The sequence below is a fragment of the Pseudopipra pipra genome, chromosome 25 (assembly GCF_036250125.1).
Source record: "Pseudopipra pipra isolate bDixPip1 chromosome 25, bDixPip1.hap1, whole genome shotgun sequence".
Lineage (NCBI taxonomy): Eukaryota > Metazoa > Chordata > Aves > Passeriformes > Pipridae > Pseudopipra > Pseudopipra pipra.
In genome coordinates this window covers 3,191,520-3,256,033 of record NC_087573.1, presented here as the reverse complement: position 1 = coordinate 3,256,033, position 64,514 = coordinate 3,191,520, and the positions used below count along the sequence as shown (strand labels likewise).

At 51.6% G+C, this 64,514-nt stretch overlaps 3 protein-coding genes across 3 annotated transcripts; 1 reads left to right on the top strand and 2 right to left on the bottom strand.

Annotated features, from left to right (window-relative positions):
• Nucleotides 1-4,083: 4,083 nt before the first annotated feature.
• G0S2 (G0/G1 switch 2) lies at nucleotides 4,084-5,205 on the bottom strand. The gene is made up of 2 exons (XM_064635635.1): nucleotides 5,044-5,205; nucleotides 4,084-4,714 (listed from the first exon to the last, which is right to left on the bottom strand). Exon 2 carries the CDS (start codon nucleotides 4,671-4,673, stop codon nucleotides 4,359-4,361), a length of 315 nt encoding a protein of 104 aa, XP_064491705.1. The 5' UTR covers nucleotides 4,674-4,714; nucleotides 5,044-5,205; the 3' UTR covers nucleotides 4,084-4,358.
• Nucleotides 5,206-15,012: 9,807 nt separating this feature from the next.
• LAMB3 (laminin subunit beta 3) lies at nucleotides 15,013-42,632 on the top strand. Its single transcript, XM_064636064.1, has 23 exons — nucleotides 15,013-15,110; nucleotides 17,039-17,103; nucleotides 17,577-17,731; nucleotides 27,052-27,166; nucleotides 27,322-27,395; nucleotides 27,842-28,024; nucleotides 28,384-28,447; nucleotides 28,727-28,902; nucleotides 29,509-29,632; nucleotides 29,959-30,147; nucleotides 30,405-30,560; nucleotides 31,163-31,359; nucleotides 32,235-32,346; nucleotides 32,784-33,156; nucleotides 33,632-33,792; nucleotides 34,765-34,973; nucleotides 36,283-36,486; nucleotides 37,126-37,270; nucleotides 39,086-39,293; nucleotides 40,277-40,418; nucleotides 40,911-41,087; nucleotides 41,577-41,730; nucleotides 42,130-42,632. Exons 1-23 carry the CDS (start codon nucleotides 15,097-15,099, stop codon nucleotides 42,264-42,266), a joined length of 3,534 nt encoding a protein of 1,177 aa, XP_064492134.1. The 5' UTR covers nucleotides 15,013-15,096; the 3' UTR covers nucleotides 42,267-42,632.
• Nucleotides 42,633-42,905: 273 nt separating this feature from the next.
• On the bottom strand, nucleotides 42,906-59,195 carry CAMK1G (calcium/calmodulin dependent protein kinase IG). The gene is made up of 13 exons (XM_064636066.1): nucleotides 58,960-59,195; nucleotides 54,163-54,280; nucleotides 51,498-51,626; nucleotides 50,663-50,737; nucleotides 49,850-49,988; nucleotides 49,592-49,715; nucleotides 48,973-49,048; nucleotides 48,347-48,459; nucleotides 46,999-47,077; nucleotides 46,511-46,598; nucleotides 45,100-45,524; nucleotides 44,502-44,630; nucleotides 42,906-43,518 (listed from the first exon to the last, which is right to left on the bottom strand). Exons 2-12 carry the CDS (start codon nucleotides 54,252-54,254, stop codon nucleotides 44,537-44,539), a joined length of 1,434 nt encoding a protein of 477 aa, XP_064492136.1. The 5' UTR covers nucleotides 54,255-54,280; nucleotides 58,960-59,195; the 3' UTR covers nucleotides 42,906-43,518; nucleotides 44,502-44,536.
• Between the last annotated feature and the right edge of the window lie 5,319 nt (nucleotides 59,196-64,514).

Genomic DNA, 64,514 nt, shown 5'->3' with positions numbered 1-64,514 from the left:
CCAGGGCTGTGCCTGGCCCTGACCCGGTGAGAGGGAGCTCTGTGGCTTCTGAAACAGCTTCACCCGGATTATCCTGGATGTATTCCCCTGCTGCAAGTCCCTTCTGTGTCCCTGTCTGTTCGGAGCTGTGTTTTCCGAGGGGTGATGCCCAGCACGCTGCTGCCCTCTCTGCACGGGGGAGGTTCTTCCTTTAGTGCTGCCGGGAGCTCCTCGGAGGAAACGAAACCTGTGAAAGGAAACTTGTTCTGACAACAGACTGGGAGAGGGGAGCTTGGGGAGTCCCTGGAGGGAGCACGTTCCAGAGCAAGGCTGAGGCTCAGGCGGGTTTGTGCAGGCAGCTCAAAGACTCAAACACACTCGGCAGGAATTTGGATACTGTTTCTTTTTTTTCCCCTTGTTTGGGTGATATTTGGCTTTTTTCAACCGATGGTCAAGTCTTGGTTAAATGCAGAAGGTTTTCCTTTTTATTTTTTTTTTCTTTCTCCTCTTGCTTTCCTTTATCTCATGGATATTTAGACTTTACTTTTCATACTCAGCTCTCCCAACATCCTTTCCCATGAACACAGCTCTAAATATGTTCTTTCCAGACAGGGCTATCATGTTATAAAGTTATTCTTGCACTAGACTGCATGTCAGCATGATGCTGTTGGGCCATGACAGATGCCTGTGGGTTCTGGCACAGCTTCATGTCACATTATTGTGGCTCCTGGGCACATCCTGCAAACCCCATCACTGTCACAGCTGCATCACTCCAGAAAAATGCACTCTCAGATCCCAAGGGAGACTGGAGTTGATTGTAGGATGGGTTTGGTTTGGTTTGACATCATATTTCTACACACTGCTGGTTTAGAGAAAATACTGTGATGTTTAAGTCATTTATAAGTGCTAAATTAATGTTTTTTCCCTGTGTGACCAAATCAGGAATTGCTGCCTTGCTCTTTGATTGTTGGAGCTGTGGCTGCCTTAAATCTTGGCTGCTGTCCATGTTCCCAGTGCCCTTGGTGTTGGCTGCCTGAGGCTGATATGCTTATCTGCACCCCTAAATTTAGCCTGGCAGCTCCTGAAATATCCAGCATCCCAACTACAAATAGGGAATGAGGACTCTCTGAAGACATTCAGCTCATGCCTTTGAAGTGGTTGATGTGTGAGTGAGGGCTGCTGGGCCTGGGTGGCCTTCAGCTCCATGTGATGAAGGTCTGGACAACAGCTCCAAGCTGAAATAGGATCTTTGAAGAGATGCTGCAGGATGGGTACAGGCAAACACTCCCCAGGTCTCGTGCCAGCTGCAATTTTCCTTTGAACTTCACGTACCAGGAAAATGTCACGTTTACAGGTTATTATGGATTAGATACAAACAAATCTCAAAGAGAACAACAGAAATCAGCCCTGTGCAAACTCAGCAATGCAACTCAGCCCTTGGGCAATGTGTGGCTGTCCTCAGGAGTTTATCCCTCAGGACCTGAGTTTAGCTTAGCCTTAGATGCTCTGTCTGCTGCTACCCAGTAGCTTGCCTGAGGTGTCCTCACAAGTACTGTCTGTGTGTCTTATTCCATCTGGTTGCTGTCTGGTATATCCCAGGGCTTATAATTAAAATTTGTCTTTGCAATTTTATGGCAATGGTTGTTTGCTCCATGGCAGGAGTGTGTGGATGCTGTTTGCTGTATCTGTGGTACTTGTGTTGGCCAGGCTTTCCTGCAGTTTACCTGGAATGGGAATACAGGCTTGGTGGGGCTGGGAAAATAGGCTGGGTTGGAGGGTTGTGCCGTGGTTTAAGGGTGGGGAAGTTGGCTGAAGCCTTTTAATCTGCTGCATCTGGCAAGTCATCGTTAAAGTGATGTTAAAGGGGTTACAAAGCTTCTGTGCACACAGAAATTTATTGTGTGGTTTAAATAACCCTTTTTATGGCCATTGTGGTAAAGTCAGCTATTAATGATTGTCTAATTCAGTGCTCTGCAGAGAGCCAGCCCTGTCCAGTGTCAGTGCATTCCCCTGGGGAAGTGGTAACACGCAGGGCTGACCTCCCAGGCTGGCCTTTCAGGGTGATGTGTGTCCAGGAAGGACCTCTGAGCTTGCAGGACGTCAGGAGGCAGGAGGTTGTCGTGGCAGGCCACGATGTTCCCGAGGTGGGTCCCGAGCTGCCGGCGCTGCTTTATCTGTCTAATCCCATTAACTGCCTTAGGAGGAGCTATTTTGACTGGTTCACAAATCTCTTTGCTTTAAGCCCCTGAACCCCGTGACTGGATCACTGTGGACAGGAGGTGTGGGCAGCAGGGCATGGCACTATGTGATGAGATATGAAGACAAACCCAGGTCCAAACCCAGCTCACCTGGAGCTCCCCCCGGTCACCTCTGGGCTCACAGGCTGGGCTGCTTGAGACCAGCTCCATCCCCTCATTTCTAAAACTCCCCTTCCCCACAGGGCAGGATGAGACACCTGTGACTTGTAGAGTAGCACTAATCCTGGGAAGTGATGTGGGATTAACAGTTTCCTTGGACAGAGATGTGATTGTCATCTTGGTTTAATCCGTTTAAGTGTTCAGCTCTGGCTGATCAGAGCTGGGAACACTTTCATGCCTGATACAGCCACAGATATCCAGGTCCCTGCTCTGTCCATGCATCAAGCATGCCACAGGGAATTCCAGGACAGCCTTCCCTATCCCTGAGGCTGAGTTGCAACTATAAAGCTGGAATTGGCAGGTAGGGGAGGACGATGGACCCTCCTCAGCTGATGGCTCTCTTCAGGCCTCAATTCTCACATTTTCCCATCAAACTTCCACTGCTGTCAATGAGAGGTTGGATTGTTTGACCTTGCCAGAATCCAAAGGCTTGGCTATGAACTAAACAAAGCACTTCTCAAAGGCCATTTTACTCAAAACTTTAATTTTAACTGAGGAAAAGGTACTTTAAACTTGACTGAAAGCTTGTGCAGAGTTTTTGTGGAGAGACCGGGTAGTTCTCCTCGTCTGCAACGTGCTGCTGTTTTATTGTTTGGGGTTTTTTTTTAAACACAAATAGTGGTCACCAAAACGAACTGTGGGTTATGTGCTATGAAGCTGTGCTTCAGCTGTGCTCTGGAATTTTCAGATGCTGATCTTAACTGGTGCAGCTCTGGGAGGAGCCGCACGTTCGGCACCGGAGTCGGGCAGCAGTTTTTAACTCTTCTGGGATCTGCTGCTTGGATTTCTGCCAGAGAATGGCATATTCCTGACACATTTCCCAGTTCCTGTGCAAGGTGTGTAGCCTTGCTCCTGCCTCTGCCCTGCTGGTGTGTCTTTGAGCAGACAAAGAGGGATTTTCTGCCCCAGCCGTGACTGTTTCCCTGCCTTCCCCTCCCAAGTGTGGTCAGGATCATTCAGCTGTGCCTGTCTGGGGGCTTTATTTGACTGACATGACATAGTTCTGAGTGCAACAGATTCTGGCTGAGCCCAGAACGATTTTTAAATAGGTGAAAGTCCTCTAATGATTCTGGCAGTGCCCTGGGTACAGCCTGAAGGTTGGAACTCTGTTTCCACACCCTCCAGACTGGCTGTGCCACCTCCATGCTTCAATTTTTCCACCTCTGACACCCCTGTAATACTGGAATCCGATGTTACTCTGCACGATTAGGTGTCTGTGGTGGGTTTGTGAAGGTGCCCAGCAAGGGTAGAAGATATTTTTAAAGTTTTTTTTTTACTGTGCAGCAGCTGTAGCCAGCTGGAGGATTGCCAAGGCAAGGACAGGGGTTTTATTGATTGATTTTAAAACAGTTTTGTAAACCCATGGCCATGACAGAGACATGAATCCGTGCCACTGAACCCAAATAACCCCCTGAAATACAACCCCACCTCCAGCTTAGGGTATGTTTGTCACCCATGTGACACAAATGCCACCTCCTCCCCAGCTGGCTCGTTTTGGAAGGGAGCAGCTGCCAGGAGTACAGACACACTGACCCCCTTGGCCCCAGAGCAGCCTCACTGGGGGGACTTTACTGAGAGGGTGCAGCCCCTTCATTACTCTCTGGATCCCCCCAGCTGCCACCTGAAAGGAGCCAGAAGTGAGTAAAACCAGTAAAAGATAAAATAAACGCAGCAAGAGAGCACTGGGTACCATATAAAATATTTATTGATCTTGCAAAATGGTGTAAAATGCATCTGTAATAAAAATAAGAAACCATGCTGTGCGTCTTGGCACAGGTTTATACCAACAAAAGGTATTTTTTCCCCCACTGCTGCACAGCAGCAAATAAAACCCTTCTCTTCTCTCAAGTCTCCTTCAGCCAAGCCTTCTCTCTCTCTCTCTTCGTGCTGGAACCACCACCAGGGAGGCCGGGGCAGCAGAGTCTCTGTGCTCGGTTGCTCAGCAGGCAGCTCGGCGGGTCCCTACGACGCGTGCAGTCTGGTCACCAGGGCTCTCTGCACCGCCCCCGGCGTCTTGCCCTTGTCCAGGAGCAAATCCTCCTGTTTCTGGGGGAGCCTTTGCCCTCGCGTCGCGGCAGGTTTCTTCTTCTCTTCCTCCTCCTCCTCCTCTAGCCTGCCCTCGGAGCTGAAGGGGCTGCACACCGTCTCCACCAGCCCGATGACCACCCCGAAGAAGGCCAGCACGCTGCCCAGCATGTACAGCTTGACCATCTTCCTGTTGGGCTTCTGGCTCAGCATTTCCTTGGCGAAGGGGATCAGCTCGTGCATGGTTTCCATTTCTGTGGGTTTTTTTTTTGCAGCGGGTTTAGATGTCGGTCCTACAAGAGAAGAGAGAAGGACATTAGTTAAATCCAGCTGCTGCGCTGTCACAGCCCGAGCTCCCCGCAGACCCCCCCAGCGCTGCTTTCAGCGGGCAATTTGGGATTTTTGCTGAGGGTTTGCTGCAGGAAAACGCATCCCCGGCGTGCCCGCGGTGCTGGTGGCACTGCCCGGCGGGGCAGACCCTGAGATGGGAGATCCAGGTGGATCACGGCAACTCCGCATCCCCCTCCCCGTGGCATCCCCCTCCCCGTGGCATCCCCCTCCCCGTGGCATCCCATTCCCCGTGGCATCCCACTCCCCGTGGCATCCCATCGCTCCCCCTTACCCAGAGGCGGCGGTGCTGCTGTGCGGGGCCAGGATGAGGGTGGGGAGCGCTGCGCTGGTTTTTGGCTGCGGGGCCGGGCTGTTCTGGGCTGTTCTGGGCTGCGGGGCCCGCTCCGCTCGGCAGCTGCTGCCCGCACCCGCCGCCGCCGCCTTATATGGCCCGTGGGGCGGGCGGGGCCGGGCGGGGCGGGCACCGTGCCCCGAGTGCGGGCCAACCCCCCCCTGCCGCTTGGCAGCTCCTGCCCTTAATCCGGCCAGACGGGGGAAAAAAACTCTTCTTTATTTTATTTTTTTTTTTCCTTCTCCTAGTTCTTATTTTGCCTCATTTATTTGTTTTTATTTGTTTATGTTTTCCTCCTTTTTCTTTTTTTTTTTTAATTTCTTCTATTTTTTCTTACTTTTACCATCTCCTATTTTTTCTTTTTGCTTTCTATATTTTCTTCTTTTTACCTTCTTCTTCAATTTTTTCTTTTTACCTTCTCCTTTTGTTTTTTCTTTTTACCTTCTATTTTTCCTTCTTTTTACTTTCTCCTTTTATTTTTTCTTTCTACCTTCTATTTTTCCTTCTTTTTACCTGCTCTTTCTATTTCTTCTTTCTACCTTTTTCTATTTTTCTTCTTTTTATCTTCTCCTTCTATTTTTTCTTCTTCTTACCTTCTCCTTCTACTTTTTCACCTTCTCCTGTTTTTTTCTTTTTACCTTCTCCTTCTCTTTTTTCTTTTTACCTTCTCTTTTTTTCTTTTTACCTTCTTCTATTTTTCTTCTTTTTACCTTCTCCTTCTCTTTTTTCTTTTTACCTTCTCTTTTTTTCTTTTTACCTTCTTCTATTTTTCCTTCTTCTTACCTTCTCCTTCTATTTTTTCTTTTTACCTTCTTCTATTTTTTCTTCTTTTTACCTTGTCCTTCTATTTTTCCTTCGTTTACCTTCTCCCTCTCTATCTCCCTCTATTTCTCCCTCTATTCCTCCTTCTGTTCCTCCTTTTTTTCTTTCACAAAACTTGTTGATGTTCCTCCTCCCTCCCCTCAAAAAATAATTATCCCAAAGTCCAATTCCAGCACGAGGTGTCTGTTTCTGTTGCCTCACTTGCTGTGCAACTCCACAGCTGCTTCTGCAAGAAATATTTAATATGATAATAGAAGCTTTATTGAGCTGGTGCTTGGGAGTGAGTGAGAGAGGATCTGTGTCCTGAGCTCCTAAAATATGGCAGGGTTTGGATCTGGGGCTTGGGTCTGTGCACAGTCAGTTCAGCACAGTGGATATCTCTGCCTTGCTCTTTTTTCTTGGGGTGAAATGGGTTAAAAAATGCCATAGTGAAGGAGAGCAAAGGTGTTACCCAGGCCAAGGTGTGAAGGTGTCTCTTAAAGGTTTCTAGAGGTGGTTCCTGGTAGAGACAGCCCTCAGCAGGTGATGGCTGCAGTGTGTGGCAGCACCTTATTTCTTGGAAATAGCAACAATTGGAATTTTCTGAGTTGGTAAAAGTTACATCAGCCTGTTAAACCCCTGTTTTTCACTTTTCTTACACTTGCTGCTGCAGCTCTGTCGCACTCTGTTGTGTCACTCCTTGTGATTCAGCTGCAGGCCGGGGCTGTTTCCATTCTGGGGAGAAGCAGGAGGCCGTGCTGTCACACTGCTTCCCTGGGCTGCTGCCAGGAGTGTTGCATCAATCCCTTCCAGCACGTTGCATCACCACCATCATCATCTGCTCCCACTGCAGGCTCCATCCGTGCTCAGGTGCTGCTCTGGCTGGAGGAATCATATCTATTCCATACACATCTCAGCAGCTGCTGACCTTAGGGAGTTGCTAAAGCCACAAGAATTTGTTGGGATTTACAGCTTCTGATTTCGCAGAGCAGATGGTGGACACTGGACAGATTTCTGGCTGAGATGATGAGAATTGCTCTGCCAGGACAGTATATAGAAATTAAAATATGAGCTGATGTGATAGCAGCAATTTTAGGGAGGAGTTGGTGTATGTGGAAAGAGGGAAAGCTTGAAGGGAGCCTTCAAAGGATGCTCTAAAGGAGGCTGCACCTCCTGGGGGGGGTTTGTAAACCCTCAAAGGGTGGGCAGGCAGCCCCCAAAGCAAGCTGGAGCCAAAGGGGGGCTTGTCCTCAAACCAGGGAGTGGAAAAGAGGGCCTGTGGCACAGGGAACGTGGGTTTGATAACTCTGAGCTGGGTTTTATCTCAGCCCACACTGAGGAAACCTCTCTGTGACGGGAATAACTCGTGACATGGGTGGCTGGTGCCGTGTTTCCCCTTCCTGCCCCTGCAGCATCACTGGTGCCACGGCTGAGGCTGAGCACTGGTTTGTCTCTTGAGTTTGAGAAAGTGGCAGAATAGAGCTCTGAGGAACATGGGAATTGCTGGAATGTATGTTATTAATCAGATGCCTTTTGCTGGAGGATTTGAACACCTTCCTTTCTGAAAAGCTGCCTTACAGGGTGATATCGCCCCAATTCTGCCCTAAAGCAACTAAAGTGGCTCCTGAGGGTTGGACTAGGTGATCTTTAGGGTTCCTTCCAGCCCAAACTGTTCTCTGATTCTACAATGAAAATCAGCCTGAAGTCTGGCCTGTGTTGGGGTCACAGTTCCAAAGTGGGTGAGGATCAAGCTGCCTTCCCCTCCACTTCTCCAGGCTTTGGTGCTCCACACAACCCTTGGTTCCCTGCCCGTGGGAGTGTGGGCAGTGCTGACCTGCCTCAGAAAGGGACGTGCTCCTTCAATTTGGTGGTTTTCCCCTTTCCTTTCCCTCTTTGCTGAGCTGTGCCGTGGGTATGTGTGGAGCAGTGAGTCAGCCCTGGCTCCTCACATCCCGCACGTCCCAGGGAGGCTGGAGGCTTCCCCCGCCCCCACAGCGAGCAGAGAGCTCTGAGGAAACACTGCCGGTGAAAACTTGGGGTTTTTTTGGGTTTTTTTGTTTTTTTTTTTACAAGTTTTGAATGTGCTTAGGAAATTGCATTGCAAGACTGGCTGTAAAAGTTGCTAAAGACTCGTCTTTCCCTCCTCAGCGTCTGGGTTTTTTTTTTCTTTAAATAAAAGGTCCTTATCTCCCCTGCCAACTTGGCAGCCAAGGTTGCAGCTGATTCCTGCATTCGAGCTGTGGGTTTTTTTCTCTTCTGCAAAGCTTAGAAAAATGGCCATTGCAGAGAAGATAGCTGGAGGACACAGAAATTAGACAGGGAAAGTTCATGGTTACTGTTCTTCCCGCTGTTTTTTGGGGGGATAGATGTGCTGTCTCCTCCCAGCTCCAAGAGATGAGAGGTGGGAGCTGCCCCGGCCCTGCTCAACTCCAGTGTCTGGGCTGTCCCAGTCCCAGAAACAAAGGTCAGTGGGAAGTGTTGGAATCGTGACATTTCACCTAAAAAAGGTTTTTTGTTTGCTTTTTTTCCCTTTTTTCCAGGCAGGGTTTTATTTGCCTCCCGAACCTTGTGTTTGAAAGCCTGTTTTCCAACCTGAGGGCTGGGAAGGGTATTTTTAAATTCATTAAATACCAATGGAGATGTCCATGCAATCCTGAAGTATTGAGAGCTTCTGTCATGAGAGCACAGAGCTCAGGATAACTTGGAGCATTAACCAAGCAGCTGATAATCATCTGTGGCAAACACCTCTTAGAGCAGCACTCAGATTGTGCTGATCTAATTAAACAATATTTAATTCAATTTCGTTTTAAATTTCAGCAACTGAACTCTGTGCAAGCTCGTCCTGTGGACATTTAAATTGGATTAAGTGTGGATAAAAGGATTAATGACTAAACTAAATTAGACTAATTTTAGCTGTTCCCAATCTTATTTAGGAGAGTCTGCACAAGGAGGTTGTCGGGTCTAATCGCAACTTAAACCAGGCTTTGTGGCTGGGAGAACTGCACGAGTTTAACGTCATCTGGAGGAAGGGCTCTGCCTGAATTTCCAAAGCAGGGTAAGCACCTGAGGCTTGACCCAAATGTTGCTGGACAGGGGAGGCTGAGATGTGTGAGGGCTCGGGGAGATGATGCTCCACAGCCCAGCTCCGCTCGCCAGCTTTGCACCTCTGAGCTCATCCAGAGCCACCAGCCTGGGAAAAGCTGCTTTGGAATTGCTCTGGAGGGTGCAGGTGATGCTGTGCTGTGTCATCTGGGTGTCTCTCCCTGCAGCAGCCCAAATTTAAGTCTCCTCCTGGCATGGCTCGTTTCTCACTGGGATAATCTCGGTGATGCTCCTGGGGAACGGGAGCACCGACAGCTCTGCCCTGGCTGGGGGTGGACGTGCAGGAGGAGAGGAGCAGGGAGCATTCCCAGCTCTGGAGAGGTTTCAGGTGGCTCAGCTCCTGTTTCAGGGACACAGGACAGTGTCCCTTGGCTGTCACAGAGCTCTGTGCTGGCGCTGTGGCCACGAGCAGCTGCCAGTGCAGGGCAGGGGCACGGCAGGCGCCGGGCACGCCGCGGGTGCGTGCTGGGGGCTCAGAGGGCAGGAGATCTGCCAGGAGAGGGGCTGGGAGGGGCTGGAAGGGAAAGGGACCAGCCCCTGCTGCCAGAACATCCCCATATGAAGCTCCAAGGGATCTGTAGGGGGGTTGACACCCCCAGGCACAAATGTGCTGTAGGCGTTGCCGCCCTGAAACACTTGAGAGAGAAAGAGGGATATAAAAAGAAAAAGGAAACCCCAAAGCCCAGCAAGCCCGATTAAGGATCTGTCCTTATTAAAAATGAATAAAATAACAAAATTTTGGTTTCCTTGCCCTGGCAGTTCCCACTGTACTGAAGCACCGTGTGCCTGCTTGGTGTGTGGGCAGAGAGGAGCCTCCCCACGGGCTGTGACGGGCACAGAGGGAAGGCAGGTTGGTGTGGGGTGTGGGGTGTGGGGTGGGACATGGCCCCGTGGCTCAGCCCTGGTGACCTGGGCTCCGTGGGGACCTGCTCTGCTGTGCTGTCTGCAGGACTGAGAGCTTGCCCTGGAGATGTCACAGAACAACAGCCACAGGGATTCTGGTGCTTGGTGCCTGATGCTGCCACGTGGTTTTGCACCCAGGTGCTCTTCCAGCCGGCCTGGTCTCTTGTCTCAACCCAAATTGTGAATCCAAATTTTATTTTTCTTCACCTACTATTATTTACCTGGGGGGAAGACATTCAAGCATCGTTAGCAGAGTGCTTTTGTGCAAGACTTCTGAGCCAGGGGCCCACCCTGACCTAGTCCACCCCAAGTGACACCCTGGTCTCAATGGCCATGGGAGGTCCCTTCCCACCAGCCCGGGGTGACTCTGGGGTTTTGCAGAGTCGTGGAGGGGAACTTAAAATGCTGAGCTGACCTTTGCCTCCTGGTGTCATCTCCCAAAATGACAGTGGCATCTCAGTGGTCTTGGTGGGGGCACAGCTGAGGTGGAAAGGTGTGTTGCTTCATCTTCCACATGTCTGTGAGTGGGCAAGGGTCAGGCACTGCTGGACCTTGGCTGTGATGAGCCCGAGCTCCACGGGGTGGTCTGGGATGAGAGGCTGATGCACCAACCAGGGAGGGGAGCAAAGGTGGGACAAAACACCGTGTTTTACCTGAGCAGGTCAAACCCTGTGCACAGCGAGGCCCTTGTTTGAATTCCAGCGAGTCAAACCCCGTGCACAGCGAGTGCCTTGTTTTAATTCCGGCAGCTGGGGGGGAACAACAAGTGGCAACCAGGAACAGAAAATAGCGTGTCCTTCACTTCTGTCACACTTGCGGTGTTAAGGAGGATCCACAGCTTAACAGAGGCTCCTAAATGACCCATTAGTTTAAACTTCCCGAGGCTGATGTCGCAGGGGGGGGCAGGGTTGCTGTGCTGAGGGCTGGCAGCAGGGATACAGAGCCCCCTTCTTTCCACTGTTTGCTCCAAAATCCCCCAGAGGGGAGCTGCGTGCTTTCCTAGTGGAATATTTTCCCGTTTAGAAAACGGGGACATGACAAAAATAACGATGTCCTCCCCCTGCAAGGATAGTTTTATCAAGCTCCGGGTGGAAAGCGGGCAGGCAGCCCAGCCCCTGGCCCTGCCAGCTCTGCACCGTGTCACTGTGTGCCCGGGGAGGGCTGTGCCAGGGGGTGGGGGACACAGACCCTCCAGCTCCATGTGGCACCCTGTGCTGACCCAGCACGAGTCAGGGCACGTGGAACTCCACTGGCTGTGGGAATGAGCTGGTGGGGAGAAAAGGAAAATTTAATTTAGGGGTAAATACTGAGCGTTGTGTGAGCTCCTTCAGGAGAGCTGGTCCTGCCTTTCCTGGGGTTTGGGGTGACTGCCTTGCCCAGATCAGCTGCCCTCCAGCATCTGGCTGGCTGCAGGCAGCATCTAGCAGGTCCTGTGCTGCTGTGCCAGGAAGAGCTGACCCCTTCTGTGAGCCCAAGTCAGGGTCTTCCTTAGTTTTCACACTTGTACACTTGATTTGCTCCCACATTTGCACAGTGAAAAATATTAATTGTAATAGAATGTTGAAGAGTTTGTGATGTGGTTGGTGTGAGGATCTTCATGGGGTAGTAATGACTTTCTCTGGGTTCATCCTGGAGAGGAGGCTGAGGTCAGACCTCACCAAGGGCTGCAGCTTCCTCAGAGGGGCAGCTCCAACCTCTGCTCTCTGTGACGAGGGACAGAACCCCAGGGAGGGGCTGGAGCTGTGTCAGGAGGGGTTTAGGTTGGATATTGGGAAAAGATTCTTTCCCTAGAGGGTGGTTGGGCACTGACCAGGCTCCCCAGGGCAGTGGGCACGGCCCCAAGGCTGCCAGAGCTCCAGGAGGGTTTGGACAACGCTCCCAGTGACAGGGTGGGATTTTGGGGTGTCTGTGCAGGGCCAGGAGTTGGACTGGGTCTCTTGTGGGTCCCTTCCAGCTCAGGACATCCTGATTCCACGGCAGGACACAGCCCATGGCAGGGCTGCCCCCAGGGCTGCAAAGGGAGGCAGCAGCAGGACCGGTCAAAGGGCCTCTGCCCTTTGGAATCAGCTCCCAGGGTTATTTGAATTTAAACCTAAAGTAGGTCAGTTGGGTTTGGGTTCAAAGTTTTATTTGCTTTCAGAGCAGGTGTAGGGTTGAATTGGAATTTCATTAGAAATTCCTGAGACGCTTTTAAAAGAAATCATGGTAATTAGTAAAGTCGGTGTTTTAAATCATCTGTGCTGGAATGAGGAGGTTGTTTCCTGGTCAGGTTTTAATTAAGGTGGGAAATAAAAAATCTAGGTAAAGAAAAACCTGTTTTATTGCTGATATCAGTAGTCTTGCAATTGAGAGTTGCCAAAAAGTTACAAGGAACAGCATTTCTTACCTCTGGAAAAACCTTCCGAAGTTTCTCTCTTCCCGTGCAGCTTCAGTGCTTCTGGCTCCAGGTCCTGTACCCCATTCCAGGTTTTTCCCATGAAGGTTTGCAGGCACCTGACAGGACACAGACAGGTTGTACCTGCTCTAATGATGTGAGGTTTCATCCCAGCTCTGGGAAGTCAGGGCCTGGAGGGGACTGGGGCTTTGGAGTCTGCCCTGCCCTGTGCCAGGATTCTGCTCAGCATCACCAAGCAAATCATCTTTCTCCCTGATTTTTTCCATTTGAATGTGCTGTCAGGACTTGTGTTTCAGGCATTTGTTAATCCTTTAATGAAAAATGTACCAGCAGCATTAAGTGCTGTTCAATTTTTTTATGCTTGAACTATAAATCCATCCTCAATCCATCTTTTTTCCTTAATGGAAGTTTTGCATTTCAAGGGATTAAGTGTTCTTTATGCAGTGCTCTGCCTCTGATTTTCAGCTTCTTTTGTGTTCCTCTGAACTCCAGAGAGAGAGAGAGAAGTTAGAAACTAATCAAATATGATGATTCCAGACCGGTCAGTGCTGACTAACTGGTATCACACCTCAGCAGCTGAATCAAAGCTGCTGATCTGGGATGGTGTCCTTGGAAAAGCTCCCAAGGGAGTAAAGTAGTCACGTGCCATCAATCTGGATGTCAGATGGCAGGAAGGAAAACAAAGCTACTCATGCAGGAGTCACATCCTTTTGCACCTTGGCTGCCACCACCTGGGGGTTTGGTCCTGAGGTCACCCTGGGTGCAGCACCCGGGGAGCTGCAGGGGATGGGGAACCCACAGTTCCTTCCTCCCCCACAGCTCCCCCTGCTCCATCCCTGAGGCCTGGAAAGTGTTGGGAATGTGCCAGCTCAGGCAGCAGGGCTCGGGCTGCCTGGCCAGCTGAGGACCCTAATTCTAAAAGCAGAGGCTGGGCAGGTGTTAGCCTGGTGTTACTGCAGGGTGTGACCTTGTGACACCGGGTGACACTCGTGTCCCCAGCTGGCAGGGCTGTTCTGCACCCCCACACGTTTTTAGAGGGAGATTAGCTTTTAAACAGCTGGCTGTGATGCATTTCTATACCTGATGCTGGGACTTTTTTCCACTTGAAACTTAAAACCTTGGTTGCTGCCAGTGTGGCACGGGCTGTGTCCTGTAAAGCGTGTCCCTGCCAACCCACTGCATGGGTACAGGATGACCTGAGGTGGAGCTTTTCTGCCTCTGATGAGCTGGGAAGGGATAGAGAACCTGCTTGGCAGGTCACACACGTGCCCCACAGAGCAGGAGCTTGGATTATCCCTCTCACATGAACACTGCAGGGCACGAGGAGGCAGCAGCTCCGGGACTGAGGTGGGGAGCGGGAGCTCCTCAGGAGCTGGTGGTGATCTTGTCCTGGAGAAGGTGCTTCCAGCAGAGCAGTGACCCCTAACACCACATCTGGGCAGGGTATGTCCCATGACTCAGAGCATGATTTCCTGCAGGAGATGATATTGTTTGTTTTCCAGGGAATGTCTGGCCCAGCCCTGGGAGGTCTGTGGGCTCTGACACAGCTCGTCACAGGTTAGCACAGGCTGAACTGAGGAAGCACTGGGAGTCCTGTGAGCATCTCTCTTGTTCCTCCCACTGATCCCAGACTGTTCCAATCCTTTCATTTTTTGTGGTGCATTTTTACCCTTCTCTCCTCTGTATCCAGCCAGCTCCACTGCCTTGATGTGCATTCACTCCCTGGTACTCAGGACAACACTGTCCATGGTAACATAGACAGAGAACAGCCTGGAGCAGCATTCCAGCCTCATCCTGTCCCATCAGGGGCACAGGGCTGGCAGGGACCCCCTGCCCAAGCCATGCTATCCCTGAGCACCAACCTGTTCACAGCTGATTTTTTCCTTTCCTGCTTTTATTGATCTGCACTACTCAACCCATAATTGCTTTTGTTCTTGTTTGAACTTGTAGGGCCTGAAATTCCTGGTTTAACCTTGCTTTGGCAAGTCCAGGGGAAGGAGGAAAGGACACATCAAGGTATTTTGGGGAGTTTAGTCAAACAGCTTGTGGCCTGGGTAGTGTTTTCCAGTCCTACCCTTCTTGATGTGATGGAATTGCAACGTCCTGAGCTTTTCACTAATATGGGGTGGAGCATCACATTTTCAGAACATATTAATGCTGAGCTTTGCTGGCTCTGGAGGGATCAATAGGTGGCATTTACAGTCTTTCCAAGACTTCAGCCTCCTGGTTGACTGCCAGTGCTTTAGGGCACGGCTTTAAACCAGGCAGAATGGGCAACCTGCAGAGGGTGTTTGGCCACATCCAGCATCACCAGCAGCCTTGCAGAAACCCAGACTGGTCAGACCTTCCTCTCCTTTGCCTTCTCTGACAGTCACTCCACTGGAGGAGGAAGTTTGACGGGATTTCTGGGGTCGGTGGTAGCACTTTTACCACACGAGGCTCCACTGAGGGGTCCGACACACCCAGCGCTCAGGACCCGCGCGGGCACCTCGTGGCACATCCCCCCTCTCCGTCCCGCTTTAAAAACATCCCCAGCGCTCCTTCCCGCTTCCTTTTTGCCGCCAGCTGAGCTGGGGAGGAGGCTGCAGGAGGAGGAATGTGGTGTTACCGCATTGCTGAGCAGGAGCTGGGGCGGGCACGCCCAGGCTGGGCACACCTCAGCCAGGAGGAAGCCGAGCCCGGCTTTCACGCACCGTAGCCTGAGGGACAGTATTTTTTTTTTCCCCCAGCTCTGCGTATCCCCTTTCTCTGAGCTTCCAGTCCTCAGCTTGCACGTGCCTGTGTCGCTCAGCATGGGGATGGGGAGGTAGGTGACACAAACAGCAGAGGAACTGGAGGAGGGATCTGGAGTGATCTGCTGAGCCCCTGACCAGCACGAGAGAGGTCGTGACTTTGGGGTTATTTCAGTAAAGACAGTGGAAAAGTCTCCATTTTTGAGGCTGAAAACCCGCAGTTTAGGTGAAATGTAGTGTGTGAGTGGTGCAGGGGGGCAATGGATGGGGGTGTTGAGATGTGGAGGCTGCTGAGTTGCCTTCACTGAACACTTTTTAGTTTAAACATATTACTTAAAGGTTTGTTACTTTGGTGCCACAGTAAAAAAAAATAAAGTTATGAAACTGTTTCCTTTAATAGTCATGTAAAGCATCAGAGATCACTGAAAGGTGGTGAATGTAAGATAACTGAATTGGGTCTGAAGCAGGGGAGAAGGGCTCCTCATCAGTTGGGCATGGGGCTGGAGCTCAAACAAAAACCATGGTTCTTAAAAAATGACTCTTTTCACAGCCGGTGAGCCCACAGGATTGTGTTTAGCAGATAACCCTGGAGCTCCTCTTGGGTGATTTTGTGTCCTGAGGAATTCCGGTGCCGCAGGCAGGAGGGGGGGCTCTGCCCGTGCAGCCCAGGTCGCCTTTGGGCTGGAAGTCTGATATGTGGACACACAGCGTGATTATAACTCACGTGGACGTGCCGAGTTAGGCTTTAAATGATCAAGTCGAGGTGCTGATGGTGGCACTGTGAAGCAAAACACAATAAACCTGTCCGAGAGGGCGGGTGAACATTCCAGGGAATCCCCCGATGGGAGCCGAGCAGCAGCTCTGGAGGGAGCTGGTTTCAGGCTGATTTGGTCCACGCCAGCCCCGGGGGAGTTAAGGTGGATTATGGATGGGCTCTCACTCGCTGCTTGCCCGCAGAGCAGCTGGTCCACGCTGCCCTCACCCTCCCCAGGAGTGAGCTGTGCGTGTGCTGTGCCCGTCCCGGGAGTTCTGCGGTAACAGGGTGGGGATGTCTGGGGATCCCTGAATCACTGCCTTTATCATCGCTGCACCCACGGGCACCTTCTGGCCCAGGTGAGGCAGCTGCCTGTTAAAAGCCAGGGAGGAGGGAGCCGAGGCTCAGAGGGCTCCTGTGGTTGTGGAGCGGCTGCCGGGCGGCGCGGGGGAGGGAACCCTCGCTGCGAGCCGGGGACACCGCGGGGACAGGGACAGGGACAGCGCTGCTGCTCCCCCAGGGAAGCGGGCAGGTGAGGTTTCTGGTTCTTGGGGGTGTGCTGGCAGCTCTTCCTTGCCTGGGCTCTGTGGGAGATACTTACTCTCGGTTGGTTTTTATGGGTTTCTTCGTTTCATAAAATGGGACTTTGAGCCGTCTCGTGATGAGTTTTGATCCGGAGTTGATTCTGGAAACGCAGGCAAAAGGTGGGGCTGAGGAACAGACAGTGCACCCTGGGATGGGGTGGCTGGGGGCTGTATGGGGGATGAGTGTGTGTGCACGCTCCTTGGAGCATCCCTTCCAGCTGTGCATTCCCACCTGGCATCAGCACCGATCCCTGGTCACTGTGGATTGTGGGGCTGGGGGCTGTGGCTTCTCCCTGTCCCTGGGGAGCTGGGCAGTCAGGAATCACTGCTGAGAGCAAGGAGCCTGCTGGTACCTGTGGTTCACCTCAACAGTAACATAAAGATCCAAAGATAGCTTCTGGGGGAGAGGGGAACCTCTGACAGACTTTGGGAGAATCCTGTGTGCTCTTCGTGAGCTGGATGAGAAACTGTTGTTCTTTGTACCTTATAAACTAACACAATCTGACTTTCCTCTTCACGATTCTTGACTTTTCACCCACGTTATTCTTTGTGGATCAATTAAAATCATCTCCCTGTAAACTGAGCAGGAAGGTGAAGGATGTGGGCTGAGCTTTTCACTGGCATTTTCTGCTCATTTTCACTGACACTGTGAATTCTTCCCTAGGTGTGTCCGTGGCCCGATGGAGTCTCGCTGCCAGCCTTGGCCATGGGCATTATTTGTCCTGCTGGGTAAGGCTCACCATGCAGTGTTATTAAAAGGACATGGGGCAAGCTGACTAAATAGAAACACTGCTAATGTAAGCTTTGTATCAGCAGCAGTGTGGTGGCAGCAGCAGGAGACTGGGGTTTGATAACAGTGCTGGGTTTTGGCAAAAGGCTGAGCTGCCAGACTGGCTGTATGAACAGGGGACACCAACCAGGGCTGGGCAGGATGATGGGCAGTGAGAGCACTGAGCAGCCCAAACTCTGGGTCAGGGCAAAGAAGAGTGTGAGAGAGAACTACTAGCACAAAACACTTTAAAAGTGCCTTTTCATATTAAAAATAAAGGTAGTTCAGGGGCAAAATACCTTCCTTCTCATCAGCAGATGCCTGGGGTAGGTTGTCCCAAGCACGACTTTGTTGCTCTGTTGTAGGAAACAGCAGATTGTTTTCTGTGTGCCACACTGACAGGGCCCCTAATCCTGTTTTCCTGCTGTCCCAGCTGCCCCCCAGCTGCTGGATGCACAGCAAGCCTGTTCCCGGGGAGCCTGCTACCCCCCCTCCGGAGACCTGCTGCTGGGACGAGCTCACCACCTGAGAGCCTCCTCCACCTGCGGCCTCAGCAGGCCTGAGACCTACTGCACACCCCATGGAGAGGTACCCCCACCCCCTCACCTCCTCCCTGCACGGCCCCAAACCTCCTGCAGGGCTGAAAATGCCTTCACCCCTCCCAGCCCTCCTGCAGGGCTGCAAATGCCTTCACCCATCCCGGCCCTCCTGCCCCTTCGCAGGGATGTGTTTGACCCATTGAGCCCGGGCAGGATGGGGCTCTGAGAAACCTGGGCTAGGGGAAAGTGTCCCTGTGGCAGAGGGTTGGAATGAGATGAGCTTTGAGGTCCCTTCCAAGCAAAACTGTTCTGGGATTTTATGATTTGTCCCCTCCCCAACCATGCTGGGTCTTTGCACTGCAGTGTCCCCTCGAGCCCTTCTCTGCCATCCTCATGGATGAGAAGAGAAGCTGGCCAGGAAGGACGAGTCAGGAAAAGGGCAGCAAAGCTCTGCCACAAAGCACTGAATTTAAAACAGAAGCTTTTGCATCCAAGATATCTCAAACTCTCCTATCTCTGGATGTTTTAGTTATAAGCTAAACTCGTATTTCACTTGTCAAAACCGGGAACGTTTCAGGTCTTTCCCAAAGACTTGGAAAAGCTGCTGGACTGAACAACTGTTTTCAATCATGCTGCTTGTGTGGGGGCAGGAGGTCGTGCTGGGGGGGGGATGAGGCTTCAGGCAGCTGCAGATTCCCCAAAGCTGCCACCAAATCAGAGGGGGAGTTTAAGGATAAATCTGCCCGAGCACAGAGCTGAAAACTGCAGGGGTGATGTGCCTGGTGTGAGCACTTCCTAAAGCCTTTCTCTGCCTGCTGTTAACTCCATAACTGCTGGGGGAGGAGCTCCAAAGGGAGTGAGTTCAGTGCAGGACAGGCAGAAAGGGTCTTGGAGGAGATGCTGCAGAGGAAAGCAAATGGCCCCCCTCCAGCAGGGCTGTTTTCGGCAGTGAAATCCAGCTCGAGTGAGTCAGCCTTCCTCTGCTTTTAATTCCCCTTCAAACTGAAGGCCAAGATGTGGCAGTAAGTGGATTTGTGGTGGAGCCAGTGGTGTTCTCTGGGCTGGAGAGCTTTCCACTCCTCTGTGAGCTCAGGGAGGAGGCAGCTCCCTGGCCCAGAGGGGTGTGAGCATCACATCCTGCGGGATGCTGGGCTGGCTGCAGCACCTCTCCTCTGGCAGGTCCTTTTCCAGGCTGACAGTCACAGTCAGGCATTTCCTCCATCCAGGCTCCCACTCCAAACTTTTTTTGGAGCTGTTTTGCTGCTCCCAGGGATCAGGGCTGTTTGTTCCCCTCCCAAGCAAACCCCTGCTGCTTCCCATGGCTGCTGTGGCCCATGGATGGGGAAAAGGAATCAGCGATTTCTGCTTTGACTTAATTGTCTTCTGCTTCCCAATTTCTAATTATAGATGAGGAAAACTCCATAAATATGCCTCTGAAATCTCCACTTAACACTGACTTTTGACAGTGACTTTTACTTGAAGAGGGGACCTGGGGGGCTTGTACTGTGGGAAGCAAGTGTTGGAAAACCCTTGATTGCTCTGGTCATCCTAATACCAGCTGGAGTGGGCTGGTTATTCCCTTTGCCTGACCTTGAGAGATCACTCTGAAGAGCATCAGTTGTGATCATCTGCATCATTTGTAGTCTTTGAAGTGGAGATTGGACACCTCTCTGATGTCTCTGGTGTCCCTGGAGCAGAAATGATCCTTTGGGTGCAGAATTAGTGAGTGAGGGCTCACGGTGGGGCTGTGGAGGAGGGCAGGGAGCAAGTTTACTGCAGTCCCTTCTAGTCTACAAATCCCTAAACTATGCACTTTTCATATTTCTTGTCCCTTGCCTTACAAGAACCAGGGTTAAGAGGGACATGGAACAATTAACACTGATAATTTGAGTTGGATTCTCCAGTTCTGGCTTTGGGAATGGGGTCTTTGCTTCCTTACATATGTGGGATCCTTTCCTTTACTGAAATGAAAGATGCAGAGTTACTCCTAGAAAATTCCCTGATTCCTGTTCTGCAACTGTAATGGCCAGTGGAGTTTTGATTAGACCAGCTCTTAACTCAGTGGCAGAAATCCCCATGGATTCAGCCTTTCCTAATTTTTCCTACCCTTCCTCTCCTTCCCTAATTTAAGCAAAACTTAATCCCCTGAACCCAATTTTCCTATTCCCGTCCCATAAAACATTTAATTTATAGACTCTTGTGACTCTTTTTGGTCACAAGCCTTGCTCTTGGTTTTTTTTGGTTTTTTTTTTGCCAAATAGGTGCAAATCTGGAGGTGGTTTTGCAATCCTAGCAGAGGGCATGGGATGAGGGGTTGCTCTCCCTGGTGCCAGCTGGTCAGTGCTGCCCGTCTGCTGGCCCCAGGGTCCTCTTTTGCAACTCTGGTGGGTCATTTATCGACTTCAGCCTCTGCTCCATTGTCTGCTCCAGCTCCAGATCCCTCTAACCTTTATACTTTGCACTCCTGATTGCTCCACTCCTTGGCTGGAGGCTCAGTCTAGTGAAATCCAGGAGGGACACTCAGCATTGCCATTTATAGCACAGGGGACTGCACTGGGGGGCAGGGAAGTGGTGGGGGGTGGAAACCAGGCAGGCCAATGGCATGGCCTGGAAATCACTGAGTGCTTGGGAAATGGCTGGTGGAGCCAGCAGGGAAAGGGAAAGCAGGAAGGAAACTGAAAATAAAACAGGAAAAGAAGCGAGCCTGGATTTGGAGTCGGAGAGGAAAGACTCGATGGGAAAGACTGATGCAAAGATTTTCTGGAAACACTCTGGTGGACTGGGGTGTGGTTCAAGGCTCAATTAACACATCTCCTTCTTTGCAAAGATATAATATGTATGTAAATATTCATATTCTAGAGATGCAAATATAAACATCTGCATAGCACTGTGATGGGAGTGCAGAGTAGCTCCCACTGGCTGCCTCCAGCCCAGGGAAGGCACACTGTGGCTTTCACATGGACTATCAAATCCCAGGTCCCCTTGCCTGGCCTGGCCATTCCAAGTGACAGCATGAGGGCTGTGCCTGCCTGTGGCTCCTTGCTCTGCTGCTGGAAGCAGTGGGACCTGTGCCATGCCACGTTCACACCCAGCAAAGATTAGCATTTCTCTGCAGGGAGAGTGTTTCTTTCCTCCAGGCTCATGCAACGCTTTTGCTTAGACATATTCACAGCTCAAAAGCAGCTACAGATTTTTCTGGCTGTTTTATTAGTTTAGAAGAGCACCCCAAACCCCCTGCATGTCCCTGAGAAGTTTTTTCCCAGAGAACAGGCAGGAGAGGAGCAGAGCTGGGTGTCCCTGTGCTTGTGTTGCATCCTACAGTGGAGAGGGGTGTTTGTGACAACTGTGTGGGTCCTCACACCCCAGCCCTGGGAGACTTTGGATGTTAAAAGCTGTTGGCATAAGGACTAGGATTTTCAGCCTTCTCTCACCTGCTCTTCATGGTCACTTGGTGGATGTGAAGGGTGGGAAATCACCTTTATCACCCCTTGTGTCGTGGTGACACGGAGTCATCCAGGTGGGAATTGAGAGGTGCCAGAGGAGCCTGATCCTACACGAGTCAGAAGGAGGGAGATGTGAGCCTGCTGGAGCTCCTGGCACAGCAGAGGGGGTGTCTGTGCTGGTGGATGGTCACATCTGCCTGGCAGAGCTGGGCTGCAGCATCTCTGGTGCCTCAGCACCAGCTCCTGCTTGGCTGCTTCCAAAAATACTCCCTTCCAGTGTCTGTGAGGGAGAGTAAGTGCCAGACTGATGCTTCTGCCTGCTGTGCTGCTGCTGTCTGATGGTTCCATCTGCTTTGCCCACCTGCATGAGTCAGTCAGGGAGCTGGGTGCCCAGCCAAAGCTTCCTGGGTGCTCCAGCAGGCCCTTGGCATGTTGGAACTGGGCAGAAGGAGCCTGCAAAGCTGTGCCTCCCAGCTCACTTTCTTTCCAGACCCACATCATCAGTCAAGCTCAAGCTTTTTACACGGAAAAATGCATCCACAAAATCATGAAATAACTGTGAGAGGAAGTGACCAAAGCAGGGCTTCTACTTTGGGGGTTTTTCCTCCTCAGGTCCAGGGTTTGCCCTGAATAATTTGTGTTCCCGACCTGTTGAAGGTGATACAGCAACCACATGTTGCTGCTCAGTGCTTATCTCATTCAGGCATTCAGACACACCCTGCTCTTTGCTGCAGGGATATGTCCCTACCTGTAGTGGATGTGCAGAAGAAAAAGCCTATTTTCCATTGTTTTTTCCCTCCTCCCTTCTCTGTATCCTTTTTATTTTTGCCACATGACTGCAAACCAACACGTGCTGAGAGACAGCAGGACCCCAGCAGGGCCTGCAGGGTGTGGGATAAACTGGTGCAGTTTGGGCTTTGCAGGCTGTCATCCTGGCAGATTTTACATCAGGGTTTGCTGGTGAGAGAACAGACAAGGTGAGGAAAACAGGCTTGTTTTAAAAGCAAGAGGAATGAACTCCATTTCCTTACACCCCACACCTGGGGTGTTGGGCCAGCTTGTGTCTTCTCCCCCATCTCTGCTGTTGCCTCTGAATTTGAGGGCACTGGTAAGACCAAGCTGGGGGGCAGAGCCCTCTGTTTGTGTTTTGAGCATAACCCTGGAGCTCGTTTTCAGTGTCATTTCCAACAGGCCAAGCAAGGGCGTGACATCAACGTCGTGGTTAAGAGAATCACAGGTACAGGGTGGGATTTTGGGGCTGTGCTGTGTAGGACCAGGAGTTGGACTCGATGATCCTCTTGGGGCTCTTCCAGCTCAGGGGATTCTATGACATATTTGTGTTTCCAGTCCAGTTTAGCAAATCCCAGTTGCTCACTGGGATGTTTAACCATGGTGACACAACCGTGGGTAACTTCTACTGCCTTTTCCCATGGAAAATGTATAGATTACTTCACAGGCACGAGCCCTGCTCCACAATCCATGCCCTGCAGCTAAGAGGGCATGAAAATGGGTTGGAATAGAGAATTACATAACTTGGCTTTGCAGGTGCCTCTGTTCCCCAGGTAACTTACTGTTGCTGCCCACCCTAGTTTTTAATAACCTCTGTGGATGTATAAATTCCCACCACTTTCCAGCTTGTCCCAAAATAGACTTGGCACAGGGTTTGCTGTCCCTATAGAATATCAGTTGTGTAAGAGCACACAGGGCTCCCTTCTGGGAGGCTGTGCCAGGAGCACTGACACAGTGCTCTCACTCCCTGACAAGCAGCTGGGTCAAATGTGGGACCACCGAGGTCTCCACAGCTATGAAAGGTCTCTGTTTCATGACTGGAGAGCAGCAGCTTCCTATTTTTGCTGATGAATAAGCTCGGTTTATTTTGGGTTGTGCTCCTCTGCCAGGAGGTTTTATTTCGAGGGCTCTCTACTCGTGTTAAAATGGCAGCTCCTTAAATTACTTTGGTCAGAGTCCATCAGCTTAAAATCGTTTGAGGTTTCAGTGCCTATGTGAGCAGGGGAGGCTGCTCAGGAGCTGGTTCATAAGGTCAGAGCAGGAGGAGAGCAGCAAAACCCTACAGAAGTGTGTCACACATGGGCATTTTTACAATAGCTGGTGGTTGCTCTACGTGGGTTTTTTCCCCTTCTCTGTTATTTCTAAGACATGAGTCTGTTTATTCCCAACACTGTTGCTTTCCTTCTGAAATGACTGGGTTGTGAGTTGTCATTCAAGTCTGGAATGAATTTCCCTTCATCTCAGAACCTCCACTCCAGTGTCACCCTCTTTTTGGTGACTCTTAAGAGTAGCTTGGGGGCACGGAGGGCTATCAGTGCTTTCCATGCAGAACCACAACCTCTTTTACCTTCCTAATGTCCTTTCCAGCCCCCATCCCACACCTCCTCACACACAGAGCAGTTCTCCTCTGCCTGGCAGGGAGGGGAGGATGTGCTGGAGAGCCAGGGATGCCCCAAGGGTTGGTGGCCCGGTTTAAACCCAGATCTCTTCACTGTCTCTTGTCTCTTCCTGGCCCAGCTCCGAGGGTTCTGCTGAGCCCGGAAAAAAAGGAGAGAGCTGGAGGAAGGTCTGTGCCTGGTAAATCTCCCCTCAGCCCGGCTCTGGACTGTCATTTTTGATAATTCCCTCTGTTCCGAGGAACTTTGAGACACATAGTCACAGCCGGGAAGAGCAAACCCTCCTGTTGTGCAATTCGGGGCTTTCACAATTTGCTCCCAGGACGTGAAATGAATTTTGCTTCCAGTGTTAATTTTAGCCTGATTTAAAAAGCTGAGAAAAAGAAAAAGAAAAAAAAAAGAAGATTTTTGCAGGCAGCCCAGCCCCAGGCTGCCCGGGGAGGGTCTGTCTCACACGGTTTAAGCTTCATTTTTACTTAGCACCGCATTTTAAGTGGGGTTGCAGCTGCAGAGTAGCTACTAGAGAGCACTCGTGTCTGTGGCTGTGTGAACGATCCAATAAGTATGCACGAATCGCTCCTAATGAATAATTTAGCCGAGATGAACCTTTCCCCTCGCAGAAAGCCTTCCTTTCCCCTTTGCTAAGCACAGTCACAAACGGCTGGAAGTTTAATCACCGCTGGCAATTGTTCAGTAGATTATTTCTGTGGGTAATTCCTGCAGCTCCTGACAATTTGCTGCTGGTAGTCGTTCTCTGAAATGAGTTCTTCTGCCTGGACCCGATTGAATTATTTGTGATTCTCACTGGCAGAGCCAGGAGGAGTTGGTAGAGCCAGGAAAATCGCAAGATGATATATTTTGGTTTCTCTGTTTGCTTACTTTGCGATATTGTTATAAATATTGTAGTTATACAGCTCCTGTTCTGCGACATTTATAAACAGAGAAGGTAAAGACTGGGGAAAATAGTGTGGAAACAGATCAGTTTAAAATGAGGATCTCTCCTCATAATCCACCCAGGTGAGGAAAGGTTCCCAGGTTTGGGACAGAGCAGAGTCAGGTCTGGGCTTTGTTAGGAATTAAAACCAGCCCAAGGTGTGAGCCCACATCTGTCCCTGCTGCCCAACCACCTCCCTGGGTGGCTTTGCAGCTGCTGTGGTGCCAGTCGGTGCCTTCTGGCCAAGGCCACCTTCCCCCTTGTGCAGTTTTGTGGGAGTGCAAGCAGAAACGTGATTCTGGACAATATGTGTCATTAATGTTCTGTAAGATTTAAAATGGCGAAAAAAAAATTTAGGTTCTTAAGAAGTCAAGTCCTTTTTTGTCAAAATAAGAGACTGACTTAGCTGAGCCTGTTTCAGGAGTAAGGCAATAGGTGTGAACCATAAATCAACTTTTAGAGGGGAAATCAATAATCCTGATGCTGCTGTGGCCCTGAATGCCACCTCCAGCTGCCCTTGTGGGCACAGGCCCCTCCTTACCCCAGAACACATTTTGTTTCATATTTTGGTTGGAATTGGCTCATTTGTTTCAAGTATCAGACTGGAGGTTTTAACCCAGAGGTGGCTATAAAGTGCTATTTGTCACTTGTCACCCGATGTCCCTGCTCAGTCACTGAAAGCTGATCCCATCACTGGGGCCCCAGAGGTGCCTGTGCCTCTGGTGTCACCTTAGTGCCACTGCAGTGACTGCCAGCCCTTGCAGCAGGGTGTCTCATTGCCTCCCCTGTGCCAGCTGTGCCAGACACACTCTGCTCCTCTGCCCTGGACCCTCTTTCCTCCCAGGGTGACCTTTCTGAGCTGTCCCACCCTGCACCATCAAGAGCAGCTCCTGCCATCACTGGCAAACCCTGTGCTCCACCTTCCCCAGTCTCTCAGGCTTTGGGATGTGTCAGTGTGACACGTGTGTCCCACTGCTCCATTTGGGAGTCTGCTTTACTGCTCAGGCCGCTGGTATTTTAGAACTATAGAATGGTTTGGGTTGGAAGGGACCCTAAAACTCATCTCATTCCACTCCCTGCCATGGGCTTCCACTAGCCCAGGTTGCTCCAAGCCCTGTCCAACCTGGCCTTGGACACTTCCAGGGATGGGGCAGCCACAGCTCCTCTGGGTAACCTGTTTTTCACCAGGCTGTAGATGCTGAGCACTTCCTTCCATGCCTTGAGCAGGAGCTTTCCCCTCCCTGTGGCCTCTGCAGTCCCTGTGGTTTGTTCCACTCCCAGTGCTTTTGGATGTTCCCCATGGGATGCTGCTGCAGGCTCTGGCATCATCAGCTCATTTACCATCCCCCTGGGACCTGCCCTCCCCCACCTTGGCCTCACCTGGGTGTCTCCTTCCCATTTCAGGGTGGTCCTCACCCAACCTGCTCGCCCACCCCGTGCCTGCCTCTCCCCTTGGCCAGCGTCCAAACCTTCCCTGCTCCTCCTCTCTCGCTCAACCTCTTCCCTGCTGCTTTCTACTCTTTCCTGAGCCTGCTCACGAGCTGCACAGACCTGTCACCCCCGTGGTGGTGGCTGCAGGACCCATCACCCCGTGGTGGTGGCTGCAGGGACCCATCACCCCCGTGGTGGTGGCTGCAGGGACCCGTCACCCCCGTGGTGGTGGCTGCAGGACCCATCACCCCGTGGTGGTGGCTGCAGGACCCATCACCCCCGTGGTGGTGGCTGCAGGGACCCATCACCCCCGTGGTGGTGGCTGCAGGGACCCGTCACCCCCGTGGTGGTGGCTGCAGGACCTGTCACCCCTGTGGTGGTGGCTGCAGGACCCGTCACCCCGTGGTGGTGGCTGCAGGACCCATCACCCCTGTGGTGGTGGCTGCAGGACCCATCACCCCTGTGGTGGTGGCTTTAGGGAGCGTTGCTTGGTTGGTCAAAACCGAAGGATTTGTTTGCTCCCAGGGGACCGTTTTCTCCCGGCCCCACGTGGCCTGTGCTACATCTCTGTTTGCTCCTTGAATTACTTGCTCAAGTGAAGGGCTGAACTTTGAGCCACTCGACTTCCCACCCCCTGACTCTTCACCCCCTGAGCTGTTTGCTCCCGCTCTGCTCCCAGGGGAGAGCTCAGGGGGGGCCGAGCATCGCCCCGAGCTTTTGGAGCAGAGAGAAAGGCCTTTCTGTTCAGCCAAACAGCTCCCTCGGCTGTGTGGAAAAGGCAAACTGGTCCTGAAAAGCTGAAAAGAACTTTCTATCAAGTGTTGGCATCGTGGAAAATGGGGGTAGGGAGTGCTTAGAAAAAAAAAGGCATTTTTGCTGGTTTGCCAAAAATCTGTTTTAGTCGAAAGCATTTTGGTTTTAGTTTTTAGCCCGTAAAAACCAGAAGCTGTGGTTTTTAAGGAGGTGTGAAGGGGAGCATTTGATTCCTGTGTGTTGTCAGCCTTGCTGACTGCAGCCCTTCAGCTCTCCACAAACCACCTTCACTGGTGCTGTTTGCTCCTGGTCGAGTCCGAGCTGCTCTTGGGCCCCTCATCTCCGAGGTCTTTCCCTCCGGCCAAACTGGGATGGTCACTCCCACCTGTCCTTTGTCTTGCAGTGGAGCATGAAATGCTGCAGGTGTGACTCCCGTTTGTCACACACCTACAACGGCCACCGGGTGGACAACGTCCTGTCCTCGGCCGGACACGCGCGCTGGTGGCAGTCCCAGAACGGTGAGTGCCTGGGGTCCCCCAGGCTTGAGGGGAAGAGGAGAAGGTGTTGACTTCAGCAGATGGGAAGGAAAGAAGGAAATAACCCAGTTGGCTCAGGCAGTGAAGTGGTTTATCCCCCCCTGTGCCCCTCTGAAGCCGCCTCTCTGTGCCCGCAGGTGCCAACCGTGTGTCTCTGCAGCTGGACCTGGACCAGACCTTCCAGCTGGGCAGCGTCGTGCTGCTCTTCAGGGTGTGTGTTTGGGTCTGTGTGTGGCAACTCTGCTCCCCAGGAGGTAGCAGATGGCACTGGATGGGCCCTGCTGGCTCCCCATGATCCCAGGGATCTCGGAGCTTCCTTCAGGCTCCTGATAGCAAGCACCTCAGGGTCCCCATCCCTTCTTTCCCCCCTGTTTTTCATATGAGAACTGGGAATTCCATTCCTTTGGGAAGGCAGAGCAGGGTGGTGGGCTCCCATCCCATGAAAACCTCCTTGCAGGTGTGTGCTCTGTGGCTGCAGCAGGGCTGGCCGGGGTGGGGGGACCCCAAAAATTGCTGGTAACCTGCAGGGCAGGGGATTAATCCAGCAGCCTGCAGAGACCTGAGCCTGGAGGGAGGATGAGGAGGGACAGGCACTGCCAGGGCAGGAGCTGGCTGTGGTGTGCCTGTGACAGCTGTGCCCCTCTCCCTGCCCTGCAGTCTCCCCTTCCCGCGGCGATGCTGATCGAGCGCTCCACTGACCTGGGCAGGACCTGGCAGGTGTACCAGTACCTGGCCTCTGACTGTGCCACCGCCTTCCCCCACGTGCCCCGGGGCTCCCCTGAGAGCTGGCAGGACACTCGGTGCCAGCCCCTGCAGGGGCACCCCATGCATGGGGGCAAGGTAGGGTTTGGGGGTTCTGTGGCCCTGGGTTTGGGGTGGGAGGACTGGGCAACACTGCAGGGACATGTGGTGGCCTGGAAGTGTTTTACACCTGAGGGATGGAGCCCATGGCCATCCAGCACTGCTGAGGGGAGTCCTTGGGAAGATTCCTGCTCGTTTGGCAGGAAAGCCTTTGCTGCTTTGTGGCAGGAGAGGTGTTGTGTTGGTCTTCCTGCAAAATCCTCTGCAGCTCTGAAGTCTTTTCCCTGTTTTCAGTGATGCTGTGCAGAGGCAGGTCCAGAGCACGCACTGCTTGGAGCATGAGCAGAGAGCACCTCGAGTTTCCTGCTTTTTAACCTCTTTTTTTTGTTCCTTCCAAGGTGACATTCAGTGTCCAAGACCTTGCATCTACCATCAGCACCTCCTACAGCCAGGCTGTCGAGAGTGAGTGACCTTCCTCTTTCATAGCTGAGAAAGGGAGAGGGGAATGAGGCACCTTGTGGTTCTTCCTACAGGTGGCAGAAAGACTGAGCTGGGGTAACCCCAGGGCAGCAGGACCCTGAGCTGCTTTCTTGGTGCCTCTGGGGTACCACGGAGCAGCATTTGACCTTTGCTGATGGCAAATGCCCCCTTGGCTTGCTCCAAGCCCTCCACACGAGGGGCAAAGTTCTGCATCTCCTGGGTACCTGCTGCCCCCTCACCCCTGCCCCTGGTCCCCAACAGATCTGGGGCGGTTCACGAACCTGCGGATCAACTTCACGGAGCTGCAGCACATCCCACGCCAGGGGTACCACTCCCCCAGCACCTTCTATGCTGTGACAGAGATGAGGGTGCTGGGGAGCTGCTTCTGCCATGGACATGCCGACCAGTGTGCCCCTTCTGGAGGCCAGCACCCCACGGTGAGCCTCGGGAAAAGCCAAGAGCCTAAACACAAGCTCCATGGTATCAGGCTCCACTACGTGCCCAGAATGCTCCTTGGGAGACCTTGGCTGGCATGACCAGAAATGGGGCATGGGAGGCTTTTCAATGCTCATAACTGAGGGAAACAGTGCCCAATATTGCCTTGAAGCAGTGGGGTGGTGGCTGTGAGACAGCAGCCTGTGCTACCCCCGTGTAACCCCGTTTTGTGTCGGGGAGAAGGCAGAGGGGCTTTTTAAGGAGAGACAAAGCTCAGTGTCAGTGGGAAGTCTGGCTCTGGGGGGAACTGCTCCTGCCAGCACTCAGCAGGGTGGGGGACACACAGATGGTTTCAGCAGGCTCCTGCACGCCCAGGAGGATTTGCCAGTGCGAGGCTGTTGGCTGCTGTGGGATTTTCTTGTCCCCATATTACAGTTGGGTTGCCCTCAGGTGGGTGGCAGGGGTGGTGGGAGCGAGCGAGGAACAGCCTGTCCCGGGTGCTGGAGATTCATCCCTGCACGGGGAATGGGGGCAGGAGCAGGCCAGGAGGATGAGGGCTCTGAGCTGAGCCACTGCCAGCCAGGAGGGGTGACCCAGTGTCTCTGCAGCAGGTCCACGGGCACTGCGTGTGCCAGCACAACACGGCCGGTGCCCACTGCGAGCGCTGCGCCGACCTCTACAACGCCCGGCCCTGGGCACCCGCCGAGGACCACGACCCCCACGAGTGCCAGAGTACGTTCCCTGCCTTCCCCTCTCCTAAATCCTCCCCAGCCGTGAGCAGGAGTGAGCTCTGAGACCTTTTCCTGGGATGCTTGGTGTGGCTGGACGGTAACAGGGGTGCCCCTGGTGCGTTGGCACAGCGGGCTTAGCTCCGGGCGATGCCACTCACGGGCTGCACCAGTGCTCGGCAGGGCTGTCTGACTGGTGCCACTGATGCTGGGGCGGTTGAACGGGTGTCACCGTGTCACACAGGAGCCTCGGGCACCCTCTAGTGCCGCAGCTGCCGCTGCCGGAGGGGTTTGCAGGGGGACAGCTCCAACTCCTGGGGTTTTTTTTAGGGTGCAACTGCAATGGTCACTCGGCCTCGTGCCACTTCGACCCCGAGCTGTACCGGGCCACTGGAGGGGCCAGCGGGGGGGTGTGTGACGACTGCCAGCACAACACTGAGGGCATCAACTGTGAGCGCTGCAAAACCAACTATTTTCGCAACCAGCAGCAGGATCTCACCCACCCTGAAGCCTGTCTGCGTGAGTGCACGCTTACACCCTCTAGCCCCCCATGGCCCCCTCCCCAGCCCCCTGGCACCCCTCAGCTGTGATGTTTGCACCTTCCCCAGCCCTGTCACCCCTCAGTTGTGACATTCCCACCTTCCCCAGCCCCCTGGCACCCCTCAGCTGTGACATTCCCACCTTCCCCAGCCCCCTGGCACCCCTCAACTGTGACATTCCCACCTTCCCCAGCCCCCTGGCACCCCTCAGCTGTGATGTTTCCTCCCCATTTCCAGCCTGTGAGTGTGACCCCGATGGCACCGTGCCAGGCTCTGCCTGTGACCCGGTGACAGGGCGCTGTGTCTGCAAGGAGAACGTGCAGGGGGATCGCTGCCACCTCTGCAAACCAGGGTTCACCCAGCTGGCCAACCCCAACCCCTTGGGGTGCCGCAGTGAGTACCCCCTGAGACACCTCCTGCGTCCCAGGGTGCTCCCACCCCACCTCTGTGCTCTCAGTGGTTCTGAGAGGGACCCAAGTCCTGCCCAGCTTTGATTTGGGGGGTTTCAAGCCAAAGCCTCGTTTTGCAAAGGTTTATAAAACCTCTGCTCAGGCTGTGACCTGTCTTAGGTGTAAGTGTGGCAAAAAGCACAGGGAAAGTGGAGTTTGGGGGATGTGTTGAGCTGTATCCTTGGGTGTGCAGGGAGCCACAGGGGATGCAGGAGGTGATGCCATGTGGGGCTGCACGCAGAGGGAGGGAGCTGTGGGCCAGGTCAGTGCTGGGGGGATGCTGAGCCCACTCAGGGTCCAATTCCTGCTGCAGCACTTGAGGAGTGGTGTTAGGGCAGGGGTGGTGTTAGGGCAGGGGTGGTGTTAGGGCAGAGGTGATGTTAGGGCAGGGGTGGTGCTAGGGCAGGGGTGGTGTTAGGGCAGGGGTGCATGTCTCTTGAGCTCAGGTATGAAGGGGGAGAGGGAAGAGCTCACCTTTAGCGGGCCTTCGTGGGAAGCCAGGCTGGTGCTCTGCCCCCATTTTTAACAAACCCCTCCTTGTTTCAGGATGCACCTGCAACGCCCTGGGGACACGGCAGGACATGCCCTGTGACGATGAGACAGGGAGGTGTTTCTGTTTGCCCAACGTGGTGGGCAGTGACTGTGACCAGTGTGCGGCCGAGCACTGGGACATGGGCGGCGGGCAGGGCTGCCGGCCCTGTGAGTGCCACCCCCGCGGCTCCCAGAGCCCCCACTGCAACCAGGTACCACCCAGCCCACCCTGAGCACCCTCAGGGCTGGCTCCACTTCCTCCAGCAGTGTTTCTTTCTCGTTTCCCTGAGCTTGCTCTCTTCTTCCCCTTCCCAACCCCAAAAACGCTGCTGTGAGGGGCTGCCACTGCCGGTGGCTCCGTGTCCCTGGTGGGCAGCACCACACTGGGGATCTCTCAGAGCATCAAACCCACCTGTTGGGGGATCATTTGTCCCATCCTATCCATGGGAGCCTTCACAAAAAGCACTGTGCATCCCCCAGTGCATCCCACTCTTATTTTCCTTTTCCCCTTTCCTAGAAAACACATGACAGACTACTCAGGAGAATGAAAGAAGGTGGTAATTATCAAGGCAAAATTAAGTCATTTTAACAAGCCTGATATTTAGCAAGGAAGTTCTAATAAGACATCTTCATACCAGCAAGGGAAGTTAATTATCCTCATTTGTCAATGAAAAGCATTTGTGTGTCACTTCAGGCTTAAGAGGCAACTGGGAAAATTAAAGTCGAATGTAAAAAAACCCAAGCACATGACAAATTCTAAGAGCCAAAGATAGGTCCCAAACGAGCTCAGCGAGGGGAGGAGACCTGAGATGGCAAAGCAGCTGCTTGTGGGCGGCTGCTTTGTTTTTGAAACAAAGCTTGACACCCTCCTTGCAGTGCTTGGGCTGTTTGCAGCCTGTTTGCAGCCCCGGGGCTGTGCCTGCAGCAAGGCACAAGCAGCAGGGGCACGTCCTGGGGCACAGGCTGAGTAGAGAAGATGGTCCATGGGCTGGTTTTAGTGGTGAAGAGCAGCTGAGGGAGAGCTTTCCCGGGAGAGTGCCCAGAGCTGGGTGTCCCTGATGTGTCCCTGATGTGTCTCTGTCCTCAGTTCTCAGGGCAGTGTCCGTGCAGAGAAGGGTTCACGGGACGGACGTGCTCGGCCATGCAGGAGCAGCTGTGCCCAGACAGGCACTACAGAGACGCCCGGGGGGGGTGCACAGGTAGGGACCACCTGTTTTGGTTTGGCTCCGCATTTCCTTGCACTGGGAAATCATGGATTGTCTGGGAAAAAGAGCCCCTGGCCCATGTCCTGACGTCCGTGTTCCCGCACTGTTTTGGAAGAGAGATTTTCCTCGCTGGAACAGCCTCCCAGTTCACCCCCATCTCCAGGTATCCACCAGTCCCCTCCCAGCAGCCCTGGGCGAGCTCCTGGGCCAGTCTGGTATGACCCTGCAGGGTCAGGGGCTGGGAAAGCTCCTGGGAGCTCTTTCCATTCTTGTGCCACCTTTGTCCCAGACACTGCAGGAGCTGACGGGAGGGGATGGATGCCAGGTTGGGTTGGCACCTCATTAACAGGGGCTGGTTTTGTACAGATATAACTTTTTCACCACAACCACACGTTCAGTGGGCTTCACCTCTCTACTTTTCCATCCCCCAGAGTGTGACTGCGACTTCCAGGGCACGGAGAGGGCAGGATGTGACAAGACAACGGGGCAGTGCCTCTGCCGCCCGGGGGTCACCGGCCCCCGCTGCGACCAGTGCCAGCGGGGCCACTGCAGCACCTACCCCGAGTGCCAGCTGTGCCACCCCTGCTTCCAAACCTACGACGGGGACATCCAGCGCCTGCGCCTGCGCCAGGCCGGGCTCGGCAACTCCACGTCCCGCCTGCCCATCGGGACCGGGGGGTCCCACCTCGGCCCCCGCCTGGCCCAGGCCGAGGGGAACGTGCAGCAGGCACAGGGCATCCTTGGCCACTCCTCTGTGACGGAGCAGAGCCTGGCCCAGGTGGGCAACACGCTGGCTGCCATCAGGTGAGGGGCAATGGCTGCATCCCTTGTCCATCCTCCTCATCCAGGGGGAGATGCTGGCAGTTTTTCTGTGTGCTCTCACCACCCTGAGCTGCTTGCACGTGTCCTGCTTTGGTTTCCTGCCCCTGAAATATCCTGCTCCGCTCACGAGGTGGGTGGAGATGCAGAACAGCCCTTCCACGTGTGCCTGTCCTGTGACACGTGTCACCAAGGCAGGAGGCTGGTGGGCAGGCTGTGGGCAGTTGGCATTCCCAGGGCACATCCAGCATGCCTGATCCCTGCATGGGCATAACTCTGGTGTGGGGCAGCTGCAGCCTAGCCCTGCTCTCTGCCACCTTTGGCATGTCCTTGGCCATCTCTGGGCTCAGAAATGCCACTTGGCCGGGTGCTGGCAGTGCCCCAGCACAGCCCTGCTCTCTCTCTGCTGGTCCTTTGCCCTCTACTTGAACTCACATTTTCTGCTTTTCCTCTCTCCCAGGGAGCAGGTCCGAGGCATAAATCCTGACTTTCGTTTCCTGGATGACACCACCTCCATCTCGAGGGAGCTGGAAGCCCTCAACAGCAGCTTGTTGCTCACTAACTCCCAGTATCAGAGCAAGAAGACTCAGTTTGAAACCAGCCTCAGCACGGACCTGTCAGGTACAGATCTGCAGCTTTAATACCTCTTAATTTGCAGCTATTAATTTACCTCAATGTGACCGTGCCTGGTGGTTTCCCACTGGCCACGTGAAAGAGTAATGGAGTTTTTAACCCACTCTCAGCTTTGGAGCAGCACACAGATCTCCCTCCACCCAGTCTCTGGTCCATGACCTGGGATTTCACACCACTGAAGTGTTTGCTCCACTCTTTTGGGGCTGGGCAGCTCACTCTGTGTCCCTGCTCCCCACCAGCACAAGCTCCACTGCTGGGGAGCAGTGGGAAGGGGGGAGACCCTGCTGGGAGAGCAACCCCAAACCCATGAGGCAGCTGATAATGAAGGTTGTGCACAGATGGAAGGGTTGGAGGGGTGGGGAGGAGAGCCAGGCTGCTGCCAGGCACCTGGGAGAAGAGCTAATTAAGCCCTGTGACGATGCTGGGTTTGGCTGCCATGAGATCCTGCTACAGCTCCTGCTCTCCACGGGTCTCATTCCTGTCCCCTCCATGCTTGGCTGGCTGGGGATGTGCCAGCTGTGGTGAGTGGCCACTGCTGGGACAGATTCACTCTGCACCTCCCCATCTGTGCAGGCCTCAGAGCTCCATGTTCTGACCACCTTCCTTCCAGGAATGGTGGGGCTGCTCAGGAACCAGGGAGAAGGCTCTGAAAACTGCCCTGCCCCCTCCAAAGCCCAGGGTCAGCACGTGCACATCGTGTTGCTTCAGTTTTCTTTTAATCTTTTAACCCCAGCTGGGAGTTCAGTCCTTCAGGAGACCTCTAGCTCACTGAAGGAATGGCTGAAAAGCATCTGGAAATAAAAGCAGCTTTTTGGTGGTGCCTTGGTGACTAATCACTCCGGCTGCATCCCGCTCCTCCCTGCACACATCCACCGGCAGGGCAGAGTCAGTGCCTTCCCCAAGGTAGCTGTGCTGCAGTTATGAGTCATTTTGTGTCATTTTGGGGTTTGATTCCTGCAGGAGCCTTCAAGACCATCCAATCTGCTTACCAGACATCCAGCAATGCCAGCAGAGTGGCCACCAGTGCCTCTGGGCTGCTGGCTGAGTCCCGGGAGAGCCGCAGGAGCGCCGCGGGGCTGGAGGGGGGGCTGGCAGGGACCAGCTCCAGGCTGCTCACCCTGCAGGGAGAGATGGCCTCATCCCCCAACCTGACCCCTGTCATAAACAAGGTAAAAGATGCAAAGTGGTTTTCTGACCTCCCAGTTGTGTTTAGTTGGTTTTCAGAGGGCCTGGAATTGCTCAGGAGGCAAAAATCTCGTCCTGCAGTTGTGTGTCTTGCCTCAGACAGTTCAGCAGGGCAGGACAGACTCAGAAATGGCATCAAAGCAACCTGCTGCTGTGGGCATCAGTGGAGAATTGGCTGAACATCCCCTGCCTGGGGATTATTGATACCAAAACGTTGCCCACCACCCCCTCCCAGCCACGTGCTTTTTCCTCCAGGGACTCTCTCATGTGTCAGTTCTTGTATCTCAAAGACCCACTTAATTTCTGGATGAGGTTTCTCTTATTTCTCCTTCACTGCTTTGTTATTGCCATGGAGATCCATTTCGATGTCTCCTAATGCATGGTTGCTGTGGAGACCACCAGCCTCCCCTCTCTGCTTTTCAGGCCACCAACACATTCCTGAGCCACCAGCCTGGCTCTGGGTCTGCCCGTGCCTCTGCTGCAGTGTGTTTTTTGGGGGGTAACTCCAGAGGGTGCCATGCAATCAAAACTGTTGGTTGTCCAGGCAGGAGGGCAGGGGCTTCTCATTCAATTCTCTCTCCCAAAGCAAACTGTGCAGGTTGGACAGGGTGTTTTGCTGAGATGTTTGCTCCATGCAGACCTGCTCTGTTACTCCTTGTGAGCCACTGGGGTTTAACTCCTGCTTTGCTCCTACTCCTGCTCCAGTTTGGGGCAGGGAGGAGGTGCTGACCTGCTGTTGCTGGCTCAGGTGTGAGCATTCAGCACTGCTGTGTGTGTGTGTGTAGCTCTGGCTGCCCTTCTCCAGCACTGTCACAGCCTCCAGTCCCTTGGGCTGTGCCACACGTGCTGCCAACAGCCCCACTGGGGAGGGCAGGCTCCATCCCCGTGCCCACAGACAGCTCCTGCAGCACCAGCACAGCCAGTTCCCAGCTCCCTTGGCAAGGGGCTGTCAAACCTTTGGCCCCTCTGATGTGCTGGGTTCCCTCCCCGAGGGCACTGGGGGGTTTCCAGCCAGGTGAGCTCCCTCCTGCCCAGGTGAGCTCCCTCCTGCCCAGGTGAGCTCCCTCCTGCCCGGGTGAGATCCCTCCTGCCCGGGTGAGATCCCTGCTGCCCGGGTGAGCTCCCTCCTGCCCAGGTGAGATCCCTCCTGCCCAGGTGAGCTCCCTCCTGCCCAGGTGAGCTCCCTCCTGCCCGGGTGAGATCCCTCCTGCCCCTGTGAGCTCCCTCCTGCCTGGGTGAGATCCCTCCTGCCCAGGTGAGCTCCCTCCTGCCCGGCTGTTCTCCTGTCCCCAGGTGTGTGGTGGGTTCCGAGTGGAGACGTGCACACCCGGCCACTGCGAGGGGCTGCTCTGCCCACGGGACAACAGCTCTGCCTGCAGGCCTGGCCAGCCCTGCCATGGCATCTTCCCTCTGGCCAGCGGGGCCCTGGCTGCAGCCGGGGAGGCATCCCGGGAATTCGGCAGCCTGAGCACCCGGCTCCGGGAGACGGCACAGCTGGTGAGTGTGGGCAGCACTGCCTGTCCCCCTGCTCGGACCCTTTGAGGGGGACAGCTGTGGAGACAGTGATAAAAACCCCAGATCAAACTCTGTTTGAGGCTTGATCCCTGGGGCAGCTTCAGAAATTCAGGAATTTTTGAGCAGGAGACTCTCTCCTGCACACCTGAGTCCTGCCTCCCCCAGCGCAGAAGCCACAGACCTGAAGGTGTGAGAGGCTCTGGGAATGTCACAAGGAAGCCTGTCTTCCTCCTGGTTTGGGATTAGCATGGAAAAAGGGGTGGGAATGTGGAAAACTCTAATTCTGCTCCAGCATTTGGTGCTTTCTGCTCGAGTTCACGTGTTAGTGCTCTCACAGCTTCTTTCTGTGGCTCGCAAAGACAAAGTGAGTTTTCAAAGTCATTCAAAATCCATTTCAAACGTGTTTTTTAAAAGCTAAATCGTGCTGTTCCTCTTTGAGAGCTTCCTTTGCGAGTCCAACCCTCAGTCTTCAACATTTACAGTCCTTAAAAGCTCCGGCACATTAAGAACGTGGAACGGCACCGTTCCCAAGAGCCTTTCTCAGTTCACTCGGAGTTGAGGCAGGACTGTGGGGTTCCAGATCAAGAAGAAGTGGCTCCATTGGGCCATTGTTGTTTGCAGATTAAAACAACAGAGATGTCTGCGAGTCAGATCCAGAGCAGCGCCCGGCGCCTGGCGGAGCAGCTGGGGGTGACCAGGACCCAGCTCGAAGGGGACGTGCGGCGCGTCCGGCAGCTCATCCAGAGGGTCCGAGACTTCTTGTCAGGTAGTTCTGCCACCTGTAAAGCCTGAGGGGGGAGGTGAAGGGGGGAGTGTTGGTTTGTGCATGGAAAAAACTAGTTTTTGGAGTTATCGTGGAATCGCGGAGTCGTTAAGGTGGGAAAAGACGCCAAGAGCTGATCCCCACCTTGTCCCCCAGCCCAGAGCACTGAGGGCCACGGCCAGTCCTTCCTTGGGCACCCCCAGGGGTGGGGACTCCAGCACCTCCTCGGGCAGCCCCTGCCAAGGCCTGACCACCCTTTCCAGGGAGAAATTCCTCCTGATGTCCAACCTGACCCTCCCCTGGCCCAGCTTGAGTCCATTCCCTCTCCTCCTGTCCCTTGTTCCCTGGAGCAGAGCCCGACCCCCCCCGGCTCCCCCCTCCTGTCAGGGAGTTGCAGAGAGTGAGAAGGTCCCCCCTGAGCCTCCTTTTCTACAGGCAGAACCCCCCCAGCTCCCTCAGCTGCTCCTCACAGGACTGACTGTCCAGACCCTTCCCCAGCTCTGTTCCCTTCTCTGGACACACTCCAGCCCCTCCATGTCTTTCTTGCAGTGATGGGCCTGGAACAGGACACAGGGTTTGAGGTGTGGCCTCACCAGTGCTGAGTACAGGGGGACAATCACTGCTGATATTATGTATGAGAGCACACAGGAGAGGGAAGCAGCTGGTTGGCTCAGCCCAGTTAAGCTCTTGGATATCCAGTTTATCTGGGTGTTTGTGTAGCAAAGGTAACACACGTCCTCTGAGGCAGCAAGGTTGGCTGGGATGGTGTTTTCTGAAAACAGAGAAATTGCAGCAGCACCCAAGGCTGTGACTTCACCAGCAGTTGTAGTTTGGCCCATTGGCTTGTTCAGATGAAGCTCAAATAATCCCAGCTCTTACCTGTGTCGATTTGCTGGGCTGTCACCCTGCCTGCTTCCTTACAGAGGCATTTGGGGACCACTTGTGAGGTCCATGGGCCAGGAGACACCACACAGCCTTGACCTGCTGTGAGTGGGGCTTCGTGGAGAGGTTTCCAACATCCTCACAGGAACTGCTCTCACATATCACCTCTAGAAAGGTGAACTGTGAGTTGGCAGAAGTGGAAAGCTGTTGAGGAGGTGGCATTTTGTTTGTGGAACAGACAGCAGCTCCCTCTGAGTCCTGCTCTATGTCATCCCTGTGGCTGGAAGACAAACCTGTCCCCATGGCTGGTGTTCTCTGAGGATTTGCAGCCAGCAGTGACCCGATGCAGAGATGTTTTCTGGCCACACTCACTGACCAGAGACAGACAGATGACCCTTCTCTCGAGGAGACTATTAATCAGATGAGAATTCCTTGTTGTCCTACAAACCGATGACTTATTGTTTGTAATAACATAATGAGCCTCATGAGCATTAGCTGAATGAGAAAATCAGGTCATTTGGTGCTGCCTGGGGTTAATGATGAGTGAAGATATTTCTGAGCTAATCGCTGGGCTAATGTCCCTTGGGCTCTGCCTGCTTCTGATGTATTAACTTTTATTTGTGAAGTAAAAAAGGGGCTTGTCTTGAAACACACCCTCATCTGCTCAGTGAGATCTGCCTGACTGTGCTCTGGGTTTAGCCATGGTGTTCTCATTGCCAAATAAAAGGTATCATTGCAGCCCTTTCCTGAAAGGGAAATGAGGAGTACATTGAATTCAAGGAGGTGAACTCAGGGTGGATCGTGGCAGGTGTCTGAAATGAGGAGACTGTGTGTGAGAGCATGCAAGGCTGGCTGGCTGCCCTCCTCCTGCCTTGCATTTGCACTCCCACCTTCTCCTCTCCCCTTCCTGATGCTGTCTGTCTGTCTGCTCTGCAGACAAGGACACGGATCCTGCCGCCATCCAGGAAATCAGTGAGTCAGTCCTCTCCCTGCGTCTCCCCACGGATGCTGCTGCAGTCCTGAGAAAAATGACTGAGATCCAGAACCTGGCCACTCAGCTGCAGTGCCCCGAGGACATCCTTGCCCAGACAGCCGAGGACATTGCCAAGGCCAAGCAGCTTCAGCAGGAGGCAGAACAAGCCAGGTGGGTTGGGGTTCAAGGGCCTTTGGCAGCTGAGGGGCACTCAGCTGAGGGGGTGAACGTGGTGGTTCTCAGCTGGGTTGAAATCTCGCTCTGCCTGAGCTGTACTGACTTGCACAATCTGAAGTTCTAGGCCGTGGTATTCTGTGTCCATCCAGAACGAGTCTGCAATCTCCTGACACCTCCCCGGGGTCCCAGTGCAAACAAATCTGGCTGCCAAGAATAGATCCTGTTGTAGATACCAGAACAAGAAGGGCTTTACCTGAATAATGGAGGCTTTTCTCTTATCTCTATGCTGGGAGATGACAGGGTTGCCCTGGTGTCACTTGATATTGGTGACCTACATCCCAATTGCACAAGAGAGCACGAGGAGATTAAATGGGCTATTTGTTTTCTGGGTGAAAGTTGGGAGGATTATTCCATGGTCCCTTAAAAAGTAATTACAGGGTGTCCTTGCAAATTTGGAGCATCTGCTTTGTCACGTGTTGACTTGCAGCAATATCCCAGCGAGAAGGTTAATGGGATGAGTCTGTAAACTCCTTGACAGTGTCTGACACCTGCTTAACCTGCTGGAAGTGATGAGACGGGGGAGTCTGGTTTTCTATGGAGAGCTCTGCAACCCAGGCTGAACAGTCCCACTGTGAGCAGAAAAGTATTCATTGAAGCTGGTTCAGTGGTTTTTACTTTCCCTTTGATACTTTTTCACGCACCATTTACAAAATAAATGTTTCTGACCAGTCTGAAGGAAGGGGTTTCTCTCCCCTTCTCAGTTTGTCTCCTCTGCCTGGAGCTGTGAAGTGGAACTGAGACTTCTCTAAGAGGAAACCTGCAGGAGTCCAGACGTGTGGCTTTGTGGGTTTTGGGGGAGGGAGATTACAAGCTTCTCAGTAGCAATCCTCTCTTGCTTCTCAAGCTTCCTCATTTCACCTCTGCAATCCCGACTTGCAGTTACCTACACTCACTCCTGCTTTCCCACATTTCCCCAGGAACCGGGCAAATGCTGTGGAGGGCAACGTGGAGGAGGTGGTGGGGAACCTGCAGCGAGCAAACACGATGCTCCTGGAGGCCCAGGGAGCCATCAGGGGCTCGGGCTCTTCCCTTCGCTTCATCCGGGAGCGCGTGGATGAGGTGAGTGACGCCTCCCAGCAACGCTCCTGCGCCCTGCTCGCCACTCCTTTGGAAATGCAGAGTCCTTGGGGAGGCCACTTTTGGAGTCCTGAGCCAGAGCAGCAGGGAAGTGGGATCTGGGGAAGCTTTTGCTCTAAAAATGTGCCTCGCTGGTGTGCTTCTCCACACTCCAGTCATGGTCCCTGCGGGACTCTTGGCTGCACAGGGAGCACAGCACAGATGGAACACACGGCCTGGTTTGTGTTTCCGCTGTCATCATTCCAAGACAGAGCCAGGCGAGGTGGTTAAGGTCACTGTAGGTGACCTAAAGTGGAACCAAATACACCAGAGACATCCAGCACCAACCCTTGTGTGGACAGAAATCGCTGGTGCCACCCCAGCTTTTCCCGGGAATCCTGCAACTGGAACCAGGGAACCGGCACAGCCGGTCCCTGCACCGAGGAAAAACCCCGAGGAGCGGGGGCTGAACGTGCCTTCCTTGTCACCTTCCAGATCGAGGCCGTCCTTGGGCCAGCCCAGAAGAACGTGGCTGCCATCGGGGCGCAGCTGGACGGGCTGGGGGAGCGGCTGGAGCGGCTGCAGCGCGGGGCCGACCAGAACCGCCTGCGGGCCACGGACACGCGGCACACGGCCGAGACGGCGGCACAGCAGGCCAGGAGTGCCCAGCAGGTACCACCCCGGGGGGCTGCCACAGCTGTGCCCCCCGGCCAGCCCAGCCAGCTGTGGCTCTGGATGAGATGAGCGAGTTTTCCCGTTTGGGTCACGGCTCGTGTGCTCGTTAATCAGCCACGGTGTCTATCCCACTGCTGAGTTTTTACAGGATCTGTCTCATCCTTGATGCCCTTTGCTGGAAACTTATTTCTGCTCTTTGTCCTGCCTGAGGCAGAGCAGCTTGTTGAGCTGTCTGTCAGTCTTTGAGTGCATCACAAATGGAGTTTTTTGGAGCCTGCAGTAGGTCTGACTTGCGTTTGTCTCTTCTGTGTCTGTTAATCCCAGTCCTGTTCATACAATCTCATCAGTAGAGACTGTGACACGTTTGCATGATATCAAGGACAAAGCTCCAGTGCAATATCCATTTAACATTTAAACAGGATTCAACACTGGAAAAACCCCTTCTCCACAGCCTATTTTATTTGCTGTTTATTTTCTTTTCCCCAGGCTTTTGAACAAGTGAAGCAAATGTACTCTGAGCTGAAGAGCAGGATGGAGCAGAGCCCGGCACTGGGAGAGCAGGGCAGCAGAGTGCAGAGCATAGGCCAGGAGGCACGGGCTCTCTTTGAGGAAACCTTGGGCATCATGCTCAGGATGGAAAGTAAGATTTATGAACTCAATGTAACAATCTCATGCACTGGGGAAGAAGCTTTTGGACTCCCATGGTGTGAGGGAAAGAAATTATGAGGAAGACAACGTCCTTTTGGCAGTGTGATGACAGTATCTGATGATGCTGTGCCCGTAAATTTGGAATTTTCCAGGGGGCCACCATGGAAGGGAATCCCTGCCTGCCGTGCCAGTGTGGCCCCATTTTCCTCCACATACTTCCCTTTTTAAGCATTCCAAACTGATGGCTTTGTTGGGAGCAGTGTGTTGTGGGGTTGTTTGGAGGGAGAGAAGAGGGAATGCAGGATGTTGGTTTTTCTCACCCCACCAGAGCTGTGCAGGAGGGAGGATCAGCCCAACCATCACATAACCCTTCCCTGCCCTCTCTCCTCAGCTTTAGAGACTGAAATCCAGGAGAGCAACAAGGCTTTGATGTCCAAGTGGTCCAGGCTGTCGGGGCTGGAGGAGCAGGTGGGAAAGATCCGAGATGCCATCAAAAAGAAAGTCTCCTACTACGACAGCTGCTCCTGAGAGAGCCACCACACTCCAGAGGCACTGCCTGCCTCCTCTGCTGACACTGACTGCTGTATTTATTCCCATTTTCCGGCTCAGTATCTCTATTTTTAGCAAATTAAGTTTCTGTACCTCTGGAAAAGAGCTGCACTGAACCAAAGGAGCAACCCCATGGAGAAGGTTGGACTGGCCAAAGCTACCCAGTGGTTGGAGGAAAAAAGGGGAGAGACATCAGCCTCCCGTGACAAGTAAAAACATCCCCAAGGTGTTATTTCCAGAGGGGTTTATAAAACAAGAAATGTTTTTTCTTGTTTTAGCCAATTCAAGCTCTTTAAGCTGAATTTCACTGTTCAAATTAAAACTGCCACGTGGGCTCTTTTTAAAGGTTTTTTTTTTTTAATCCTTCAAACTTGCCACGGCTTCAGTGCTTCCATCAGAGATCTTTCTTCAAATAACCAGATTGCCAAGATGGAGAATTTTATCTCCCTGTGCACAACTCAAATGCCTTGTTTGATTTTCTGTCACAATCTGCCCGTGTTGTGACACTTTGCCAGAAAACACCAGCAGGAGCAGGTCTGTGGATGCACAGGGAATGCTTTAGGAGGGGCTTGACAGACCATTTCCACATCAGGTTTCTATGAATAACCAAGAGGCAGCTTACAAAACAAACCCCAGCTTTATTAAGCAAGTATTTATTGTGCAATTACAGGCTTGGAAGCAGGGGATTCAGACCTTGCTGTGTTCTCATCAGACACATGGAGGTTTCTAGCAGGTTCTCTCTCCTCTTATGGCTGTGGTGGGAGCTGAGCAGCCTGAGTGGGCAGCTGGGAGATGCTGAACTCCAGAGTGCCAAAGCCTGGGACTAACCAAACCCCAGGGAGTGGAGAGGGTGAAGATTGTAAAAATAACTGCCCTGCCACTGGGTAAAGCTCTGCATGGCTTTGGTTTGGAGGGTTGGTGGTGTGCAGTGCACTTATGCCTTGGACAACTAAACAGGAAAACAAAAGCCTGTAGCATGAGTGATGCCATATGGATAATATACACTGGATATGCCAGCAGGACCCTCAGCCTTTCCCTTGCCTTCTCCCAGCTCTAATGATCCAGAAACCCCCCGAGGTCACTGCAATGATGGATTCCTGGGACTTGTGCTGCTGTCCCCAGGTGGTCACTGCTCTGGGAGAGCTGCTGGTGGGACACAGCCTCCTTTCTTGCTTGCACTGGTGATGTCTGGCTTTGAAGTGCAGAAAAGAGTAAAACAGCCCTTCTGTTTCTGCAAGAGAGAGAGAATCTCAGTTGAGGATTGAACCTTGTTTCACTAGACTGCTGCCTGCAGAATGTGCTGTTAATGAGCAGTAGCACAGGGGTTAGGAGCAGCTTAGATCCCTTTGTGTGCTTAGTTATAAAGGGTTATTACATGACTGATCATTGGAATGAACCTTGGAGCCTACAGTGGATCTGACACGCATTTGACTGTGCTGTTCATCCTTTGTGCCTTGCAGTCCTGTTCACAAAGTCTCATCAGCAGAGACTGGCACAGGAGATGAGAGGGGGGAGCTCACTTGATGCAGCTTTTGAGGAGAGCTCTGCCAGCAGGTGCTCACCTTTGGGGAGCATTCTTTAGTGCAGGATCTAATAGCAGTGCTTCTTACTGCTCACATACAATGTGATAACAGAATTTATCCAAATTGGTCAAACAGGATGAAACTTTCATTATTTTACGCTGCTCACCTACAAATTGAGCATTTCCTTGCTCTGCTCTCTGCTGACAAAGACACTCAGACCTGCCTGGACCAAATCTGGGAAAGGGAATGGCCCTTTAGGCCACAGAGACATCCTGCCTGTGCCCAGCCCTGGACCAGCAGCCTCTTGTCAGCCCTTTGCTCATGGTCACAGCTGAAAAACCCCAATCCTAGCTGCCAGAGCTTTTTGGATCAGTGTGTCTCCCAGTGAGTAGCTTGGAATAATTGTAGAGCTTGATATGACAAGCTCATGTTTGGCTTCCTCTCCCATGTTCCTGGGCAACCCTATTGTAATGCAGAAGTTGGATTCAGAGTCACTGGACTGGCCTTAATGGAAGCTGAGAGATGATTCATTCCCTGAAAGGTGCTTTAGTTTAAAGGCTTTTTCCGTTGCAAAAAAAGGGTGAGTTCATTTCTTTCATGCACAGTCACTTTGCTAGTTGTGCCTTTCCCTTTTTCATGCCCTAATGGGATTAATTAAAAGCAGCTGGTGATTGGATTGCAGAGCACTTACCACTGGTGATGTGGAGAGCCCAGCACCTGCCTCCATCACATGATCAAACAAACTCCAGTTTGCCCAGTGCCACAGTGAGAGGAGTGTTTACTGGTCTTCATCGGAACAAGAACTTCTGTTTTGAAATGACTGGTTGGGAACGGAACAGTTGGAACAGAAAGAAGAAAAGAGAGGAAAAGCAACATTTACAATCATTCTGGGGGGGAATCGAAATTGTGTTGTTAATACACAGAACATCAGTGCCAGGAGCAGAGTGGAGTCAGTGCAGCAGAGGCAGGCTCTGGTCACTCTGCACCAGCAGCTTTGATCACTGGGCAGTTCAGTTACTGGAGAATAAACGTGCTCCAGCCCGTGGTGGGAGGCAGCAGAGCCTTGGCTCGGAGGGAGCTGTGCCCACAGCCCTGGCACCTGCCTCACCCCGTGCTCACACACACACAGCAGGCACTTGGCTGGGCACAGCTTCCAGCCCGCCAAAGCATTTGCTTATTCCTCCCTTTCTACCTCCACCTGGCAACCCATGTGCCAGGCGACCCCTTCCAAGAGGTGGTTATTCCCATATAACGTGCTAGAAGTTCTGTCTAACATCTTGGATACCTACTGGGACTTGGAAGGCTTTTTCAGCAGCACTGGCTCAGAGCAGAAGGATGTCTTTGTCTTCTCGTGCCCCACACAGGCTGGGCTGCAGCCACAGGAGGTTCTGCCTGGAGGGCTGTGGTTGTTGTCCGGCAGGACCAGGCTGCTGCCCGCGGGCACCGCTCCGTTCTCCGGGTGGCTTCCCAGCTCCTCCTCTCCCATTCCCGTGTCCTGCTCCAGCTGAGGGTTTGCACAGCCCTGCGTGGGGACCTCAGGGAGTGGTGTGTCCTTGTCTTCGCTCGGAGCTGCTGGTGGGGTGGCCACCAAGGGCGTGCTGGGCGCGGAGGCCCCCGGGCCGGGCGTGGCGGGCGCGGGGCTCTCGGCCGCCGCGTGGCCGCTCATGTGGAGCTTCTTCATGTGGTGAACGACGGCTGCGGCGTTGAAGGCTTGCTGGGGAAGGAGACAAAACCACCCTGGTGGTGCCAGGCTGGGTGGGACAGACAGGCTGTCCCCCCCCAAGGTGACGACTGCTTGGCACTGGGTGGGTCAGCGCCATGTGGGAAGTGGGATGTGCATAAACATCACATTTTCCACAAACTGCTGATGCTTTTGGAGTTTACAACTGCTTCCACACGAGGAGGGTGTGGGAACAGCTGTAAATTACCCAGCAGTGTGAGATGGAGACTAGAGCTGAGCTGTGAATGTAGCTGTTTAAAACGCTGTCGTGCACATGGTGCCCATGGCATCCCTCTCTCCAGCTAAACTGGCTAAAACTCTTGATGTAAACTGAGGTACCAATTTATCTTCAAGGCTGAAAGGAGGGAAAGCTGAATTAAGCTCCCAAAAAAATCTGCTGATGGAGCACCAATTTCACTCCCTCAGTGTAAAGGCAATAAGTGAGGGGACAAGGAGTAATGGGTTCAAACTGAAAGAGGGAAAATTTAGGTTAGATATTGGGAAGAAATCCTTCCCTGGGAGGGTGGGGAAGCCCTGGCATAGGTTGCCCAGAGAAGCTGTGGCTGCCCCATCCCTGGAAGTGTCCAAGGTCAGGTTGGACAGGGCTTGGAGCAACCTGGGCTAGTGGAAGGTGTCCCTGCCCATGGCAGGGGGTGGGGTTGGATGAGCTCTAAGTTCCCTTCCAACCCAAACCATTCTGTGATTTTATGACCCTTTCCCCCTCCCCTTTGCTCTCGTGGTGAGGCCACTACAGCATGATGTTTGTGGTGAATTTACCAGTACTTTTTGCAGCAGGAAATACTGCTCCAAACACCAAATAAACAATAACTGCACTCAGTTTAAAATTTGGAGGATACAGGTGTGGAGGATCCCAGTTTTTTGGTGCTTACCCACGCAGCTGAAGCCTCGCTTATTGCTGCAGGACGGCAACTGGGGTTTGTTAGGGAAATGGCTCTGGGCTCCCAGCAGCAATGACTTACCCTCCATTTGCTCTTTGCAAAGTTTTTCTGAATCTGAGCACTGACAGATGGGTAGATGTCACGGTGAAGGGCTGTATTTCCATTAATCCTGCAGATGGGAAGAGAAGAAAACGGGCTCGTAGGCAGATGGCATTTGTAAGGCATTCCACACTCTGGAAGCAACTCACTGCTTTCTACGTTCAATCAGCAGTAATTAAACCCAAAGGAAAAGCAGCAACAGGAATGCAGTGCAGACACACACTTCAAAGCCTGGGGGAGCTCAGGGTGGGATTTCGGCTTTGCCGCTGTTTACGGAGGCAGTTATGCACAAATGGCATCTTTAATTATTCATAATTCCCTTTCTTTGCACACACACACACAAAAAGGAACACCCAGGGCCACGTGGAGGCAGATGGTGACGTTAATAATGGGGTGGGGAGACCCCCCCTGTCCTCAGCTTCCATGGAGCACGTGGAGAGGGACACGGGGCTGGGGAATTGTCCACTCACCACGGGTGCCTCAGGGCTTCTTCACAGGTAAACCTCACAGCTGGGTTCTTCTCCAGCAAATGTCTGATGAAATCCTTGGCTGTTCGGGGGGGGGGGGGAAAAGCAGAGGGAAAAGGTTATTTTCTCCTTCTTCCAAGGCACAATCCTGATGGGGCATGGGAAATACGGTGGATGAACGTCACAGAGGTCAGCCCTGAGGAGAAGGTGTTCCTTGCACCAGGGGAGGTTCAGGTTGGATAGAAGGAAAAAAATCCTTCACTGAAAGAGTGGACAAGCATTGGAAGAGGCTGTGCAGGGAAGTGGTGGAGTCCCCATCCCTGGAAGTGTTCAGAAAATGAGTAGATGTGGCCCTTTGCAATGTGGTTTAGTGGGCATGGAGGGATTCGGTCGAAGGTTGGACTTGATGATCTTGGAGGTCTTTTCCAACTTTAACAATTCTCTGATAACTCCATTAAAGGGACATGTTTGTAGTGAAGGGCTCCAGATGAAAAAATATTAACTGGAGATGTACCAAACACTCAGATTATGTGAACTGAGTTGAACTATTCAGCCAGAAAAAATAACTCTAAAAGCCATTAAAGAGTAAACTGAGTGGATTTAGGAGTTGCCCTAAAAAGCACTTACAACAGTCCCATTTCTTTTTCCTGTCTTTTTATTTTTTTTTTAGCAGGAAGGATTGCAGTGTTTGTTATTAAATCCTAACAAACCCCCTGCTAGTTTTGTTTGTATGTGTAAAAGATTGATGTTTAAAATATGCTGTGAAGATGCTGGATGTTGTGAGCTGTGTCAAGGTGAGTTCCATGAGCAGGTTGGTCTGGTGGAAGGACCTGGTGGTGGCTGACAGTTGATGGGAAGGAAAACAAGGGGAAAAAAAAGGAAAAAAAAATATAGAAAATAAAGGGGAAAACCCCCTTGAATTCCCCTTCTTACAGAATCATAGAATGGTTTGGGTTGGAAAGGACCTTAAAGAAAACATAATTCCATTCCCCTGCCACAAGCAGGGACACCTTCCTCTAGCCCAGGTTGCTCCAAGCCCTGTCCAACCTGGCCTTGGGCACTCCCAGGGATGGGGCAGCCACAGCTTCTCTGGGCAACCCGTGCCAGGGCCTGTCCACCCTCACAGGGAAGGATTTCTCCTGGCCTTGAACACTTCCAAGGGAAATCTAAGCTCACTTGGAGCTCACTAATCCACTTGTGAAAATCAGGGTGACTCAGTTCATGGCTTCATCCTTCCCCATCCTTCCCAAGTCAAGCACTGGGTGTTTTGGGGGTGCAGGCTCACGGTTACAGGGTTTGGGATTGAAGTTGCTGGGGGGGAACAAGGAGTTCCCCAGCACCAGAGCTTTACCTGACTCGGAGATATCGTCCCAAAACGGAGACTCAAACTCGTAGTAGCCTTCCTTAATCTTTTCAAACAGTTTGGATTCAGTCTCTTCATAGAAAGGGGGATACCCACAGAGCCTGGAACAGAGCAGAAAGCCAGAGGTCCTTTAGTGCCACCACCCCCATCAACACAGGCTCCTCCAGCAACAAGAATGAGGAGTGACAGAGGAGGTTTCTCTGCCCATCCACCTGTCCCTCACTGCTGAGTGGATCAGCAAAGCTGCAGGAAAGAGTTAAAAACTTCACTGAAGCAGCGAGAGGACAAAGCCACAGCTGGTACAGAGCTGAGTGGTGTGGGAGGAAACAAAAAGTACCAGGGAAGATTGAATGGTATTTGTAGGCAACGGGTAAAAAAACAAAGCATAGGATGAGGCACATAATGGGGAAAATGTGATTCTTTTCATCTCCTCTCCCGTACTTGATTACCCACATGCCTTTCATTTCTGTGCCTGCTGAACCTGTGCTCCCCACGGGAGCGGCAGGTCCGGCCTCGCCCCCGCTCCCGCTGCTGCTCCACCGGGGCGGGTGAGCAGCGAGGAGCTGGGAAAAACTCATGGAAAAACAAGTGGGATGCTGCTTGCTGCTACTCACAGGATGTAAGTGATGACTCCAATGGACCAGCAGTCCACGGCTTTGCTGTAGGGCTTCTGGGCGAGGACCTCGGGGGCTGCGGAACAGCAAAACCACGTGGGAATTCTGAGCAATAATGAGCTCTCCAATACTGGGAAAAGCAGGAGCTCCTGGTACACTTGGCCTCTGAGGTGCCAGTGCAGAGATCAGCTGCTAACAGCAGCATTTACCAGCTAAATTGGTCTGTGCTATCTGTATCTATTTTATGCCATTAGATAGAAAGAACCAGGACCTCTGCCTGTACCCTGAGGTTTGACCAGGGAGCTGTGGGTCCAGGCAGTGCAGTCTGGTGGGCATTTAACACAACCCCATTGCATTTCAATTGTTTTTATGACAATTCAATAAATACAGAGCTCCTAAAATTATCCTTTTCTTTGCATTTTTAAGCATGCTGAGATTTTTCAGTCTCCACACTCGCTTTTAATCCAGCCTGTACGTGGTCCATGCAGTGCATTTGCGAGCAGCGTGTTGTTATTAACATAATTATGTATTTATTTTTTTCCCCTTTTTTTCTAGGCAATGCACGGCCTTTTTTCCAGGCAATCCACCAGCACAAGCCCATCCCTGATCCTTGGCTTACCCACATATCCTGGAGTGCCACAGGCCGTGGACATGATGCCGTTCTGCTCCATTTTAGACAAGCCGAAATCCGTGATCATGATTTTGGAGTTCTCTTCAGGAGTCAGGTAAAGAAGGTTTTCAGGCTGTGAAAGAGCGGTCAGAGGTTGAAATCTGTGGCAGAAAAATGGCAAAGGGAGAGCAGGAAGCCCTGGGGCAGAGCAGGTGAAGTTGGCAGCCAGGGCAGCTCCCTGAGGTGCTGCTGAGGGCCAGGTCTCACCTTCAGGTCCCGGTGAACTATCCCATTCTCATGCAGGTATTTCACTGCTGTCAGCACCTGGTGGATCACCAGACTTGCATCTTTCTCCGTGTAAACACCTCGCTCCAAAATCCGATCGAAGAGCTCTCCCCCAGACACCCTGTGGGAAAAGGCAATTCAGGAAGAAAACCACTGGGAAAAAAAAAAATTAAGCAAAATGAATCATGCTTTTGTGTTAGGCAAGCTGACTTTCTGGTCCTTTCACAGCTCCACCTACAGCAGAACCATTCCTTGGGCAGCAGTTTTTGTGAGGCTGAGCTGATGGATGCTCCTGTAAGGACTTCTGGTAAACCAGGGGAATTTGGGTAAAGTTATGAGGCAAGTCCTGGTAGGACTGAGCCACAGCTATCCAGCCCTACTGCAGGCTCCACCACAGAATGGATATAGTTTTTTGCTTCCTTTAGCTAAATTTGCTCAGATTTGGGTGCTCACAGCACTTTCTCTGCCGCTGACACGGTGCCCATATTCATTTCTAGAAACCCTGCACAGCTTTAATTAGAAATACTTCTGTCTCTGCCCTGCTAAACTGTGATGAATTAATTTGCATAAATAGCTCCAAATCATGGTTTAGAAAACTTGCTGCTAAAACAAGGGGTGGGCCAAGGCAGCAGGAGAAGTGTCCAGGTTGGTTCCAACCGCGCAGCCCTCACAGTGAGGGGGGTTTGAATGGTCCCTGTGAGGGGCTCCAGTGGGAAATATGAGGCATCACCCTGGTCCTGCCAGTCTTTGTGATTCCTCTGTGGCCCACAAAGAAGTGGCTCTGCTCATACTTACAGCTGCATGACCAGGTAGAAGTGGGTTGTGCTCTCATAAATATCTTCTAAAGTCACGATGTTTTCGTGCTTTATCCTGCAAAGATAAAGGTGGGTCAGAAATGAACCTGGCGAGGACAGAAGTGGCTTTTGAAGTGGAAAACCCAACAGTCATCCTGCTTTAATCACCAGTGAAAGTCCACTGGGGTGTTTTGTGGCTGATCTCCCTTCCCCTGAGTGGCAGAGGACCATTGATGCCCCTACCAATTCTTTTATGAGTACCAGGCACCAACAGCTGGGGACCAGACCCTTTGTTTTTAAACACAAACATCAGGAGATTTCCTTGGACTGCAAAAACATCTGCTCTGGTTCCCTTATTCCTGTCTGCTGCTCTGCTTCATTTATTTCTATTATGCCCCATCCCTGGAAGTGTCCAAAGCCAGGCTGGACAGAGCTTGGAGCAACCTGCTCTAATGGAAGTTGTCCCTGCCCATGGGAAGCTCTTCAAGTGTTACTTTTAGCTTACCAGGAGACAGAGATTCTGAGCTTTAAGGTCTCTTCCCATCCCAAACCATTCCATGATTTCCTTCCCCAGCTCTGGGGCAGTGTGGCTGTGTTGAGGTTACAAACCCAGCCGAGGAATGAGAGAAGAAACTTTACTAATTTCCTAATTCACAGTGATACTTATATATTCTTTAAAAATAAATACTAATTTCCTCATATTATTCTTCCTGTAGAGCCACATTTCTTTTTTTAGGGGTTGGACAAGATGATCTCCGGAGGTCCCTTCCAACCCTAAATATTCTGTGATCTTGGGAAAGGACATTTGTTCTACTTTACCCCACAGCACCACTCACTTTTTCAGCACTGCTATTTCGTTCTCCAAGCTGCTGTCCCTGGTGAGGGGAGACTTCTTGATGCATTTCAGAGCAAAGAGCTTGCCAGTGCTTTTCTGCTTCACCAGGAAAACTTCTGAGAAGGCACCTCTGCAGAGAGGAGGAGAAGTTGTGTTTCAGTAGAAGCTGCTGCTGGGAACTGGGAGGGCACTTACAGAGAGAAGGAATAGCAAGAAAAACCAACATGGGAGTAACTTAACTCCAAGTGGATGCTGATTATAAAGCTACAACTGTGTCTCCAGCAGCCCCAAACTCAGGATATCCAAGGTAGGATTATGCAATATGGAGATAACCCCCCAAGTTTTCTCTGTAGAGAAAAGGTTGTTTTTGCATAGTTGGCCATGAAGCTGTTTTGAGGCAGTGGGCAAAAAAAGGATTAAATTAAAGCAGCTTCTTCAGGGCTGCCTGGGAAGACACTGAAGTGTTTTAGTCCTGCAGGGGCCTGGCTGTGGGTGAACTTGGGCTCCAGGGAGGCAGAGGGCAAACAGGGTTTTCAGCACATCCCTGGGCTCACAGCTCTCTGCCTTTCAAGGAACCTTTGCCCTGGAATCCCTCGGGACTGGGGGGATTTTCCTGGGCTAAGCACAAGCTCAGGGAGGGGCTGTATCCATAACCTTCCTCAGATGGAGCAATCTGGAGCTTGGGTGCTCACTGGGGTTAAACCCCTGTGGGAAGATCTCAACAGCCTCTGCTCTAATGGGGCCAAATTCCACTCTAAAATCATGTTCCTTCAAAACCCCCCCAGTCTTTAGGTGTTCCTGCCCTTTCCCTGCTCAGCACTGCCCTGAGGACTGAGAAAGCTGAGTGGAAGCAGCCCAGTGATGTTGCAGTTTGGGTGTTATCACCCAACCCTCTGCATGTCTAAAATGCAAAATAATAGGGTTATTTATCAGTTATAGATGAGTTCATATTTTATTTCAGCATCTGCTGTGTTTTCCTGCCTGCAGAGCCTGCAAATACCCGTGTACCCATAGTGACAAAGTGACAGTGAGTGTCCTGTACCCCCCTGGGCAGGGGTCAGCCCAGGGCAGCCCTGAGCAGGTATTTATAACATGCCTAAAGCCCCCAATCCTGTTAAAGGTTTGTCTCAGGGAGCTGAGCATGTGGCTCGGGGCAGTGACAGTGCACATTTTGCCAGGTCAGTCCTCAATAATCCTCCTCAAATGAGCAACAGATTAATTGATGGCCATTAAATGGAACTTGCCCCTGAGCCTGCAAAGCCCTGCAAGGAGAGGGAGGTGAGTGATGTGGAAGCACCTCTGGGTGGGGATGCTGGTGTAGCAAACCCAATAAACCAGGGCACAAGTCCTGTGTCCCCTGTAATCCACTCACAAGGAATGCCTGTGCAAGACCCTGAGGACTTGCTGTGCCAGGACTGGTCCCTAGCAAGGGGAAAAAAACCCCAAATCACCCAAAAACCATCCCCCAAACAAAAAAAAAAACCACACAGATTTTTGGGAAGCCATCCCAACAAATAAACTCTTAATCTTGCTTAGTAAATTATATGTAACTGTCTTCTCTCTTCTGGCCCAAAAAGCAGGTGGTGTTGGGACTTTCCTCTCATTTTACACATTTTTGCCCCTTTAGCCACATAAACTGTGCAGGCTGTTTCATGGATATGCCTTTCACATCCCTGAGAGCTCCTGGGGGATAGGCAGGCACATCCTTGCAGGGTCCCTAACGCAGCTGGGCGTGCTGCTGGAAGGTGATAACGAGTTTTGAGGCAGTTTTAGGTCCCAGATCTTCATTTCAATTCTTCAGTGAGCTGAAGTAGTGCACGTGGAAAAAAAAAAATCTCAATTTCTAATGCTAAATTTTCCTATTAATGTAATAGTAGGAAATGAACAACCTACAAATCAGCTGCTGGGGCATCTGTTCTATGTATCTGTCCCAAACAGTTTATAATAATTATGCCCCTTATTAAAAAATGATGAATCAACAAGTTGGCTAGGAGAGAACAAAGCTCTTCCTAACCTCATTCCTTTAGTGAAAGCTGCTGGATATTTTCACTAATTTCTGGGGCTGCTGAGGGACACAATCAAAACGTCACCCAGCTCTGGTGTGGCTGTTTTTTGGGAGCTTTGTTGTGGGCTCTGGAGTCACAGAACATTTTTCCATGACAGAACCCGCCGGTGGAGGTAATTCAATTCCTCCTCCACCACCTTGGAAATGTTTTCTTGTCTCATCCCCCATGAATAGGCAAATGAAGCTGTGAACTCACAGGGAAGGATTGTACGACTCCAACATCCTTGTTTTTGTTTCATCCCCCGACTGAGTCAGGGTTTCTGAGCTAAATATACGACTTGTTGTGATATTCCTCAGCAGGAACGGACCTGGAACTTATTCAGCTGAGGTTTCCTGCAATCTTAGAGGGGATGGAGGGAAGGGCAGAGAGGAATTGGAGCTGTGCCTGGGGCTGGGGGGGAAGGAGCTGTTTTGGTGCTTCAAGGCACACACAAGCCATGAATCAGGGCACCAGCAGCACCCCTGCAGCAGGATGGGCACCCACCCTCACCTGAGACCAGGGACTGTCTCAGAGGGAGCCAGTGCCAGCAAGGGAGTCACTGCCCTGGGCTGGGAAGGTGGGATCTGGAGGATTCCCTGCCCTGGGAGCAGCTGTACTCACGATCCCAGGGCCTCCATGAAAATGAAGGTCTTTCGGATGTTGCTCGTCTGCTTCTTCCAGGAGCTGCTGTCTTCCTCTTCCTTGCGACCCATCTCCTCCAGAGTGGAAGCAGGGAACGCTGTGAGGAAGAGGAGGAGGAGAGGTGACTGCCATGGCTTGTGCTCACATGAAGAACAGGCTGGATCCAGGATGCTGGGCCAGAGGAGTCTGGCTTTTCAAGCCCGTGAAATGTTGTGCTGCTCTTGCTGCTCACAGCTTGCCCCACCCCTGGAAGTGTCCAAGGCCAGATTGGAGCAACCTGGTCTAGTAGAAGGGATGGAACAAAATGATCTTTAGTGTCCCTTCCAAGCCCAAACATCCTGTGATTCCATGAAGTGTTTGTGCTGCCCATGTCCCTGATGTTATGTCCCACTGCAAGGGATGGAAGAGTGGATCAGCTGGGGAGGAGCTGGTGACCATATGGTAACTCTCTCTTGTCACTGTACTCATTTAGAGCATGTTGGCAAATACAAATGTTTACATTGTGCTTCACATTTAGTGGCTAAAAAAGCCCTGCTGAACAGTGGCTAATTTTAACTGAAACATCCCCAACCTGATGGATTATGAGTTATGTACAACCAGGGATGGGGGTGGGTGATGGTGGAACGGTTTTATTGCTCAAATAATGAATAGTTTGAAGAGATCACGACAGCAGGGAGGGGATTTGATAGAAAACCTTTTGTTGATGTGTCTCACACAGTTTGTGCTGCTGACATCTCTGATTTTTTGTTCACTGACAGATTGCCTTTGCTCTGAGTCACAACCTTCCCCTCTCCTCTGTGATGCCACGAAGGAGAGCCCAGCTCTGAGTGCCCTGAGAGCAGTGATGGGAGCAGCCCACCAAAAATGCAGCTTCCTGGAGCCACCCCAGCTCTGCAAGAGGTGTTTGAGTGTGTGTCACCAGCGTTGGAGGGTGTAATGCAGCAAACCTGTGTGAGTGCAGGCTCTGGGTGATCCCCACCCCTGAAACCCTCGCTGCTGCTCGTGGCAGTGTGACCTTGGGGATGTCCCAGTCCCCCCCCCCAGCTCTAATCTCTTCAGAGCCAGGCCAGGCAGCTCTGCTGGAACCCAGGGGAGCTGTGGGCATAGGGAGCACCGGGAGAGTTAGAGCTTGAAGGAGGGCTGGGAGGTGTGAAAGGTTACACAAACCTCTAAGCACCCCTAATGAGATCAGGGCTAATGACTAGAAGGTGAGAAAGAAGCCCCTGAGACTAGAAAAAAATACATGTTAAAGTGGCCTGTCCTCCCTTTCAGGATGTTAAAGAAATGCACTGAAAATATCTCCAGGCAGCAGGGGTTTGGGGGGCTGCCAGCAGCACCCTGGGCATGGGGAGCATCCCCTGGGACATGGAGCATCCCCTGGGACATGGAGCATCCCCTGGGACATGGAGCATCCCAATTCCCAGAGCAGGAAGGGCTGCCCAAAAGCTGTGGGACACAGCTGAGCCTTCAGAAGACAAAGCAGAAGCTTTCACGGATAAATAAACGTTTGGGAAAGGCAGAAATATTAAAGCAGAGAAACAGCCGAAGGATCTTTTGTCATGACAGGCAGTTTAGGTATTGAATTCCTCCTGAACCTACTTTATCTCCTTAATTAGCACCTTTTTGGGGTTTTCAGCTCCTTGACACAATTTTTAAAGGTTAATTTAACATTACTGAAAACAAAATTGACTCCATTGTAAACAGTTGAAGGCTTCAGTCCATAAAATCACCAAAGGCCACATGCACTTGGCCTTTATTTACCTTCTGGTTTCTGATGCATGTGTAACTCCTAAAAATACAACTCCCCAAAAAAACCAACCTTATCTTGTTGTTTGGAATCAGTGAAGGTCAAAAGTCCTTCACAACAGTGCTGATCAATTAGTAGAAACCTTCCTGCCAATTATTTTGAGCCCCTAAACGATGTTTTCTTTGCAGTCACCCACCCATCCCTAATCTGCAGATGTGGAATGTCACGAAAAGAGGATTTTCTGGCAGAGACATTCAGCTGGTGGTGAAAGGTGAGTTTTATCCACTTGAAATAAATACCAAATGCGTGATGGCAGCGTGGGGCTGAGTGACAGGTACAGTTGAGATGAGCCCTCCATTTCTCTCCCAGCCTACTGCCAAACAAAGATTATGAAGTGAAAAAAAGAAAAAAAACCAAGTAGGTCAGCCTGGCCCTGGGGACAAATGGCATTTTGGGCCCTGTTCCTGTGCAGGGAAGCACATCCTGGTTGGCACAAGCTCTGTGGGGCAGCCCAGGAGGGGCACAGGGCAGAGAAGCCCCTCGTGGGGAGGTTGGGCTGGGCACAGGTGACTGTGTTCCCCCCATGGGAGGTGACAGGGGTGCCATGTACACTGGAACCTCTATAAATTCACACCCAAGTGTCAAACTTGCCCAATATTTGCTCATTTAAGCGCTGCTCCCTTATCAGTCTGTTTAATTCCTTGGGAAATCCACAAGTTCCTTGTTTTCAAACGGATTTTGGTTCTGAAGGAAGGTGGTATCATGTTTTCTTTAATCTCCTGTGAATCATCTGCTCATCCTATAGTTCCTCCTGCTGTCACTCTGTGTGTGTGGCATTTGCTTTGCTGGGCTGGCTGAGCAGCTCTGACTCCCAGCACGTGGAGCTGATTTCCTGCTCCCTCAGTTTTTCTGTGCCATCATCAGCAAGTCATTTCCTGCCTCCTCTCCCCTTTCTGCAGGAAAGGGGAGTGAGTGGGGCTGGTTTTTAAGAGCAAAATAATGGAAGGTTTGAATTACCTCAAATGTAAAGCTGCAGATGGCAGGGGGAAGGGGGTGGAAGTGGAGGGTGTTTAAGGTCCCTTGCAACCCAAACCATCCTGGAATTCCATATGGGCTCAGGTGATGAACACTTGCCCACCTTCCTCCTTGTGTTGGATCACATCCTTTTCAAGGTTTTTTGTTCCTCTTTTGATACAAGGGAAAGTATTTGCAAAGGGATTTGGGGCAGGACACAGCAACCTCTGAATCCAGCTGGGATTATGGGATTAAGAGACCTGTGACTTCCCTGGTGCTCCAAGAGCTTGTCTTTGTCTCTCAATCTGGTTAAGTCACCTGTTGCACTTCACAGAAGTTGGGGAGAACACAATGTTTGATGTATTTGTTGTCTGGGCTTTGTTATTTATTCAAGCTCTGGCCCAACAACCACAGAATCCCAGAATGGTTTGGGGTGGAAGGAAACTTAAAGCTCATCTCATTCCACCCTCTGCCATGGGCAGGGACACCTTCCACCAGCCCAGGTTGCTCCAAACCCTGTCCAACCTGGCCTTGGACACTTCCAGGGGCAGCCACAGCTTCTCTGGGAAACCTGTGCCAGGGCCTCACCTTTCCAATCCCTTTCTTGCTGTTGGGACACAGCACGTAGGTAAATAGGATTTATCATATTTACTCACTTGCTTGAAGAAACTTTACTTCCCACAGGAATAGAAAACATAACAACAGTTGGGCAAACAGACTTTGTGGTGGCACTGGCAGGTTTTCCTGCCAGGTGATGTCTCCATCCTGCCCCTCCTTCACTTGTCAGCTCCATCCTGACACCCCCTCCACGAGCACCTCACCCCCAGCTCAGGGGGCATTCCAGCCCCTGCATTCCAGCCCCAAAAGTGGGATGCACACACAAAGTGCACCCAAAACACACATTATTTTAAACACCTGCTCTAAACAAGTGTCTGTGTTGCCCCTTTTGCCCCTTCACCCCTGGGCAGTGCAATCCCACCAGAGTGTTAAAGGTTGCATAATAAGATTGCAAAGCTCATTAACGAAGGCAGGTGAAGACCTTTAGAGCTGAAAATGAAGTAGATAACATTGCTTTCATTTGTTCAGCTTCCCTCTTCCCCATCAGAACAAATTAAGCAGCATATGGGCTTCAATCTGATGAGTTTATATATATACATAAAGTAATAAACAGTATTTACATTAATGTCTAACCTTTGGGCTCCTCTACAGCCTAAGTCAACAAACGTGGCTGCTGCTCTACTCTGATCCAGCACGACACATCAGAGTGTAATGAATGTTATTATGACCTTGCTTAAATATTTCCTGAGGAAATTTGTTCTGCTTCCACAGTAGCAAATCCATCTGCAGGCAGCCACTGCTTCTGAATGGATGTACTGCATTAGCAAAATTATTGTAAGGCATGATTAATAGTCTCGTGACAAAGTTACATGTGGAGGGGGGAAGAGACATGCAGCTTTCATGGGTTTGCCTTTGGAATTAGAAGTTTACAGGGAAAAAAAAAAAGGAGATTATAAACTCAAAGGGCTTTGATTTAAAAAAAAAAAAACAAAACACCGAAGCAAGCAATCTGCATGTGAATGAATGAAGTGCCAGGGCAGCCTCTGTGTTCAGGGACAAAAGAACAAGAAATTGGACACAGGAGCTCGCCATGAAAAACAAACCCACCTCAAACATCTTCTGTTCCCCCCTCCACTCCATCATTTGAAAGCAGTGCTTTAACTTAGTAGTTAAAGATGGACACTTGCAAAAGCTCGATTTTAATTAGAAATATTCCAGGTTCCATCAAATACTTGGGAAGTAAAATGCCAGAGGCAGCTTTCTATGAAATGCTAAATACAACCCGAGTGCTGGAGGATTCTGCCTGCACAGAGAACTCCCCTTGCGAGATAAAATTCATCTTTAAAAAAAAAAAAAAAAAGGCAGGTTAGCAGGAATCCCCCCCCTCCGCTTCAGCGCACGGAGCAGGCTGAGAGGAAAAGCAAATGGCTCTCAAGGAAAGGAGATTTTTCGCTTACCCAAGTCAGCACCAACAAAGCAACTCCAGTTGGCCGCCGCTCCCGCCCGGCTCCGTGTGCGGGGATTAGAGCCCGCTCGGAGGAGGAGGAGGAGGAGGAGATGATGATGGAGCTGCTGGGATGGTAACCAGGCAGCACCTGACGGCGAGGAAATCACCACGAGCACGAGCTGGGAGGGGGGTGAGAGGAGGAGACCTGGGAACCCCAGAGCTTCCCACCGGGAATCGCCCCCGCCGCCGGGAGAGGTGGAGCAGCAGCAGCAGCAGCTCCTCGGCAGCGCTGAAATATCCCCCGGGTGGGATGCGAATTTAATTTGCCTTAATCAAACAGGTGACTCCCGGTATTTAGAAAACACCCCACTTTCCTTTGTGTGGCACTGGGAGTTCTGTGGGGCAGGTGGGACTGGACCAGGACACCGTTTCCCACCAGGACAGGGTCTCCCACCAGGACAGGGTTTCCCACCAGGATGCTCCAGCCCTGGCAAAGTGATGCTCCTCACCATTTTTAAATGGCACAAACCCACAGGGAAAAATCATCACAGCGAAGGGTAATCTCCATCCCCAGTTTTTGGGCTATTTTCACCCATACAATGGCTCTATTTTGACTTTCAAGCCCTCCCTGTGAGTGCCTCCTCAAGCACAGCACACATGAATCTAGGAAATATTAATAATTCTTTGAATCTCTTCTATAGTGGAGGATTTTTAGAGCTGGCAATAATGACTTTACTGACTGCATTCTCAGTTGATTTACACTGCCACCTAGAATAATGCATGAAAAAAGTACATATCACTGCGAAGTTTAGTTTTATGTCAGGAATAAATCAGCTCTGAGGCAATACTAGAAAATCACATTCTTTTTCTTAATATGTTTTTCTCAGTAGCTTCGTTCCAGGGCAAAGGCTGTTTGATATTCTTCTTTTCTTTTTTCTGGCCAGGCTCCAACTCTGTGAACTCCACTTTTGGTCAGAATTTCCGGGTGTGGGTTTGAATGTGCAGGTTGTCTTTAGTGCTACATTTTGGTGGGATTTGCATTGGTTTTACCTTGAGATCCATCTTGTGGCCTCAGCTGGACCTCTGGAGTGAGGAGGAACCAGTTCCACCGCTGGGACAAGCCCAGAGAGCCCTGAGGTGGTTTCTTGGGGGTCCATCTACCCCATACAGACAGAAATGTGCCCTACATGTGAGTAGGTAAAAACATGGACATGCAGGTCAAGCCCTTCTCTGATTCTGGAACAGGCTGCCCAGGGAAGTGGTGGATTCTCCATCCCTGGGAGTGTTCAAAAAACCAGCAGATGTGGCCCTTGGTGCTGTGGTTTAGTTGACAAGGTGATGTTTGGTTGAAGGTTGGACTTGATGATCTTGGAGGCCTTTCCCGAACTTAACGATTTTATGATTTGGGATTTCCTTATCAATTTATTTTGCTTTCCCACAAGCTGCCAGCCATTGTATCCTAACTGGAAATTTAACAGCCCCAGTTTAATCTTGTGCTGTGAGATAACCCAGAAAGGACACCCTGGACCAGGGAGGGATTTTTAGGATGGATTCAGTGGAAGGAACCCACAGCAGAGCCAGGTGCTGCCCACAGGTCCAGGGGAGGTGGTGGGAGACATGCTCAGGGAAGGCAGAGGAGGGGAGCAACAAGTGCTTTACTGAAGTGGGTTCATTATGATCTAATTCCAAACAGAATGCCAATAAGGAACACAAACTGACAGGGATACAGGAGCATCCATCCTCCCTGTGATGCTGTGTCTGACCCTGGGGTCTGTCTGTTTGTCATGGGGCAGCACTGAGCCAGGCTGGGTTCACTGAGGGGAAATGAAATGACAAAATGACATGATTTGTGATCCTGTGGCTGCTCTGGAGAAGTTTAAGATGGAGATAACGAGAACAAAAGGGAAGCATTGACTCCTCTGCCATCCTTGGAGCTGAGTTGTGCAGGAGGAGGTGGCTGTGATAAACTGGAGCAGGTGCCCATGTCTTGTCTTGCTCTTGTAGAACTTGCTGTAAACATGTTATAAATCTCACAGAAAGAGCATGACTGCAGCAGGGCAGTGCTGGGGGCAACTGGCAGTTAGAGCAGGAAGAAACTTGCCTGGAAAAAAAAAGGAAGGAGAGCAGACTCTTCAGCATGTGAGAGCTGCAACATCCCCAGTGTCCAGCGTGGCCTTCAGAGACACACAGAAAACACCAACAACCAGCAGGAGCAAGAGGGAAAGGCTCCCTTGTGTGCTCTGCTGTGGGAAGAATCCATGGAGATGGTGGCTCTCGACCTTGCCTGATGGAAATCTGGGACAGCAGCAATTCAGTTCAGGGACTTGTGCTGAGCTCTCCGTGGGCTCGAGCTAAAATAGCAGTTATTAACCAAAGGCACTCAGAGTGAGCAGCAATGCAGGTTTTAATGGCATGAATCAGAGTGAGGAGGTGGGATGGAAACAACAGCACAATGCACAGATCACAGCAGCCCCTTTGCAGAGGGGTTTGGAAGGAGCTGTTTTCCCCATCCCTGGGAAGAAGGAACATGGAACAGTTCTGGGAGGTTTGGCAAAGAACGAGAAAAGAAAATATCTCCTGAATGTTACCAAAAAATGGAGAGTGACTTTTGACATAGGTAGATAATGATAGGACAGGGAGAAATGGTTTTAAACTAACTGAGTGGAGATTTAGACTAGATGCTGGGAGGAAATTTTTCCCTGTGAGGGTGGGGAGGCCCTGGAATGGGTTTCCCAGAGAAGCTGTGGCTGCTCCATCCCTGGAAGTGTCCAAGGCCAGGTTGGATGGGGCTTGGAGCAGCCTGGGCTAGTAGAAGGTGTTCCTGCCCATGGCAGGGGGTGGAAATAGAGGATCTTTAATATCCCTTCCAACCCAAACCATTGGGGGATTGTGTGATTATCAGTGAGAGGGCAGCAGGGCAGGAGGGTTTTCAAGCACTGGGGATTTCCAAACAGAGAAGTTTTGAGACACAACACCCTCAATGTAAATACAAACTCAGGAGGCAAATAGAAAGCAGAAGTGTTGGTAATCCTTGGGTTTCCCAGGAGCCTGACTCAGGGATTGTAAACCTTTGGGCCTGGCAGCAGCAGCAGGACAATCCCAGGTGGCACTTGGGGACATGGTTTGTTGGTGGGCTTGGCAGTGCTGGGTTAATGATTGGACTCGATGTTCCTAAAGGTCTTTTCCAACCCAAACGATTCTGTGATTCTCTGACCCTGTGACAGGGGGTGGGACAGCTTTGCCACTGCCTTTGCTCAGCTGGAGCATCCCAGGAACTCCCAGGCTGGTGCCAGCAGAGAGCACTGCAGCACAGCCAATGGAGCCACCTGGCCTTTGGAGCAAAGAGAAAGGAATAAGGGAAAGTATTCAAAGAAAACTCACAAAAGTATGAGCAGTGCAGCTGGGACTCTGAGTGCTTGGTCAGGGGAAGGTGTAATTCTAGATGAACTCCTTGAAATAATGTGCAATTCAATAACCTGTTCCTCCCAAGGGGAATCTGGAAGCATTATTTGATTTTCTTTGTTGCCTTAAACCAGGGATGTTGTAAAGCAAGGAGGATCCTTCATTTATGGTGTGATTGGAGGAGCTGTGAGGATCTACATGCTGGTTCTTTCAGTCTATATTATCTCAATTTGAACAAATTGCTCTTCTCTTCAGGCTTTATTTTTGAAAATAAGTGGTTAAATTGGTTACTGAGTTATCCAAAGAACTGAGCCACAGGTTTTGTGCCTTCCTGGTCATGAATGTCCTGGGAACTATGTGTTAACCATTCCTTTTAAAATGGTAAAGAATCAGGAAATTAACTCCTGTTGGGCATGTACTGCTAATTAAGCTGTCCAGTGGTATATTTACTGCACAGCTTGATTATCTGTCCCTAAATAATTCCAGCTTGCACATCTCTTGTACTGACATTGTTTTCATGGAAACTGTCTTTCCAGGACATGTCCTGATCCACTGTACAAACAACCATCCCAAAATCTACAGCCACCCCATGGCCTAAAGATAAAACTTGGAGGATTTGGGATTGAATTTCTTCCTCTTGAATTAATCTGTATTTAATCTGTATTGCACAAACCCACACGAGGTGTGTTTGATCCTGCACCCAGATCCTTGGCCATCCTGCATTCCAGCCCTGCATTCCCAGTTCCTGCCATACAGAGCATTTCCCATGTTGATAGTTCATGCTCAGAGCTGACTAATAGGAAGTAGCAGCCAATTAAGGAACCTAAAAGGGCCTTTCATCAGCTTTTTTGAAAAAATAAGTAGTGATTATACAGGTTTGAATACATGTTTACTCAAGGGGTTAATTATGCATCTGTAAAGAGCAAAACTTAATTTGGTGCATCTGGGGAGGCTCAGGAAATCCTGGGGAAGTGGGAGTGGTGAATCTGTGGTGCAGGGGAAGCCCTGGGAAGTTCATCCCCTCCAGCTGCTGCTGTGACTGCTCATCCCTTTGGAGAACCACGGGGGGAGTGACCATTCCCTGCTGGAAAGGGGGAGAGAACTGGTTGCAAAGCACAGGCAAGGACAGCCCAGGGCTGTGTGTCACTTTATTTTCCATGTCTTTGCCACTGGAATGCTGTGGCTGCATCCAGGGCTGCTCCCACCACCATCCTGGGGCTTTGGGATGCCCTGGAATGTTCATGTGGCACAGGGATCACAGCCCACGGTGGAAACAGGGCTGCAGCATCCTCTAGAAGTCATCAGTGAAGTGCCTGTTCCTAATGGGAAACTGGACACTTCCCTGCTCCATAATCCCAATGGGAAGAAGCTTAAATATATCAGTTATTACAGGAAAAAAAAAAAAGTTAACAGGAGCAGTAGAATTCAGAATTTCCAGAACGGTGTGATGGCTGTTAAAACCCAAACCTATTAAAGTGTTTCCAGCAAAAGAAATCTTTCAGGATGCTGAAATCTGCCCTGGAAGACTTTACCAGGAGCAATTTCTCTTTGTCTGCTTATTACTTGTGTGCAGTAAATAATCAAAGAGATAATGGCATTGTAGAATTTAGCTTAAGAAAGAATCCAATCAGCTTCTTCTGAGCTTGTCTCATATGGAATTATTTGTGTTTCTGCTCAGATTTTTTTGCCTCTTGGGCCAGATAGCAGCTTTAAATCTCTTTTTCTGTTTTATCTGTGATTACATGCTCAGGAACACGAGTTAAAAAAACCCCTCTGGTAAGTGATACACCAACATTATCTTCCTGATCTGGTAAGATTCCCTCTCCTCAGCCAGGGAGGTGGATGGAGACAGCCTTGCCTTGGATTTTCATTCCCTCCCTTGCTGCTGTCAGTTGTACTCTGGCTTTATTCAAGTAAAACACTTGGAAGGGCAGCTAAGGATGGTTAAACACCAGGAAGGACAGATAAGGGTAAGGAGAAGATGCTGAAAAACCACATATGTGACTTCTGGAGAATCACAGAATCATTAAGGTTGAAAAAGAACAACTCCAAGATCAGCAAGTCCAACCTTGAATGAAATCCCACCAAACCACACCACTGAGTGCAACACCTCCTGGGTTTTTTGGCCACTTCCAGGGGTGGTGACTCCACCTGTTCCAGTGC

Excerpts from the sequence above, each read along its gene's own strand:
- G0S2 (XM_064635635.1), bottom strand. The coding sequence starts at position 4,673 with ATGGAAACCATGCACGAGCTGATCCCCTTCGCCAAGGAAATGCTGAGC.
- CAMK1G (XM_064636066.1), bottom strand. The coding sequence starts at position 54,254 with ATGGGTCGCAAGGAAGAGGAAGACAGCAGCTCCTGGAAGAAGCAGACG. Across the intron at positions 51,627-54,162 it reads TTCATGGAGGCCCTGGGATC|AGGTGCCTTCTCAGAAGTTT; the intron begins GTGAGTACAGCT and ends TCCTCTCTGCAG. Across the intron at positions 44,631-45,099 it reads AAAAAGCCTTCCAAGTCCCA|TCATTTCAAAACAGAAGTTC; the intron begins GTAGGTATCCAA and ends GTTCCCAACCAG.
- LAMB3 (XM_064636064.1), top strand. Across the intron at positions 17,104-17,576 it reads GGCATTATTTGTCCTGCTGG|CTGCCCCCCAGCTGCTGGAT; the intron begins GTAAGGCTCACC and ends CTGCTGTCCCAG. Across the intron at positions 41,731-42,129 it reads CATCATGCTCAGGATGGAAA|CTTTAGAGACTGAAATCCAG; the intron begins GTAAGATTTATG and ends CTCTCTCCTCAG.